Source organism: Mobula hypostoma, chromosome 1, assembly GCF_963921235.1.
Source record: "Mobula hypostoma chromosome 1, sMobHyp1.1, whole genome shotgun sequence".
Lineage (NCBI taxonomy): Eukaryota > Metazoa > Chordata > Chondrichthyes > Myliobatiformes > Myliobatidae > Mobula > Mobula hypostoma.
This window is the reverse complement of record NC_086097.1, coordinates 6222271-6294359: the sequence shown is the minus strand read 5'-3', so window position 1 is coordinate 6294359 and position 72089 is coordinate 6222271.

Genomic DNA, 72089 nt, shown 5'->3' with positions numbered 1-72089 from the left:
GTACTCCAAGTGGGGTCTGACCAGGGTCCTATGTAGATGTAACATTACCTCTTGGCTCTTATATGCAATCTCATGGTTGATGAAGGCCAATGCACCATATGCATTCTTAACCACAGAGTCAACCTGCACACCAGTTTGAGTATCCTATGGGCTTGGACCCCAAGATCCCTCTGATCCTCCACATTGCCAAGAGCCTTACCATTGATACTATATTCTGTCATCATATTTGACCTACCGAAATGAACCATCTCACACTTATGCTTTTGCTGTTACACCTTATTTACAATGGAATTGCACTTCTTATTAAGAGCGAGACCTTCATCTTTGTTAAAACTCTTTTCTTCCAGTTTCATGTCACAGCTTATGCGAGTCAAAAATGACCTGGGACTCATGTTGGCATTAATTTCAAAGGGAATAGAATATAAAAGCAAGGAGATATTGCTGAGCCTTTATAAGACACTAGTCAGGCCACATTTGGTATATTGTCCCAAACTCGAGGAAATCTGCAGATGCTGGAAATTCAAGCAACACACCCAAAATGCTGGTGGAACACAGCAGGCCAGGCAGCATCCATTGGAAGAGGTACAGTCGATGTTTTGGGCCGAGACCCTTCGTCAGGACTAACTGAAGGAAAAGCTAGTAAGAGATTTGAAAGTGGGAGGGGGAGGGGGAAGATCCTAAATGATAAGAGAAGGCAAGAGGGGGAGGGATGGAGCTAAGAGCTGGAAAGCTGATTGGCAAAAGGGATACAAGCCTGGAGAAGGGAGATGATCATGGGACGGGAGGCCTAGGGAGAAAGAAAGGGGTAGGGGAGCCCAGAGGAAAATGGAAAGCAGGCAAGAAGTTATAGTGAGAGGGACAGGGGGGAGAAAAAAGAGAGAGAGAAAAAAAGGGAAAAAATTGGTATATTGTCAACAATTTTGGGCCCCATATCTCAGAGAGGATGTGTTGTCATTGGAGAGAGTCCAGAGGAGATTCACGAGGATGATTCCAGGAATCAAGGGATTAACATGTGAGGTGTGTTTGGCAGCTTTGGGCCTGTACTCACTGGAATTTAGATCTCATTGAAAACTACCAAATGTTGAAAGGACTAGATAGGGTGGTTGTGGAGAGAATATTTCTTCTGGTGGTGGTATCCAGAACTAGAAGACACAGCCTCAAAATTGAGGGGAGACCCTTTAAAACAGAGGTAACAAGGAATTTCTTTAGCCAGTGAGTGGTGAATCTGTGGAATGCTCTGCCACAGACCGTGGTAGGGGCCAATTCTGTACTTAGATTTAAGGTGGAAGTTGATCATTTTCTGATCAGTCAGAGCATCAAAGGTTATGGCGAGAAAGCAGGTGCATGGGGTTGAGCCTTTGATAAAGTCCCACACAGGAGATTAGTGGGCACATGGTATTGGGGGCAGAGTACTGACATGGATTGAAAATTGGCTGGCTGTCAGAAAACAAAGAGTAGCGATTAACGGGTCCCTTTCGGAATGGCAGGCGATGACCAGTGGGGTACCGCAGGGTTCAGTGCTGGGACCGCAGCTGTTTACAATATATATTAATGATTTTGATGAGGGAATTAAAAGTAACATTAGCAAATTTGCCGATGACACAAAGCTGGGTGGCAGTGTGAAATGTGAGGAGGATGTTATGAGAATGCAGGGTGACTTGGACAGGCTGGGTGACTGGGCAGATGCATGGCAGATGCAGTTTAATGTGGATAAATGTGAGGTTATCCACTTTGGTGGGAAGAACGGGAAGGCAGATTATTATCTAAATGGAGTCAAGTTAGGAAAAGGGGAAGCACAACGAGATCTAGGTTTTCTTGTACATCGGTCACTGAAAGCAAGCATGCAAGTACAGCAGGCAGTGAAGAAAGCTAATGGCATGTTGGCCTTCATAACAAGGGGAATTGAGTATAAGAGCAAAGAGGTCCTTCTGCAGCTGTGCAGGGCCCTGGTGAGACCACACCTGGAGTTTTGGTCTCCAAATTTGAGGAAGGACATTCTTGCTATTAAGGGAGTGCAGCGTAGGTTCACAAGATTAATTCCTGGGATGGCAGGATTGTCATATGTCGAAAGGTTAGAGCGACTGGGCTTGTATACTCTGGAATTTAGAAGGCTGAGAGGGGATCTTATTGAAACATATAAGATTATTAAGGGATTGGACTTGCTGGAGGCAGGAAGCATGTTCCCGCTGATGGGTGAGTCCAGAACCAGAGGCTACAGTTTAAGAATAAGGGGTAGGCCATTTAGAATGCAGTTGAGGAAAAACTTTTTCACCCAGAGAGTGATGGATATATGGAATGCTTTGCCCCAGAAGGCTGTGGAGGCCAAGTCTCTGGATGCTTTCAAGAAAGAGATGGATAGAGCTCTTAAAGATAGCGTAATCAAAGGCTATGGGGATAAGGCAGGAACTGGATACTGATTGTGGATGATCTGCCATGATCACAGTGAAGGGTGGTGCTGGCTCGAAGGGCCGAATGGCCTACTCCTGCACCTATTGTCTATTGTCTATTGTCTATTGAGTGGGATCTGAGATCAGCCATGATGGAATGGCGGAGCAGACTCGATGGGCTGAACTAGAAGAATGAGAGGAGATCTTATAGAAACATATAAAAATATGAATGAGATAGATAAGATAGAGGCAGGAAAATTGTTTGCACTGATAGGATAGTCTAGAACTAGGGGATATAGCCTCAAAATTCAGGAGAATAGATTTAGGACAGAGATAATGTGGAACTGCTTTTCCTGGAGGCTGGTGAATCTGTGGAATTCTCTTCCCAATGAAACAGTGGAGGCTGCCTCAGTAAATATATTTAAGACAAGGCTGGATAGATTTTTGCAAGGTAGTGGAATTGAGGGTCATGGAGAATAAGAAGGTAGGTGGAGATGAGTCCATTACCGGATCAGCCATGATCTTCTTGAATGGTGGAGCAGGTTCGACAGGCCAGATGGCCTACTCCTGCTCCTATTCCTTATGTTCTTATGTTAATGGCCTAATTCTGCTCCTATGACTTATGGTTTTATAGAAGGCTCGTGTTTACAGGATTGTCTGTGAAGTATGTCAGTTAAGTAGGATGCCTGGTGGAAACCCACATCAAAGAGCACAGGACATGTATCCACTTGAGTTACCCAGAGAAGTCAGCTTTAGCAGAACATTGCATTTGCAACAGTCATAGAATCGACTCAGATAGCACAATACTACTGTGCCGCACCAATGGCTTTTGAGACTGCCTGGTGAAGGACGTAATTGAAATAAAACTAGAGGAAAGGAATTTTAACAACGATTAATTTCTTGCTGTTGGTAAAAACTGAAATTCGATTGTAAACAAGGTGGGAGAGCAGAAATCTGATTGGATAAGGACTAATCAATCAGGAGTGATAGATGACAGGAGTATAAATACCACCTGACTAGACATGACCAAGCATCATCACTGATGAAGATACCAGAATTTGTCATTGATACGTCGGTTATAATCAATACCCTTACCTGGCTATAAGCCCGAGAAGAGTTTATTATTCACTTGCTCTCTATGTTTAATTCTCATGCCAACTTTTAATGTTTGCTCTTGATAAAATATAAACTTAGTGTGAATAAAACTAACACATATTTATTTACAGAAAATAACTTCAACTTGGCATGGGCGCCTGTGACCAGCTCACCCATGTCACTTCCAGTTCTGGGTGAACCACCCGGAGTGCACATGGGGACATGAAGTTCTTTATTACGTATGCACATCATAACACAGATAGCCTCTTGATCAGTCAGTGCATCAAATGTTACAGGGAGAAGGCAGGGAAATGAGATTGAGAGGGATAATAAACCAGCCATGATGGAAGGGCGAAGAAGACTCGATTGACCAAATGGCCTAACTCTGCTCCTGTTTCTAATGATTTTATGGTCTGTTTATTAACTTCCATAGATGTTGCCTGACCTGCCGAGTTTCTCCAGCATTTTGTGTGTGATACTCTGGATTTCCAGCATCTGCGGAACCTTTTGCGTTTTCACAAAATGTTGGCAGGCCTCTGCAAGTCAGATAACATTTATGGAGGAAAGCAGGCAGTCAAAGTTTTGGGTCAAGATCCTTCATTTCTACCGAGGTGTAAGCACAGCCAGGCAGAGGAGGATGTCGGTGGGGGGAAACTTTATTCCAGAAAGAAATGGAGACCCCCCCCCACCAAGGCCTCCTTAAAGGGGGCTAGAAGTGCACATTCATGGTGAATTTGAACCCAGATCAAATCAGCATATCAACAGTTCATATTCCTCCACAGATGCTGCCTGACCTGTTGAATCCTTCATGGCTTTGTGTGTTCCAAATTCTAGCTTCTGAAGTCTTCTGTATTTTTATAAAACACTCACACAGGCTAAAAGAGCATTATTTTTATTCTGGCAGCATAGCAGTGAATTATTTTGTTATACTTAATATAAACATATTCATCATCATCATCATTATGTGCCTTTTCTGGGCAGATGTGGTATGCCATTGCCCTATTCTGGGCAGTGTCTTTGTAAGATGAATAAACTCAACCAATTCTCAATACTCTTCAGAGATTGTCTGCCTGGCATCAATGGTCACATAACCAGGACTTGTGATATGCACCAGCTGCTCACACGACCATTCATCACCTGCTCCCATGGCTCCACGTGACCCTGATCGGGGGCTAAGCAGGACTACACCTTGCCCAAGGGTGACCTGAAGGCTAGCAGAGGGAAAGAGCGTCTTACACCTCCTTTGATTGAGGTGTATCTCCACCCCGCCATCCAACGTACATATTAGTGCACCAATCTATAACTTGAGGGAGATATCTGTATTGACTGGCTCTTTCATTGCTCTATGAAGAAGTATTAGCTTTGCCTACACCCAAGTTCTCCCAATGCTGGGTTCTCCATTGTGACACTCTTCCCTGTTTATTGCTGAAAGGCCAATCATCCAAATTTCAAACAGTTCTGGGATTGCATTCACTGAAAATTGTAACCCATCTGCAATAGCTCCTGCAACACACATAAAATGCGGAAGAAACTCAACTGGTCTGGCAGCGTCTATGGAAATGAAGAAACAGTCAGTGTTTCAGGGCCAGACCTTCCTGCCAAGGGAGGGGAGAGAAGCCGGAATAAGAAGGTGGGGGAGGGGAAGAAGAACTAGCTAAAAGGCGATAGGTGAAGTCAGGAGGGTGGTGGAGGGAGGATAAAGTCAGGAGTGAGGCAGTGATAGGTGGAAAAGGTCAAGGGCTGGAGAAGAAAGAACTTGATAGGAGAGGAGAGTGGACCATGGGAGAAGAAAAAGGTGGAGGGACACCAGGGGGAGGTGATAGTGAGGAGAAGAGGTAAGAGCAGGGAATTGAAGAAGAGGGGTGAGGGGAAAAGCATTAATTTCATGGTGTTGTGCAGAATAATCATTGCTGCATATAGCCAGCTAAATAGAAACAATTCATTGCATTCTTACTGCCAAAGGTATCTTTTTTAATATCCTGAAGTTTGATAGTTCATCCATAACATACAAAGAATTCTGTGGTTCAGCTTGGTTGTGCCAATATGCATCATGGGGAATTTAATAGCTTTCTGTGGCCTTTTAATCTTCATTTTGATCTGGAAAAAATTCTTCTCCCAGAGATCACTACTGTGCACCAAAATGTTTCTATTATTTCATTAATAAATAGAGCACAGAACAGGCCCTTCCAGCCCATCAACCCACACCAATTTAACCCTAGGCTAATCACAGGAGAATTTGCAATGACCAATTAACCTAGGTCTTTGTACTGTGAGAGGAAATTGGAGCACCTGGAGGAAACCCACAAAGTCATGGGAAGGTCAGACAAACTCCTTGCATACGGCGGCAGGAACTGAACCCACATGACTGGCATGTAAAGCAATGCACTAACCACTGCGTTACCGTGGCGCCCCTGAAGTGCATTATATATTGATTGAGAGATACAGAGTGGAACACGCTCTTCCGGTATTTTGAGCCACAGCACACAACAGCCTACTGATTTAACCCTAGTCTAATCAAAGGACAATTTACAATGAATAATTATCTTACTAACCAGTGTATATTATATTGGGGGAAACCAAAGGATTTATGACACAATTTAAAAAGTAAACAGTATAACACTAATGGCACTTCATTTGTGATGAGACCTGAGCGATACCATAGAATTCAGTAGTCTCATAGCTTGGGGGAAGTTGGTGTTTCCCATCCCAATGGTCATTGTCTGAATGCTACAGTACCTCCTGCCTGATGGTAGGGAGTCAAAGAAATTGTTGTGTGGGAGGGGTCATTGACAATGCTAATAGCCCTGAGTACATATCATACATAACAGAAAGCTACCAATGATCTGCAGACAAACTGAATAGGTCTGACAGCATCTGTGGAGGGATATGAAATAGATATTAGGGGTTAAGAATCTTCTTCAGGGTAGAAAGTTCTCAGTACCAAACAATGTCTGTCCATTTTTCTGTGTTGTAGTGTTCTAAGGTTCTATGGTTCTATTTCCCTAACTCATTGTATATATAATAATACTGGCAACAAGGTATTTTTAAAAAGAACCCAACACGAAGACCGACCTGTTAAAATGCAGCAAGACATTTGAAATACAATAAAATGCAGTGAGGAATAGTCGAATTACAAAAAGCACATGTTCTTCGGAAGGGAAGACAGGATCAAGTTTTAAAAAAACAGTAAGAAAAGGAAGAATTCGCGGATTCATAAAGTGTGATAACAATCATTAAAAAAAAGCAGAAATGTCTTGTTACTTCAGAAAGATTGATGAGTTTGATTACACAATGGGTTATTGACGTGTAAGCTGAGCAATTGGAACAGTATTTTGAAGCAAATTAAATAACCGATACAGATTTAAGGATGAAACTTGCAGAAAATGCAACAAAATAGGTCACATACAAAGAACATTTCAGGCAGAGAAGAATAAATAGACTGCACAGGGAAGAGATAAAGATAAAAAGTCCAGCGGCCCAATCAGTGGCAGGAGCAGACCACAATGATAAGGTTTCTCACAGGTTGCTAATGCTTGTTTAAAAGGAGTTTCATGGGCATCCAGTCTCGTTCCAGAGACGCAATCAGTGGCAGGAGCTGACAACAACGGCAAAGTTTCTCGTAGATCAGTGACGCTTGTTTAAAAGCAGAACTTTGTGGATATTTAAAAGTACAGAAGGGACAAATGGGAGGGTCATTGTAGGGAGTGGGCCAGTGGTGAGAGTCGGAGTGTCAGGATTTGCTTCAAAGGAGACTTCGGCTTGAAAGAGGCATTGACTCTGGGTAAGCTTCTGTTAAGTTTCCCTTTTGTTCCCTGACAGTACCTAGTGTCGCAAATGGCTGTTGAATGTTCTTCATGCCAGATGTTGGAGTCCTGGGGGACCCAGAGTCTCCCAGGGAACTACATCTGGCTGCAGCTTCTTGAAGACTGCATTAGGAATCTGGAGCAGCAGCTGGATGAGCTCTGTCTTGTACGGTAGAGTGAGGAGATATCGATCAGAGTTACAGGAAAATAGTCACCACTAAATTGCAGGAGGCAGGTAGCTGGGTGACTGTCAGGAGAAATGGAAATATGAAGAGGCTGTTAGCACAGAGCAATCCTGTGGCCATTCTGCTGAATAATAAATAAAGGCATCCTTTAGTCTTGCGAGACCATGGATCTGCACCTGGAAAGTTTTCACTCTCCAGGGCGTAGGCCTGGGAAAGGTTGTATGGAAGACCAGCAGTTGCCCATGCTGCAAGTCTCCCCTCTCCACGACACCAATGTTGTCCAAGGGAAGGGCATTAGGACCCATACAGCTTGGCACCAGTGTTGTGGCAGAGCAATGTGTGGTTAAGTGCCTTCCTCAAGGACACAACACTTTGCCTCGGCTGGGGCTCAAACTCACGACCTTCAGGTCGCTAGTCCAATGCCTTAACCACTTGGCCACATGCCCACAACTCCTGAATAATAAGTATGCCGTTTTGGATACTATTGTTGGGGATGACCTCCCTGGGGAATGTCACGGAGAGCAGGTAACTGGCACTGCACATAGGTCCGTGGTGCAGATGGGACAGAGGAAGAAAGGGGAGTGGTAGTGATAAGGACTCAATAGTCTGGGGAACAGACAGGAGATTCTATGGACATGAACAGGACACCTGAATGGTATGTTGCCTCCTAGGTGCCGTGGTCAGGGATATCTCAGATTACATCCAGAGCATTTTGGAGGAGGAGGGAGAGCAGACAAATGTCTTGGTACCATTTGGTACCAATGACATAAGAAGGAAAAGCAAAGAGGTCCTGAAAAGAGAATTTAGAGAGCTGGGCAGAAAGAGGTGTAGGGCCTCCAGGGTAGTAATTTCTGGATTGCTGTCTGTGCCATGCGCCAGTCAGGGTAGAAACAGGATGATTTGGAAGATAAATGCATGGCTGCGAAGCTGGTGCAGGGGTCAGGGCTTCAGGTTCTTGGATTATTGGGATCTCTTCTGTGGAAGGTATGACCTGTACAAAGGTGATGGGTTGCTGCTGAACCCAAGCGGGACCAATATTCTTAGGTGGGCAGGTTTGTTAGAGCTGTTGGGGAGGGCTTAAACTGATTTGACAGGGGGGTGGGAACTGACGTGAAGGGTCACAGGATAGGACGGGTGGTTAAAAAAAACAAAGATGGCATGCAGGAAGGGCAGACAGATGACAGGACAAAATTTCAGACAGCAAGGTGAATGCATTAGGATGCAGAATCAAAAAGGGTGGCAAAGTACTCCAACTGTTATATCTCACTGGACGGAGCATAAGAGGAATGATCTTGTTGCACTCTTATAGGTTGTTCAGTATGATATTGTAATCATCACTGAATCATGGCTGAACGATGGTGGTAGTTGGGAAATGAATATCCAAGGTTACACATTGTATAAAGGGATAGGAAATTAGGCAGAGGGGGTGGTGTCGCTCTACCAGTAAAGAATGGCATCAAATCTGTAGAAAGATGTAACATAGGATTGGAAGATGTTGAATCCTTGTGGGTTGAGTTAATAAGCTGTGAGGGTAAAAGGACCCTGATGGCAGTTATACACAGACCTCCTAACAGTAGCTGGGATGTGTACCACAGATTGCAACAGGAAATAGAAAAGGCAAGTCAAAAGGACCATATTATGATAGTCATGGGAGATTTTAACATGCAGCTCAATTGGGAAAATCAGGTTGGTAATGGATCTCAAGAGAGTGAGCTTGTTGAATGCCTCCGAGATGGCTTTTTAGAGTTGCTTGTCATTGAGCCAACAAGCTATACTGGATTGGGTGTTATGTAATGAACCGGAGGTGATTAGGGAGCTTAAGGTAAAAGAAACCTAAGGAGGCTGTGATCATAACATGATTGAGTTCAGCTTGAAACTTGATAGAAAGCAAGTAAACTCTGATGTAGCAGAATTTCAGTGGAGTAAAGGAAATTATAGTGGTATGAGAGAGGTGTTGGTCAAAGTAACTTGGAAAGAGATGCTGGCAAGGATGACAGCTGAGCAGAAATGGCTTGAGTTTCTGGCAAAAATGAGGAAGTGCAGAATTGATGTATTCCAAAAACATAGCAAAATAGTAGAAACGTGGCTGACAAGGGAAGGCAAAGCTAAAGTGAAAGCCAAAAAGAGGGCATACAACAAATCAAAAACTAGCAGGAAGATAGAGGATTGAAGCTTTTAAAATCCTACAGAGAGCAACTACAAGAATTGTTAGGAGGGAAAAGATGAAATATGAAAGCAAGGTAGCAAACTATATCAAAATGAATAGAAAAACTTTTTCAACTGTGTGAAAAATAAAAGAGAGATGGAAGTAGATATAGGACCGCTAGAAAATGAGTCCAGAGAAATAATAATGGGGGACAAGGAGATAGCAGAAGAACTGAATGAGCATTTTGCATCAGTCACTAGCAAAAGACACTAGCAGTATGCCTGATGTTGTAGTGTGTGAAGGAAGTGAAATGGGTGCAGTTACTATTACAAGAGAGAAGGTACTCAAAAAGCTGAAAGACCTAACGGTTCATAAATCGTCTGGACCAGACGAACTGCACCCTAGGGTTTTGAAAGAGGTAGCAGTAGAGATTGTGGAGACATTAGTAATGATCCTTCTCCCAACTACCACCATCGTTCAGCCATGATTCAGTGATGATTACAATATCATACTGAACAACCTGTAATAGTGCAACAAGATCATTCCTCTTATACTCTGCGCAGTGAGGTATAACAGTTGGAGTACTTTGCCACACTTTTTGATTCTGCATCCTAATGCACTCACCTTGCTGGCTGTAATTTTGTCCTATCATCTGCCTGCTCTTCCTGACAGTCCAACTGCATGTTATCTTCGTTTTTTTTTACCATCCGTCCTATCCTGTGACCCTTCACTCCAGTTCCCACCCCCCTGCCAAATTAGTTTAAGCTCTCCCCAACAGCTCTAACAAACCTTCCCCTAAGAATATTGGTCCTGCTTGGGTTCAGCAGCAACCCATCACCTTTGTACAGGTCATACCTTCTACAGAAGAGATCCCAATAATCCAAGAACCTGAAGCCCTGACCCCTGCACCAGCTTCTCATCCACGCATTTATCTTCCAAATCATCCTGTTTCTACCCTGACTGGCGCATGGCACAGACAGCAATCCAGAAATTACTACCCTGGAGGCCCTACTCCTCTTTCTGCCCAGCTCTCTAAATTCTCTTTTCAGGACCTCTTTGCACAGCACATCACCTGATCCTGCATCATCCCTTCACTTAAATGGCTGTAATTTAGTGACTTTTTATTCAACCACTACAAAGGCCTTGCTTGCTACTTTCCTGTGCCTCCTCGCCAAAGCCTCAAGTTCCCACTCCTACACTGCTTTGTGTGTGGTGTAGATTTTCACCAGTAAAATGACGGAGGCCTTTTATAATTAGAAAAATCTCTAGCAATTCTTTTATTGAACACCAAAAAAACTGAACACAAAGCACGGTAGAAGTCCTTTCCATAATTACGTCATCACATCAAACCAGTCTCTTAAAGTGAAACCAAACTCAGTTTGTGGTTGTAAGTTATGTGCATTTCTACCATTAACATGACCCTACACAGACCCACCCAGAATTCACTAAAACCAGATTAGCGAGCCTGTCTGGAGCTTGGATGAGCTGCCTGGCTCGAGTTCTATGTTCCATGGGTGGGGGGACTGCAGGTGCTCTGACTCGTCCAGAGGTGTGTTGACGCACTCATGTTCGTGTCGTGATGGTAGGGGCATGGTAGTGGAATCCGTCAAGTCTTGGTGGGCTGGTTTAAGGCGATCTACTGAAACACATTCAGGTTTATCCCTCATATCTATCATAAAAGTGTTCTCTTTCAGTTCTGAAATGTGGAACAAGACACCGTAAGGAGTGTAAGGCAATGTTGGTGTGCCTCATGGTGGACAAAAACAAATGTCATGAGGCTGAATGATCAGCAGAAACCGAACAGTGCTGTATGCCATGGTGGGAGACAGGAATAGGTGCAAAGGAGGGTGCAAATGAGGTTTACTGAAGAGGGCGAAATGCTGTTGAGAGACCAACCAGGCAGTCGTAGCATCAAGAGTAAAATCACCTGGTACTCAGAATAGCTGCCCGTATACAGTACCAATTCAGCTGCAGACGACTGTAGATCTTCATTTGGATCTGTACTGAGCCCCAGCAGGACACACAGGAAGCAGTCATGCCAACAGTCATCCATCAGGGAAGCTCTCAGAGCAGCCTTTAAGGAGCAGTGAAACTTCTCACACAGGCCACTGGACTGTGAGTGATATGCGTGGTGTAACGTAGCCTAATGCTGAGGTTCCAGGCCATAGCAGCCCATTAAGTCCGATATGAACTGGGGACTATGGTCTGAGGAAATATCAGATGGGTTCCAAACCAAACAACCCAGGTGCAGAAGTACGCCTGAGCCACGTCTGCGGTCGTCGTCGATGACCTCCGGCCAGCTGGTCGTTCAGGCCACCATGGTAAGGAGGTGCGAGAAACCACAGTGAGGGGAAGAGGGTCATCAAGTTCCTCAGTGACATGGTCAAACTATTGCTCAGGACCTCAAAAGGTGCCAATGGCGCCCGGATGGGGATTAATTTTTGCCCACTGGCTCTCCACACAGGCTACAGTCCAATCACACACATCCTTTCTGAGGCCGTCCCACACGTAATTCTGTGCAGCCAGTTTCTGTGAGACCTTCTGGCCTGGATGCGACAGACCATATACAGAGTCTAAAACAGTCTGCCTCCAGTTTGCGAGGGCGAGGTCAAATGATTGAGACATCGCACAGGAGGGAAACCCTAGCTTCCCTGAACTTAATGTCATCTAACCGCAGACCTGTGACTTCTGTTCAACAAGCCTGGACCTTGGGAACCATAACTTGGTCAGCTGCCATGCTCTCATTGTCAGCCCCTATGTGTATGGGCCATGTTGGCCATGACAGCAGTCAGCCACGGAATTATTTTTCCCTTAGTGTGTTATATACCAGTTTGAACTCTAAAACGTAGACCATTTGGCGGTGCTGCCTCGCTGACCAAAGGTCTGATAGTTTGACCATTGCGTGAATGAGGGGCTTGTGGTCTATGAACGTTGTGAAATTGCAACTCTCTGGAAGAAAATGAAAATGGCGGACAGCCAGATCGAGAACAAGAAGCTCACTGTCAAATGTGCTGTACTTTCTTTTGGGGTTTTGGAGCTGTTGCTGAAGAAGGTGAATGGCTGCCACCCGCCTCTGACCAGCTGGTTGTGCACAGCACTCACAGCGTAGTCTGAAATGGCTATAGATGCATTGGGGAGTGGGTATACCAGTAGGGTTATGATGGAAAGAGCTTGTTTAGTGCCATCAAATGCTCTGGTCATGTCCGCTGACCAGTCAAGCACGTGATTAGGGGCATTGCCTTCAAGTGCACTATACAGGAGAAGTGAAAGCACAGCAGCACACAGAATGAAGCCTAAAAACTCCTGTCTTATTCTAGTAGTTGTGGGGCAGTGGGAAATCCATAATTGCGATTACTTCTGACGGGAGAGTTTTCACACCATCTGCAGAGATGCAATGGCTGAGAAAGTCAATGGTTGACAACCCAAACTGGCATTTAGCAGGGATAATAATCAACCCATGTTGGCTTAAGCACTCGAAATGTGCACGGAGCTGTGATATGGGTTCAGATTTGGATGCACTGGCGACAAGTATGTCATCCATGTAAACAGAAAGAAACTCGAAGTCTTTTATTACAGAGTCCATTAGCCGTTGGAAAGTCTGTGCTGCATTTTTCAGCCCAAACGGCATGTGCAAAAACTGAAAGAGGCCAAACAGGGTTATCACAACCATTTTGGAAATGTGCTCCAAGCACACAGGCACCTGAAGCTAGCTCCTAATTAGATCGACATTGGAGAAAAATAACTTTCTGGATAAATGTGCCGAACAGTGCTGGATATGTGGGACTGACTAATGATTGGGTGTAGGTGGTCTCGTTAAGCCACAAGGGCAGCAAACGCCATTGGACTTAGGGACCATATGAAGGGGCAAATCCCAGGAGCCATTGACCAGTGTATAGTACCACGTCTTTCTATTTTGGCATATTTAGCTTTCATGGTTGTCAGTTTTAATGGGTTCGGTCAATGCATGCAGACATGGACTGGTGAGACAGTTGTAGAAATATGGTGCTCTACCCCATGTTTTGTGATTGCAATGGAGAATGTAGGCTTGGTGAGGTTTAGGAACATACCCAGCAGTCGAGTAAACTCACATCCGGTGGTGCATGCGCTTGACAGATTCATTGTGGGGAACTTACTGGGGAGTAGGGTAATAAGAAACATAATAAGAAATGTAAGAAATAGGAGCAGGAGTCGGCCATCTGACCCATCGAACCTGCCCCACCATTTAATAAGATCATGGCTGATCTGTCCGTAAACTCAGCTCCATCTATCTGCCTTTTCCCCATAACCCTTAATTCCCTTACTATGTAAAAATTTATCCAACTGTATCTTAAATAAATTTGGTGAAGGAGCCTCAACTGCTTCCCTGGGAAGAGAATTCCACAGATTCACCACTCTCTGGGAAAAACAGTTTCTCCTCATCTCTGTCCTAAATCTTCTCCCCTGAATCTTGAGACAATGTCCCCTAGTTCTAGTCTCACATAAGAAACAACTTTCTTACTTCTATCAACACACATCAAAGTTGCTGGTGAACGCAGCAGGCCAAGCAGCATCTATAGGAAGAGGCGCAGTCGACGTTTCAGGCCGAGACCCTTCGTCAGGGCTAACTGAAGGAAGAGTGAGTAAGGGATTTGAAAGTTGGAGGGGGAGGGGGAGATGCAAAATGATAGGAGAAGACAGGAGGGGGAGGGATAGAGCCGAGAGCTGGACAGGTGATAGGCAAAAGGGGATACGAGAGGATCATGGGACAGGAGGTCCGGGAAGAAAGACGGGGGGGGGGTGACCCAGAGGATGGGCAAGAGGTATATTCAGAGGGACAGAGGGAGAAAAAGGAGAGTGAGAGAAAGAATGTGTGCATAAAAATGAGTAACAGATGGGGTACAAGGGGGAGGTGGGGCCTAGCGGAAGTTAGAGAAGTCAATGTTCATGCCATCAGGTTGGAGGCTACCCAGACAGAATATAAGGTGTTGTTCCTCCAACCTGAGTGTGGCTTTATCTTTACAGTAGAGGAGGCCGTGGATAGACATGTCAGAATGGGAATGGGATGTGGAATTAAAATGTGTGGCCACTGGGAGATCCTGCTTTCTCTGGCGGACAGAGCGTAGATGTTCAGCAAAGCGGTCTCCCAGTCTGCGTCGGATCTCACCAATATATAAAAGGCCACATCGGGAGCACCGGACGCAGTATATCACCCCAGTCGACTCACAGGTGAAGTGATGCCTCACCTGGAAGGACTGTTTGGGGCTCTGAATGGTGGTAAGGGAGGAAGTGTAAGGGCATGTGTAGCACTTGTTCCGCTTACACGGATAAGTGCCAGGAGGGAGATCAGTGGGGAGGGATGGGGGGGACGAATGGACAAGGGAGTTGTGTAGGGAGCGATCCCTGCGGAATGCAGAGAGAGTGGGGGAGGGAAAGATGTGCTTAGTGGTGGGATCCCGTTGGAGGTGGCGGAAGTTACGGAGAATAATATGTTGGACCCGGAGGCTGGTGGGGTGGTAGGTGAGGACCAGGGGAACCTTATTCCTAGTGGGGTGGTGGGAGGATGGAGTGAGAGCAGATGTACGTGAAATGGGGGAGATGCGTTTAAGAGCAGAGTTGATAGTGGAGGAAGGGAAGCCCCTTTCTTTAAAAAAGGAAGACATCTCCCTCGTCCTAGAATGAAAAGCCTCATCCTGAGAGCAGATGCGGCGGAGACGGAGGAATTGCGAGAAGGGGATGGCGTTTTTGCAAGAGACAGGGTGAGAAGAGGAATAGTCCAGATAGCTGTGAGAGTCAGTAGGCTTATAGTAGACATCAGTGGATAAGCTGTCTCCAGAGACAGAGACAGAAAGATCTAGAAAGGGGAGGGAGGTGTCGGAAATGGACCAGGTAAACTTGAGGGCAGGGTGAAAGTTGGAGGCAAAGTTAATAAAGTCAACGAGTTCTGCATGCGTGCAGGAAGCAGCGCCAATGCAGTCGTCGATGTAGCGAAGGAAAAGTGGGGGACAGATACCAGAATAGGCACGGAACATAGATTGTTCCACAAACCCAACAAAAAGGCAGGCATAGCTAGGACCCATACGGGTGCCCATAGCTACACCTTTAGTTTGGAGGAAATGGGAGGAGCAAAAGGAGAAATTATTAAGAGTAAGGACTAATTCCGCTAGACGGAGCAGAGTGGTGGTAGAGGGGAACTGATTAGGTCTGGAATCCAAAAAGAAGCGTAGAGCTTTGAGACCTTCCTGATGGGGGATGGAAGTATATAAGGACTGGACATCCATGGTGAAAATAAAGTGGTGGGGGCCAGGGAACTTAAAATCATCGAAAAGTTTAAGAGCGTGAGAAGTGTCACGAACATAGGTCGGAAGGGATTGAACAAGGGGTGATAAAACAGTGTCGAGGTATGCAGAAACGAGTTCGGTGGGGCAGGAGCAAGCTGAGACAATAGGTCGGCCAGGACAGGCAGGTTTGTGGATCTTGGGTAGGAGGTAGAAACGGGAAGTGCGGGGTGTGGGAACTATAAGGTTGGTAGCAGTGGATGGGAGATCCCCTGAGCGGATAAAGTCGTTGATAGTGTGGGAGACAATGGCCTGGTGCTCCTTAGTGGGGTCACGATCGAGGGGTAAATAAGAGGAGGTATCCGCGAGTTGTCGCTGTGCCTCGGCAAGGTAGAGGTCAGTATGCCAGACTACCACAGCACCCCCTTTATCAGCGGGTTTAATAATAATGTTAGGGTTAGTGCGGAGGGAGTGGAGAGCAGAGCGTTCCGAAGGAGTGAGGTTGGAATGGGGACAAGGTGCGGTGAAGTCGAGACGGTTGATGTCCCGTCGGCAGTTGGCAATAAAGAGATCCAGAGCAGGCAGAAGACCAGAGCGGGGTGTCCATGAAGAAGAGGAGGGTTGAAGACGAGAGAAGGGGTCATCGGTGGGGGTGGAAGAGTCCTTGCCGAAGAAGTAGGCTCGGAGACGGAGACGGCGGAAGAAAAGTTTCGCATCGCATTCTTACTTCTATCTTATCTATCCCTTTCAAAATTTTGTGTGTTTCTATAAGATCCCCTCTCATTCTTCTGAAAGAGACCTATTTTTCTGCAATGACCCAAAGTCCTTGAGATCCGCAAGCTGGCAGTTCTTAAGATCGACTGACAGCCCTTAGGCACACAGGAAATCTACACCGAGCAGAAGAGTAGCCACTTCAGCCAGGACAAAGTCTAATGTGTAACGTCACCCACTGAAGCAGAGGGTCCTGTTCCTTAGGTCTGGAACTTGCTGTGGTGGCCAGCCTCCAGTAAGGTTTTATCACACTTTGCCTTCTCATCAATAAGAAATGCTGGCAGCACGCTTACTGGAACACCAGTGTCACACAAGAGGCATGGCTCTGAAAGGCTGTCCATAATGAACTATATATGACCACCTTTCTGGTCAGGTCACTGGTCTGAGTGCTACTGGTACCATGGAACCCAGTACTACCTGTCGCATGGTCTGGTGGTCGGTGACTAAACCAGCTCCCCCACCAGGCTTGCCTGGTGAGGAGGGTGGCTAGACACCCTGCAGGATGAAAAACAAGACCTGTCAAAGGGCGGATGAACCCTATCGTAGGGTCAATGGCCATCTAGCAAACACGTGCCGTGAAGTGCGGAAAGGGCATCCCTTGCATCGAAGTTTGGTCTGGCCATTCACTGCACCAGAACTTCCCCCAGCCATCTTGGACCCCACCATGCCGCTGGATCCGGGAGGGGACGTCGAGAGGGTGGGTCTGGACCTGTGCAACACCCTAGTCGCCTAAAATCCACTCATGCACACGCTGTTCCTTTCTGAGGAGTGGGGTACCCCTACCACCCCACTAACTGACTGAAGGAACCATCATCATCCTATGAGATGGATAGCCAGAGATATATGACCCTGGCAGCTGGAACCTACTGTCTTTACAGACATCTGATGTCCTGATGTGCTGGTACTGTTGAAACTGCAAGGTGGTCGGCACTTCTTAGTGTCATGCCAAAACAAGTGTGGTAAAAACACAGGCACGGCATCGTCTGCTTCACAGCAATAAGTATCTTTATGTTGGGGTCTTGCTGACTGGGCTTATTGGGGTAGAGAAAGGAGGAATAATGTACCAATGACCAGCTGAGTGTTGACTATCAGCTATTTTAGCAAGATCCCTATAGTCCTTCACAGGTACACTAGTCAGGGCTATGAGCACCTGATCAGGCATATACTGCATGTAGAGTTCTTTAAAAATAAAATAAGGATGGTGATTTCCAGAAGAGACAGCAAGTGGTCCGCTAGCTCCAATGGATTAGCATCGCCAAGGCCAGGCAAGAAGTGTAACTGTTGGCATGCTCAGCCTCCGATAGGACAAAATTCTGTAAAAGTGAGTTTTCAGTGATCAGTATTTATCGTGTTCAGATGGGTGTTCTAGTAGATTCACCACTCTTGTAGCCATGGAGTTGCCAAATGACACTACTACATAGAAATATTTGGTGTTGTCGGTAGAGATTCCTGGCAAAGCAACTTGGGCCTCAGCTTGTACAAACCCATTGATGGCATTTTGCTCCCAAAGATCCAACAGTTTCAAAGCAACCGCGTTGGCTGACATGTTCAAAAACTCTGGAATTATCCTAAAGTATCGGGATCACCAATATAGGTTTTCACAAATAAAATAAAGCGAGGCATTTTATGTTTAATGAAACCTGTAACACACTTTATTGAAATCCAAGATATCAGCACAAAAGCACACTAAAAAGCTTTACTTAATAACGTAATCACATCAAACCAGCCTCTGAAAGTGAACCTGTGGTAAACCATATCTATATGTTGTAACTGGGTTACCTGTCTGGACACGCGCCTCTGCTGACTGCCCTGTGGCTCCACCCACAGACCCCTGAATAAAGGCGATTTGGCCACTGCTCCTCCCTCAGTCCAGGGGCAGACACTCAGCATGGTGGAGGTCACATTTTATTGCGAATAAAAGCCTTTCAGTATTTATTCTACTTCCAGTCTTTTGGAGTTATGGATGGTGCATCAGAACCCCAACCCAATGTTGCTGGTTGTGAATTCTGTACACTTCCACCAATTACATTAGACTACACTGGTAAAAACAAGAGGACCAGCATTGTCGGGGTGTGATTGGCTGGGATATCTACAACTTGATTGAGATCCATTCACGATTTACGTGAACTATCTACTGCAATGAAGACAATTGAAAGCAAATTTAACAATGTACTGAGTGATGTCACAACTATTTCCATGCCGAACTCCATGAATTGTTGCCCAACGGAGGACAAATTGACATTGATACCAACATCTGTGCCTCTGGCTGGAAAGCGCATTGGACCAAGGAAGGACGATGCTGCTCAGAGTGATCATGAAAGTGCCAAGAGCAGTGGTCCAACTACAACAGTGTTTGTAGGCCACGTACCTGAGAAAGCTTCTGATATGTTAATCAGACAGTTGAGAAATGTGGCTTGGTTTTAAGCTGGATGTGAGTTCAAGGGGTTTCGATGATGTTGAAAGCATTCATCTTTCATGAGTACAAAGAACCAGAATCTACTCCGCGTCCATTAAGGTTATTACATGAATTTCAAGTGGGAGACAAAACACTACTTTTAAAAGTAGATGCTAAGACTAAAGTCCAGCTAGATCAATAGAAACATAGAAACATAGAAAACTTACAGCACAATAGAGGTCCTTCAGCCCACAAAGCTGTGCTGAACTTGTCCTTGCCTTAGAAGTTACCGAGGGTTACCCACAGCCCCTATTTTTCTAACTTCAGGTACCTATCCAGGAGTCTCTTAAAAGACCCTATTGTATCCTCCTCCACCACCGTCACCAGCAGCCCATTCCACACACTCACCACTTTCTGCGTAAAAAACTTACCCCTGGCATCTCCTCTGTACCTACTTCCAAGCACCTTAAAACCTTTTCCTCACTTGCTAGGAAAAACATCTGACTACCTACACGATCAATGCCCCTCATTATCTTATACACCTATATCAGGTCATCTCTCATCCTCTGCTGCTCCAAGGAGAAAATGCCGAGTTTGCTCAACCTATGTGGAACCTAAGGCATGCTCCCCAATCCAGGCAACATCCTTGTAAATCTCCTCTATAGTTTCCACATCCTTCCTGTAGTCAGGCGACCAGAACTCAGCACAGTACTCCAAGTAGCCTGGGGTACATCTCATCTGATCCTGGTGACTTATCAAACTTGATGCTTTCCAAAAGCTCCAGCACATCCTGTTCCTTAACACCTACATGTTCAAGTTCTTCAGTCTGTTGTAAGTTATCCCTACAATCACCCAGATCCTTTTCCGTAGTGAATACTGAAGCAAAGTATTCATTAAGAACCTCTCCTCCTCTGGTTCCATACACTTTTCCATTGTCACACTTGATTGGTCCTATTCTCTCATGTCTTATCCACTTGCTCCTCACTTACTTGTAGAATGCTTTGGGGTTTTCCTTAATCCTATCAGCTAAGGCCTTCTCATGGCCCCTTCTGACTCTCCTAATTTCATTCTTAAGCTCCTTGCTGCTTCTGCTAGCCTTATAATCTTCTGGATCTCTACCATTACATAGTGTTTTGAACCTTTCATAAGCTCCTCTTCTTGACTAGATTTATAACAACTTTTGTACACCAAGGTTCCTGTACCCTACCATCCTTTCCTTGTCTCATTGGAACGTACCTATGCAGAACTCCTCGCAAATATCCCCTGAACATTTGCCACATTTCTTCCGTACATTTCCCTGAGAACATCTGTTCCCAATTTATGCTTCCAAGTTCCTGCCTGATAGCCTCATGTTTCCCCTTACTCCAAGTAAACACTTTCCTAACTTGTCTGTTCCTATCCCTCTCCAATGCTATGGTAAAGGAGATAGAATTGTGATCACTATCTCCAAAATGCTCTCCCACAAAGAGACCTGTCACCTGATCAGGTTCATTTCCCAATACTGGATCAAGTACAGCCTCTCCTCTTGTAGGCTTATCTAATATTGTGTCAGGAAACCTTCATGAACACACTCCATCCCATCTAAACCCCTCGCTCTATGGACATGCCAATCGATATTTGGGAAATTAAAATCTCCCACCACAACAACCCTGTTATTATTACACCTTTCCAGAATCTTCTGCCTATCTGCTCCTCGATGTACCTGTTACTACTGGGTGGTCTGTAAAAAATACCCAGTAGAGTTATTGACCCCTTCCTGCTCCTAACTTCCACCCACTCCATAAACAATCCCTCCATGACTTCCTCCTTTTCTGCAGTCGTGACACTATCTCTGATCAATAGTGCCATGCCCCCACCTCTTTTGCCTCTCTCCCTGTCCTTTCTGAAACATCTAAAACCTGGCACTTGAAGTAACCATTCCTGCCCCTGCACCATCCAAGTCTCTGTAATGGCCACCACATCATAGCTCCAAGTGCTGATCCACGCTCTAAGTTCATTCTTTGCTTTGTTTATAATACTCCTTGCATTAAAATAGACACATCTCAAACCATCGGTCTGAGCGCATCCCTTCTCTATCACCTGCCTATTCTTCCTCTCGCACTGTCTCCAAGCTTTCTCTATTTGTGAGCCAACCACCTCTTCCTCCGTCTTGTCAGTTCGGAACCCACTCTCCAGCAATTCTAGTTTAAACTCTCCCCAATAGCCTTAGCAAACCTCAAATAGGATATTGGTCCCCCCGGGATTCAAGTGCTACCCAACCTTTATGTACAGGTTACACCTGCCCCAAAAGAGGTCCCAATGATCCAGAAATCTGAATCCCTGCCCCCTGCTCCAATCCCTCAGCCACGCATTTACCTTCCACCTCGTTCTATTCCTATACTCACTGTCATGTGGCACCGGCAGTAATCTCGAGATTACTGCCTTTGTGGTCCTGCTTCATAACTTCCTTCCTATCTCCCTGTAGTCTCCTTTCAGAACCTCCTCCCTTTTCCTACATATGTCATTGGTACCAATATGTACCATTACCTCTGGCTGTTCTCCTTCCCACTTCAGGATATCGTGGACACGATCAAAAACGTCCCAGATTCTGGCACCTGGGAGGCAAACTACCATCCATGTTTCTTTACTGCATCCACAGAATCGCCTGTCTGGCCCCCTAACTACAGAGTCTCCTGTTGCTGCTGCCATCCTCTTCCATTCCCTACCCTCTAAGCCACAGGGCCGGACTCTGTGCCGGAGTGCGGCCACTGTTGCTTCCCCCAGGTAGGCTGTCCCCTCAACAGTACTCAAGCAGGAGTACTTATTGTTCAGGGAGACAGCCACTGGGGTATCTCTAGTATCTGACTCTTGCCCTTCCCTCTCCTGACTGTTACCCACTTATCTGTCTCCTAAAGCTCCGGTGTGACTATTTGCCTCTCCATCACCTCAGAAGTTTTCCTGATCAGACGAAGGTCATCAAGCTGCATCTCCAGTTCCCTCACCCGGTCCCTAAGGAGCTGCAGCTCGACACGTCTGGCGCAGATGTGGTCGTCCAGGAGGCCAGGGGTCTCCAGGACTTCCCACATCTGACACCGAGCACAGAACAATGGCCTCACATACATACTTCCTGTCTCTATTCTACACAGGCAACCTCCCTCACCTCAACCCATTATCGCCAAAGCCCCATTGAACCAAAGCCCTCTACTCTGTCGCCCGCTCTATAAAGCTGTTTCCTTTTAAAGTCTTCTCGTTGTTCTCACTGGCTGACATCTACTCGCTTGCGCTGTCGTGCCCCGATCAAACCACTGAAGAAATAACCGTCTCCTTTTAAACTCTTCTCGCTGCTCTAGCTGTCTGACGTCCATGCGCTTGCGTAGTCGTGCCCCGATCAAACTGCTGAAGAAAAAAGAAAGGAGTTAATGTAGGTAAGAAAACGGAGGGTTTTTCAGATGGTATTATGGATAAAGAAACCAAGAGCAGAGATCAGATCTTGGAGGGAACAATAAAAGGATGAATAAGAGAATACTCCAGTGAACTAAATGGACTTTCCCAAGACCAAGATACACAAAGTATAAGAAGAAAAAGAGGAAGAGATGTGGATATAAAAGAGCAAAAGGTATATGTGAAAGAAAAAGGAAGTGATTGAAGTAGATCTCGAGATAGAAAAGGAGAAAAGCGGTTTGCAGAGCTGTCAGAACCACTTCCTACAGTCCTGGAGTCAACTCCTACAATAACCACAGAGAAGGCCCCCGACGCTGAGATTGCACAGCTACATCCCACCTGCCAAGCAATGGGATCCTGTTTGTCTGATAAGATGTTTCCCGATAAAAGTGAGAAATCCTCCACAGTGATTAAATCTTGAAGTCTGTGTAATGCCCTGGTTAAGATTTTTGCTGTTATGCTGTAGATATTTCACTTTAGCACTCCTTTAAAAGCAGTGTGTTCTGCTGGTAGACTGTTTTGGCTTTGGGTTATGATGTTCAACTTAGGAATATTGTGTCAGCCAATCAAGATGGTGGGATTGGGAGGAGGTTCCAGAGAAAACTGGGTGAATGAGATAAAGTGGATAAAAAATAAATGTGCTTCAACTTCACAGAAATGTATTAATTAGGATGAAGACTAATGAACTGTAAAAGTACCATTTCTAAGACGATAATTTCAAGACGCATAATTAAGGATTCTTTATGGAATTCAGGAAATTTGTTATCTATTGAGACACAATGGAACAACAATAGTACGTTAGAACAACAGAGATTGAGTGTAGAAGTATTTTTGAACTTAATAAATCAAGAATGTATATTAGTATGCTATTCATTTAGTGCACCTTCTAACTGCAAGATAGAATATTTCAAGGGCTAACACAAACTCATTTGACTGTATTCAGTCAAAGTTGCATGTGTTAACCATTCATTCTTTGGCAGATCCAAGTAATATCTAATTGAAACCTTACTCTCTCAGAAGGACCAATACTTCCTTGAGGAGCATAGATAAAGTAGACAGACAGCTGATGAATTCAAATTGGCACCAGCAGTATCGCAGAAGTTGCCAGTCAGCATTAAACTTAACATAGTATTGCCTTAGGGATTCCAGCTCTGGAATTTTCCTTGGACTTTACCCCTGTGAGTGAGTATAGCCAGAGGCAGTGGAGGTTTGAGATCCTGACCTGGTATGGAAACACTAATGCTAAAGAATGAAAAATTCTACAAAAAGAGGTGAACACAGCCTAGTCCATCACAGGCAAAGCCCTCCCCATTCAGCACATCTACAAAGAAGCAGCATCCATCATCAGGGTCCTCACCATCTAGCCCATGTTCTCTCCTTGTTGCTGCCATCAAGAATGAGATACAGGAGCCGTAGGTTCCTCAGCACTAGATTGAGGAGCAGTTATTACCCTATAACCATTAGGAACTTGACGCTCTCATCTCATCTCTGAAATAAATCTACAACCCATGGAGTCGCTTTCAGGGATTCTACAACTCATGTTCTCAGTGTTAGTTATTTATTTTTGTTTACACAATTTCACCTCTTTTGCAGAATGATTGTCTGTTGGTCTTTGTTTCTACATAGTTTTTCATTGATTCTATTGCACTTCTTTGTTTTCCTGTAAATACATGCAAGAAAATAAATCTCAAGGTTTGGAAAATAGTGACATATACGTATTTTTATAATAAATTTACTTTGAACTTTGAACCTTGAGAAGTCACTACTTATAAAATATATCTGGACTAGCAAACATTGAAAATGAATGTCCATGGACGTAAAAGCAACTCACACAAGATGTTCGAGGAACTCAGCAGGTCAGGCAGCATCTATGGAAAATAGTAGACATTCAATGTTTCAGGCCAAGACCCTTCTTCAGAACCATGCCAGAAATCTGCTATGAATGTTAACAATACTAAGCTTCTAAAAGTTACATGCCTAATAGTTGATTACATGCCATGAGCTGGGTTGTATAGAGCGAGTGGTGTTAATTGCTTACACCTGGATGGTAAAGCAACTATTGATATATATTTAGCTACTAATAGCTTTACATTTTAAAACTTACCAGAGAATCATATTATAATATGCATTGAAGGCAATAAAATAATTGCATGGTTAAATTAGGCAAGTTCAAAGTATTCCAGTTTAATTAAATAGTAGACTCCTCAGAAATGAATAAGTTAATGTAATGGTTGAATGGTTGTAGTGTGTGCCACTGGATTCCGTTCTGGGTCTGGAGCTGGTCTCTCTCATTAAGTTTGATTGCGATCATCTGTGGCTGCACTTATGTGAGGTGAGGAATTGCTATGGGCTTGTTCTTGTAGAAACATGACTCCAGGACAACATCCATGCATTATCAAACTATAGGCCATGTCACTCTGCGATTTGGGCTATATTATTATTATTTTGTATTACTTTTTGTAACTGTATGTTTCTCTGTTATCGTAATTATACGTGCTAAATATGCTGCATGCTGTGTGTGGCTGTTGGCACTGTGTCGTGCACCTTGGCATTAGAGAAACACTGTTTTGTTTGGCTGTATTCATTTGTCTGGATGAATGACAATTAAACTTGAACTTGATCTCCAAATTAAATTGGTACATATATGTCACCATATGCCACCATATTCTTTTTTCTGCGCATACTCAGTAAATCCATAGAATAATGACCATAACATGAACATCAATTTCTTGAACTTCCAGTAATGCCCCACGGCCATCCCCTCCTTCGCTATTTCCTATTCCCTTTTCCCTCTCTCACCTTATCTACTTCCCTGCCCATTGCTTCCCTCTGGTGCTCCTCTTGCCTTTTCTTTCTTTCATGGCCTTTTGTATTTCTTTCACAAATCAACTTCCCAACTCCATTACTTCATCCCTCCCTCTTCAGGTTTCACCTGGAGTTTCTCTCTCACTTCCCCCCACCTTTTAAATCTACTCCTCAGCTTTTTTATCCAGTCCTGCTGAAAGGTTTTGGCCTGAAATGTCGACTGTACTCTTTTCCATAGGTGCTGCCTGACCTGCTGAGTTCCTCCAGCATTTTGTGTGAGTTGCTTGGATTTCCAGCATCTGCAGATTTTCTCTTGTTTGCCGTAACAGAATGATCTACTGGACGAGTACTTCAGAGTGCTGTGGGAATTAAAATCCAGCCCTGGCAGCTGAGGAACTTTAATTTATGCAATTAAATAATTCTGTAAATGATATTTAGAATCAGAAGTGGTGACTTTCAAACCTCACCTGGTGCCATGCTGGAGAAATCTGTCAAACTAATATTTCCCCCAGCAAAGTGGTTTACTTTTGAAATGGTACACCATGCCATTCAATAAATGTGAGTAGGCCTGGACAACAAACATTGGCATTGGCAGCAATCCCAAGTGCTGCCATCAGGAAGGAGGTACAGGAAATTTTGGTCCCACACCACCAACGATCAAACTCCAGAACCGGTGTGAATAACTTCACTCAGCTCAATACTAAACTGACCATTGAACACAGTTCAATTCATTAAAGTTAGTGAATGGACTCAGTTTCAAGCAATCTACAACTCATGTTCTCAGTATTAATTAATTATTCATGTACTCATTTATTTATTTGCTTATTTATTTATTATTACTTGTTTTTTTTGTATTTGCACAGTTTGTCAAAGTCTGTTATAAGTACATTTATTATCAATCTATACTATATACAATCTTGAGATTTATCTCCCAAGCAGCCACATCAGAAAGAAACCCATAGAGCCCATTTAAAAAGATCGTCAAGCACCCAGTGTGCAGAAAAGAAACAAGAGCAAGCAAATAAACTAAAGTTGAGAAATGAGTCCATAGCCATGAAGCCAGTCATCTCTGCAGTCGGTCCAGGAGGCCGTTAGTTACAGCCTCAGTTCAGTGGAACGCTCAGTAAACCTCATGGAGCATCGAGCTGCCACTGACCCGTCCCTCTCCTCCAGACCCAACATCATGACCTTTCCAATCTGGCCTGGCACTTAAATTGTCCAAACCTCAGTCATTCCTCACTATCAGAACCAGGACCTGTCATTTTGGTATGTTCTCAGGCCTGACCCCTGTCCTTTATTTCAGTCCATATCTGACCTTTCCATTTTGGTCAGGCAATTGAATCAATCAAACCCCTGGTCTTTCCACGCCCGGGCCCTGATGCCTTGACTCTGCCTCACTTCTGCTTGCTTTGCCTCAGTTCTATTGCCTCAAATCACCTCTAAGTCCGCTCCTGCAATGGCCAAACTTTGGTTCATTCCCTGCTATCAGACCAGGGCTCTGCCACCTTGATTTAGCCCAAACAGGTCATGACACGTCTGTCCTGCACCTTCGAGTCATCAGTTCATATTGTAAAAATACCAGTTGTACTGGTGGTTCAAAAGGTAAGTTCACTGCAGTGATTGTTTAACAGAAAGAGTGTGATTAATAAAGTAGTCAGTAGATTTCTTTCAAAGTTGCTGGTGAACGCAGCAACTCTAGGAGGAGGTACAGGTATCGGCCTGAAACGTCAACTGTACTTCCTCCTAGAGATGCTGCCTGGCCTGCTGAGTTCACCAGCAACTTTGATGTGTGTTGCTTGAATTTCCAGCATCTGCAGAATTCCTCGTGTTTGCAGTAGATTTCTTTGTCTTGTTTGCTAGGGAAAAGTAGCCGCTGTACTTCATCAGAGCCATCTTAAACTTCTGTTTATGTCCAGTTTTCTTGATTCTATTGTACTTTTTTGCTCTACTGTGCATGCCTACAAGAACATGAATCTCAGGGTAGTATTTGGCAATGGATGCATACTTCAATAATAAATTTAATTTGAACTTTGAACTGAGAGGATCCGGGTAAATGCTGACAGTGACAGCGAGAGTAAAGAGACTGAGATTGAGAATACTTAGGGCCTGATTATTCAGGAGCCACCGAAAGTTACACTTGTTAGTGAGGATAGTTCTGCACATTGTTTGACATTGTTATTTAAGCCACTTCCTGGAACACTGGCTGCTGGTTCCTGCAATGTCTCTTTAAAATGACATTGATGTGTTTGAGAGTCTTTGGAGAAAAGCGATGGAAAACCATTGTGTAATCAAGTGGTCATTTAGAGAATTGAGCTTCTTCATGTTGAAGAAAAGAAGATTGTAAGAAGTCATCTCAGTGAGAAGGTGATTTAATTTAAACTCTGATCCAGAGCTGGAAGGTGAATGGAAATTGGTCAGCTTTCAGCAATTCCATGAAATCAGATCTCGTTTTGCTGAAGAAGAAGAATAGAGAGATGGAAAAGAATCTCATCAACTCCAGGTAATGCTATGTCAATCAAACCTTTCAACAAGGTTTCTGATGAATATCTGGTAAGAATGGCAGTGAACTTAATACAGATGACACCCATTGATGTTCAGATACATTATGAGTTCTATAAGCCTCTTGTGATTGCAGACATGTCACCTGTAGAAAACAACTAAAAGAGCTGAAAGCTGTGCATTGTACTATGAGATTGGTACCTCAAACTTTCTTTTCAAGGGCCGTTTTTGCCTGGGTGAGTTTTCAAAGTGGCAATTCATCATCTACAGGAAATTAATTAATTAATTAATTAATAGAATACAGCTCAAAATAGGCCCATCGAGCGGCTTGCAAGCAACCCTGATTTAACCCTAGCCTCATCACGGGACAATTTACAATGACAAATTAACCTACTAACTCACATGAGAAAGTCTGCAGATGCTGATTTCCAAAGCAACATACACCGAATGCTGGAGGAACTCAGAGGGTCACGGAGCATCTCTGGAAATGACTGAACAGCTGACGTTTCAGTCTGAGAGCGTTCATGAGGACCTACTAACTGAGATGCCACGTAAACCGGAGCACTCAGACCAAAAGACCATAAGACATCAGAGCATAATTAGGTCATTCAGCCCATCGAGTCTGCTCCGCCATTCCATCATTGCTGATCCTGGATCCCACGCAACCCCATACCACTGCCTCTCACCATAACCTTTGATGCTCTGACCAATCAGGAAACTATCAATTTTGCTTTGACTAGACCTAAGGCCTTGGCTTCCACCGCAGTCTGTGGCAGAGCATTCCACAGATTCACTACTCTCTGGTAATAAACTTCCTCCTCACCTCTGTTCTAAAAGACCACCCCTCAATTTTGAGGCTGTGCCTTCTAGTTCTGGATACCTCCAGCATAGGAAACATCCTCTCCACATCCACCCTATCTGGTCCTTTCAACATTTGGTAGGTTTCAATGAGATCCTCCCGCATTCTTCTAAATTCCAGTGAATACAAGCCAAAGCTGCCAAACGCTCCTTATATGTAACCCCTTCATTGCTGGAATTATCCTCATGAACCTTCTCTGGACAGTCTCCAATGCCAACACATCCTTTCTGAAATACAGGGCCTAAAACTGTTGATAATAGGAGAAAACCCAGGCATTTCATGGGGAGGTCGTGCAGACTCCTTGACGTTGGAATTGAACTGTGAACCCTAACACCCTGAGCTGTAATAATGTTGTGATAACCACAATTCCAGAAAAGAGTAAGAAGCTTTTGGAAGTAATGGGTTTTAATGATCAAATCATAACATCATAAACTTTCCGCAATGGAAGATGAGGGAAGGTTGTTCATTCACAGTCCCAGGATATCCTGAAATCTTTACAGCTAACGTACTTCTGAACTATAGTCATATTGTAATATAGGAAATGTGGGAACAGATTTCTGTACAGCAAGCTTCACCACTAGACCACCAGACACAAAAACATTTACTTTCCCCAAGCAGTAAGGCTGATCAACACCTTCACCCACTAACTCACCTCCTCCACACCCCCAGTCACCACTACTTTATCATTTCCTGTCAGTCACCTTACGTTCAGACACTCTTGTGCTTAGTATCACTTTATAGACATACAATGAATCTATATATATATATATATATATATAAGCTATCTTATGTATTTATAGTTATTGTGTTCTTTATCTTATGTATCTCTCAGACAAAATCACTGAACTAAAACAGATGAGCCTGTCATTTACTTATTGCTCTTTCAAGACCATAAAACCATAAGATATAGGACCAAAATTAGGCCATTTGGCCCAGCGAGTCTGCTCCACCATTCCATCATGGCTGACTTATTATCCTTCTCCACCCCATTCTCCTCCCTTTTCCCTGTAACCTTTGACACCCTGACTAATTAAATATACCCAATGACTTGGCCTCCACAACCACCCGTGGCAATGAATTCCTTCTCATCTCTGTTCTAAATGGACATTCCTGTGTTTTGAGGCTATGCCCTCTGGTCCTAGACTCCTCTACCATAGGATACATCCTCTGCACATCCATTCTATCTCGGCCTTTCAATATTTGATAGGTCTTATTGTGACCTTCCCTCATTCTTCTAAACAGATTCAAGATTCAAACTGACGGCATCAATATCCTACCCAATGGCATGAATTTTGATTTCTCCTTCCTGTAAAAATATGCTTCCTTTCCCCTCCCCTCTTCTTCTACTCCCCACTCTGGCCTCTTACCTTGATTTCTCCTTCCAGTTAAAAAATATGCCCCCTCCCTCCCCTACTCCCCATTCTGGCCTCTCATCTCTTCTCACCTGCCAAACACTCCTCTTGGTACCGCTCCTCCTTCTGTTTCTCCTATGGTCCTCTCTCCTCTCCTATCAGATCCCTTCATCTCCAGCCCTTTACCTTTCTGATTCAACTGGCTTCTCCTATCACCTTCCAGCTTGTCCTCTTTACCCTCCCCCCCCACCTTTTAATTCAGGCATCTTTGCCCTTCCTCTCCAGTCCTGAAGAAGGGTCTTGACCCAAAACGTTGTTTATTTATTTCCATGGACACTGCCTGATCTGCTGAGTTCCTTCAGTATTTTGTGTGTATTGCTTCAAGTTTTAAAATTGTTTAATGTCTTTTCCAGGACACAAGTGTAAAGGAGATAAAAATAATTGTTACTCTGGATCTGACGCAGTGCAAAAATACCATAATGAAACAAAGAGCATAATAATAAAAAATCACAAGTATAATACATAAAATACATAAGATAGGTCTCTTGTGAGCCAGCACCAAGCTAATTTTCCCAATCTACCTGCATATTGAAATCCCACATACTATTGTAACTTTGTCCTTATTATATGCTTTTTCTATCTCCCATTAAAATTTATGTCCCACATCCTGACTACTGTTCATAGACCTGTACTGTATATCTCCCATCAGGGTCTTCTTACCCTTGCAGTTTCTTAACTCTACCCATAAGGATTCTAAATCTTCTGATCCTACATCATCTCTTTCTAAGGATTTGATTTCTTTTTTCACCAACAGTCCCACACCACCCCCTCTACCTTACTGCCTGTCCTTTCAATACAATGTGTATCCTTGGATGTTAAGCTCCCAACTTTGATCTTCTTTCTGCCACAACTGCATAAATTTACATCACAACTGCCCCATCGTCGTGCCTATCACTCAGTGCCCAACTTGCTGCCAACTTAGTTTAAGTCTTCCCCAACATCTCTGTCAAAACTGCCCATAAGGATATTGGTCCCCTCGGGTTCAGGAGTAACTTGTCCTTTTTGTTCAGGTCATACCTTCCCCAGTAGCAATCCCATTGCTCCAGAAATCTGAAACCGTGTTCCCCCCAGCCTCTCATTCATCTGTACTATCATCCTAGTCCTGCCCTGAATAGCACATGGCACTGGGAGTAATCTACCTTGAAGGTCCTGCTCTTCATCCTTTTCCCTAACTGCCTATACTGATACACAGGACCTCTTCCCCCTTTCTACCCACCTAACCATTGGTGCCAATCTGCACCATGACCTCTGGCCACTCACCCTTCCTCTAGAGAATCTTCTGCAGCTGCTCTGAGACACTCTGGACCCTAGCAACTGGGAAACTACACACCATCCTGGCTTTTCTTTCATGGCCACAGAATTTCTTGTCCATCCGCATAATCATCGAGTCTCCTATCACTACCTTACTGCCTAATGTTACCCTTCTCTGCTGAGCCATAGAGCCGGCCTCAGAGTCACTGTGCTGGCTGCAGTTGATGTGCCCTGATAGGTCTTCCTCCCAGTGGTATCCAAGGGTGTATACTTGTTGCTGAGGGGAATACGAAGAGTAGAGCCCTACATTGACTGCTTTCTCCCCTTACTTTGCCTGATGGTCACCTGACTACTGTCTGAAGCCTGCACTCTGGTGTGGCCACCTCTGTTAAAGTCCCATCTATGAAGTTTTCAGCCTCCCGGTTGGTCTTGAATGCATCCAGCTCAACCTTCAGTTCCTTGACCTTGTCAGTCAGGAGCTGATGTTGAGTGCACTTCCCTCAGACGTAGTTATCAGGGAGACTGTTAGGTACCCTGAATCATACATCTCACAGGAGGAGCATCCCACCACCTGAACTACCATCCTGCTTACACTTTTAAGTAACAACCTTCTCTGTCTTAAGTTCTAGCCCTCACTTGTTCTCACCTAAGGCTGTTGAACCAAAGCCAGACCTCTCCAACAATGGCCACTCCCACAATGGCCACTTTACGTAAACCTCACTTCTTTTTACTGGTTCTTTCTTAGTGACTAATAACCCAATCAATCTCCTGCTCCACAGTCAAGTCCCAGCAGACCCCACGCACTTTTTCAACTGGCACTAAAGTCCACAAGGAACTGTCTCCAGCTCACTTTGTGATCTCCCGCTCCTCAGATAATTCCCAACAGACCCCACTCACTTTTTAAAACACCTTGCACTTATTGGGATTAAATTTATCTGTCAATGCTCCACCCAACTTTTCATTTGCTCTATAACTTGCTGTAGCCTTAGACAATCTTACTTGATATCCACAATACATTTTGCTTGTCACCTGCAAACTTAGTATTCGTTGCAGCCAAGTCTGTTCCTCCGTGTCTGGGGAATCACAAACTGGAGGGCAGAGGTTTCAGGTGAGAGGGCGAGAGTTAACCAGAATCTGAGGGGCAACAATTTCACTCAGAAGGTGACCAATATATAGAGTGAACTTCCAGAGAAAGTGGTTGAGGCATATCCTGATGAAGGGACTTGGCTGGAAACATTGCTAGTTTGTTTTTCTCCTCAGTTGCTGGCTGACCTACTGAGTTCCCTCCACATTTTTGTGTGTGTGAGTTGGGGCAGGTACACAAGCATCATTTAAAAGGTACTTAGAGGTGTGCAAGGATAGAAAAAGCATAAGTGGATATGGGTCAAACACAGGCTGGTACGATTAGCTTAGATGGAAATCCTGATTGGTATGGATGAGTTGAGCTGAAGGACCCACTTCTGTACTCTATCACTCTATCACTCTAGGGAATCAATCATCATCATCACCATTATGTGCCGTGTTGAATGATGTGGGTGATCACGGTCTTCCAACTGCCTTTGAGAAGTTCTAATAAACTGCAAAACTTTTGCCTATCAACCCCTTGATGTAACTCATGAATATCATACATTGTCGATTGCGACTTATACTTCCATCAGTTTTGCCGTCACCGCGAGATGTTTGAGCTTCTCTTTACTCGGTACATGCCCCAGAGATTCCAGCTGCCCTTTCCTGATTGATGATACCAGCTCTCTTCTTATTCTGGCTTTCTGCAACACTTCCTCATTTGTTACTCTGTCCTTCCATGATGTTTTCATCATTCTTCTCAAAAACCACATTTCTGCAGCTTCGGGTCTTCCCTCAATTTGCTTTGATGTCGTCCAAAATTGGCTTCCATGTGATAGTGTGGAATGAACGTAGTACTGCAACACACTGAACTTTGTACCCATTGAAATTATGGTATTCTTTAGTATCTTGTCCAAACATTCAAACAAGCTTTTAGCACTTTCAATATACATCACATAACAGCAAAGTTTTCGGCACAGATTCCTGTAGCACACCCCTAGTTGCAGACCTCCAATCAAGAAAGCCTCCTTGCACAATGACCCTGTTTCCAACATGCATCCTCCTACGTTCTTCCTTTAAAGAGGTTAGCTTTATTTGTTGCATGTACATTGAAACATTGAAACACACAGTGAAATGCATCAATCTTTTGCATCGGTGATTGTGCTGGGGGCAGCCCTGTAAGTGTTACCTCTCTTCCTGCATGAATATTGTATGTTCTCAACTTACAAACCCTGTTCTGTAACATGGGAGGAAACTGGAGCACCCAGAGGAGACCTGAGGGGTCATAGGGAGAATGTACAAACTCCTTACAGAAAGCAGCCGGGATTGAAACTTGATTGGTGATCTTGGACATTGAAAAGCAATTGTACTAGCAACTCTACACTCCTGGGTCACGCTGTAGTGAATTCTGCATTTTACATTCCTTTCTCCTTACTGTGGTTTATGTGTTTATTTTATTTATTTAGAGAAACCACACAAAACTACCCCTCAGGCCCAACAAGCCGCCCTGCCAGGCAACCCATCCATTTAACCCTCGCCTAATCACAAGACAATTTACCTACTAACCAGAATGTCTTTGGACTGTGGGAGGAAACAAGAGAACCCAGAGGAAGCTCATGAGCCACAGGAAGAACGTACAAACTTTCTTACAGAGGATGCTGGAATTGAACTCTGAAATCTGACGTCTCGAGATGTAACAGCATCTGGCTAGTGGCTGCACTACTGTGGCATGATTATAATCTTCCCTCAAGTGCTTCAACGTTCTTTTGCCTTGGTGACAGCAACATGTTTCTTGAGATTGTCCGAGCCGGTGAGAATGGGAGGGGAGGGTAGTGGGGATAGCGGGGTTAAGATCCACTGCCCATTAAGTACAAGTACCTTGAGTCAAGAGTGATGAGTTTGGAGAAGGACATAAAGGTACGGAAGGCACTGGCGTGGAGGGCTATGAATGACATGAAGGAAATCTGGAAGTCGAACCTGAACAGAGGGCTTAAAAAGAGGATTTTACATAGCAGTCATAGTCTATTCTCACATACAGATGTGAGACGTGAACACTCACCAAGACTATGTGAAAGTCTCTAGATGGTTGCTATACACGAATGCTCTGCATGGCTCTTGACGTGTGTTGGCAACAACACATGACGAATGTCAAGCTCTATAACGACCTACTGATGCTCACCACTAAAATCGAGGTGAGAAGACTGCAACTAGTGGGGCACTGTCTGCGCCACTCCGAGATACCTGCCAGCCTAGTCATCATATGGGAGCCCAAGCGCGGGAGGATGAACCCTGGGTGCCCTTCCAAAACTATGGTCAACACACTCCTAGAAGACAGCGGCACGGCTAATGTAGATGAACTGAACACACTGATGAGGGAGAGGGAGAAATGGAGAGTCCGTCATCATGCCCGACGCCGGCCCCCTAGGCCTGAGTCGATGTAGTAGTAGTGGTACCCATTAAATGCTCCCAATGGTGTACACCTCAAATAGCCTCTGACGACCAAGTCCAGCTCCTGGCCTTCACGTGTGGCTTAGCTACTAAGTCTGACGGAACTATTCTCCTGACAGGAGAAGGGGCAAAGGCAGGTTACTGCCACCTTAAAGCCGATTGCTTCGGGCAGATAGGGTTCATCAGTCATGGTTGTCAGCCCACCGAGGAGAAGGAAACCTCAGCTGTCTTACGGCTATACCCAATCATGGGGAAGGCTTCAGGAGTAAACCCTGAGGGAAAAATCTGGAGCTGGAATCCCTGAGGTGCCACTGGTGCCAAACTGTATCGGTCTCTGCCGTTCCTTTGGGTTCATCAGCTGTGTGGAGAAGGGTGCCTGCTACATGGGCAACAGCTTGCTCTCCATATACTGCCTTGGCTTGCAGACTGGCTTGTATAGACAGCAAGGATGTAATAACCAATGTTGACCCAACCAACGGAGGGCCTCATCCAGAGTCAGCAATAACAAATTCTTACCTCTACCTTTGCTAATTTTTATGCATTCTAGATGCACATGGAAATATCGAGGGGTTCAATGCCGAAAGATGGAATTGGATCCACTATCACCATGGTAACCCCAGGATTCAATGGCTTCTATCCCAGATGCCCCCAGACACTCCGCTCAGTTATTTAGCAGCTGGAGTATTCCATAAGGATATTTCAATGATGGCGAGGTGAGACACTCACCTTTTGCATCATATAATATCAAACGGTAGTTACTGCAGGAATCAGTGCTGCTGGTGTTTGACAGACAGGCACAAAACAAACCCAAACACAATGATGGATGAGCTCTCAATGTATCCAAAATTAGGACTAAGTTTGTATTTCCTTTGATCTAAGAGTGAGCATTATATTTTAATTAGCATAATGCTGCTAATGAGCAGATTTCAAAACAGTTTGATTGACGAAGGTCACATTAACTGTCACCACAGTTTTAAATGGCTGGGGTTCAAATAATTGAATTCTAAATGGATGATTATAGATTTTTAGTAGGAAGAAAAAGAATCTGCCAAGCCTCTTGTTTTCTTTCACAACCTATGAAAAATGATCTGACTTTAATTAGGAGGTGCAATGGTTCTACTTTAAAATGACTGAATAATCATGAGCCGCAATCAATTGCCTTCCACGGCACTGTCATTTCTTAATAAATTATCAAGCAGAAGATAAAGAGTTTGCCCCAGCATTTCTGGAAATACATGCCTCCATTTAAGCTCATTTAGGAGACATTTAGGAAACATTTTTTTAAACATTAAGAAAGATGTCTAAGTAATGTTAAACACCTGAACATGATATGCTCCTCTGTGGAGACTCTTGCACCGTGTCTGCTTATTCAAGTCTTGATTGAAGGTGAGAATACAGACTGCTGGAATCATTAGTTTACAGGTAAATTTTACTTATTTACAGATACAGTGCAGAACCGGCCCTTTGGCCCAACAAGCCATTCTGTCCAGCAACTTACCTATTGAACCCTATCACAGGAGGTGTAAAGCATTCCTTCTCTCCAAGGTAATCCTTGGGCAAGGTGTAGCACCTACTTAGCCCTCGATCAGGGTCACAGGAAGCCATGGAAGCAGGTGGTGGATGGCCGTACGAGCAGCTGGTGCATATCACAAGTCCTGGTTTTGCAATCCCTGATGCCAAGCAGACAATCTCTGAAGAGTATTGATAATGGCTGGAGTCACTAGTGTTGGAAAGAGACTGCCCAACAGAAGGCAATTGAAAACCACTTCTGCAGAAAAATTTGCCAAGAACAATTATGATCATGGATAGACCATGATCGCTCACGTCATACGACGCGGCACATAATGAATGAATGAATCACAGGAAAATTTTACAATAACCACTGAACTTATAAACTGGTACATCTTTGGACTGCAGGAGGAAACTGAAGCACCCTGAGGAAACCCACGTGCTCATGGTGAGGACAAACAAACTCCTCACAGACGGCGTCAGGACTGAACTCTGAACTCCGATGGCCTGAGCTGTAATAGCAATGCACAAACTGCTACAATACAGTAGTGCCACATTGTGTAATGTATTTACCAAGTGAATGTTCATAGTCACTCAAACAAGTGACACTGTCCTATCTGTACCAGCCTATAAGGAAGCCTGAACACCCCAATAAACCATTGCAAGTTAAAGCGATTTCCAGGTAGCATTCACAGATCATAGCCTCTGAGCAGAGTGAGGAATGCTGTCCATGTGGGAATGCTGCCAGTTGGCGAATTCCAGGTTGCAGGAGAACAGCCTGAAGAATGCACTGAAGCTAGGTGAATCCAATGCTAAAGCTCTGTGAAGAAGGACAGCAATCTGGGGCCTAGTGGGGCTGTATGGATTATGATCAGAGATTAACGGACCTAGGGCTTTACTCTTTGGAGAGAAGGAGGATGAGAGGAGACATGATAGAGGTATACAAGGTATTAAGAGGAATAGATAGAGTGGATAGCCAGCGCCTCTTCCCCAGGGTACCACTGCTCAATACAAGAGGACATGGCTTTAAGTTAAGGGGTGAGAAGTTCAAAGGGGATATTAGAGGAAGGTTTTTTACTCAGAGAGTGATTGGTGTGTGGAATGCACTGCCTGAATCAGTGGTGGAGGCAGATACACTCGTAAAGTTTAAGAGACTACTAGACAGGTATATGGAGGAATTTAAGTTGGGGGGGGTTTATGGAAGGCAGAGTTTGAGGGTCGGCACAACATTGTGGGCTGAAGGGCCTGTACTGTGTTGTACTATTCTATGTTCTATAATCCAGTGGGAAAGCCCCTCAAACACAAAATGCGCCTCACCTGAGACCACATGAGTGGCAATGGTACTATTTCATAAAAATGTGTTTTTCCTCCTGAAAATATTGACCGAATTATATTAAGAATGTAAAAGGTTTTACACGTTTTTTTTCCTTTTGTATATACCTTATAAAGTTTACATCTGAAATGAAAATCAATATATTCTACCCCTTACAATGGAAGCAAAAGAGATAAGAGAAAAAAATGAATTTGCCTTTTTATTGAGAAAGAAATTCTTATTTGTGGAAGAAATCGAAATTGGCCACTCAAAGGTGTGATGGTAGAGCGGTTTGGTTATTATTCCAACACCTAAATAAAAAGATATAATTTCAAATCCAACTATGACAAACTCTGAGGAAATCTTAATCCAAGTAACTAAATATATATGAATGAACAAACCACTGGATATTTGACAAAGAACTATTCCATTAATGTATGTCCTTCAGGGGAGAAATCTGACGAGTGGTCCTTGCTCAGAAACATTGACTCTGTTTTCCACTGATACTGGTGCTGGGGGTTTCCAGCGTTTTCTACTTTTAGTAAAGAAATCTGCTATCTTTGCCTGTGTCCCCATCAATGTGGTTAACACGTAACTGTCTACTTACTTCAGGGGTAAGGAAGGATGAACTATAAACCCTAGTATTGCATGTAATGTTCATTTCTGGCAATGGAATAAATGATACAAAATCAGAACCAGGTTTAATATCACTGACATATATCATGTTGTTTTATAGCAGCAGTGCATTGCAATCCTTAAAAACGATAAATTACCATAAGAAGCATATTTAAAGTGTGTGTGTGTGTGTGTGTGTGTGTGCGTGCGTGCGTGCGTGCGTGTGTGTGTGTGTGTGTGTGTGTGTGTATGTATCTCAGCGTATATATAAAATAGGTAATGCAAAAAGAAAGCACAGGGTCACCAGGTTCTGTAGAGATTCTCACAGGTATAGTTTTATTGATATTACTCCACCCCAGCCTTGCATCCATACATGGCCAAATAGAAATGTAAATAACCTTCAAAAATTAGCATGGGATTTAGATCAGTTACAGATAGGGGCAGAAAAGTAACAGATGGAACTTACTCTTATTAAACTCATTTTCCCTAAATTATTAGTTTGCTCTCATGCACCAAAAATCTGGAATACTCTACTGATGAAGATAGTACTGTGGAATGTTTTGAAAACAGTTCTAAAAACTAACTTTTTTAATTTGGCCTACTTATAGGATTACTTAATGCTTCCTGGTGTTGATTATATTTATATATTTAGGTGTATTCAATTATATTTTATTCTACATAATGTTGGACTTAATGATTTTTAATTGTCTCATATTTTTATAACTATATTGATTTTACAATCTGTGTAAAGCACTTTGAGCATATACCTTAATGTATGAAATATAAATAAATAAAATATATAAATAAGTAAAGTTATTATTATTTTTATTTAATTTTTCACAGCTCAAGTTGGTAATACCTGAGGTAAGGGTATATCTGATTGTACTCAATTGCTCGGAACTTTCGAACTATTCTAGTGGTGTTTAGTATTGTAGCTTTCTGAAGATTTGCATAGATATTATTGTGTAGCCCTAATTGTTTAATGCTATTGGGGCATTTTAGTGCCTTTGGGGTGATACCAGTTGTAGCTATTACTATTGGGGCAATGTACACCATGTTCATGTTATGAAGTCTTTCAATTTCCTATTTTAATTCAGCATATTTCTGGTATTTTTCAGTTATTGATATGTGTTTGCTATGGCTATATCTTTTCAGTAAATTGTTCTTGCTTGTTTATCTGTACTATTATATCTGGCCAGTGCTATAGATTGTCCTATCTGTAATGACTGATCTGTCATAATATAATTTGTTGATTTCTGACTTTAAAACTGGTTCAGACTTGTGTTTATAGTAAGGTATGCTTTATTTTATGAGTTTGAATTTCAAAACAAGATTTTGATACATGATGTTTTCCACTTGATTGTGCCTATGTAAGTAATCAGATTGTGTTAAACTGCTACAGAATCTTGTAATGTTAGAATTTTTTTTGTTTTTTTCTCGCTATTTTTCTACATTTATCATTTTGACTTTGTTGGTCTTTTATTTTGTATTTTTGATCTTTTTTTGTGTTAACCACCTGGTCCTGTGTTGCCACAAACAGCCCTCCTGTTTCTGGGGACAGGTCTCCAACCTTGAGCCAGGCGTTCAATGCTTCCTTGTCAACATCTAGTCTGCTCAAATCATTAGAATGTGTTCCATAGAGGGTCATAATCTTCCATTGGTTAACTTTTTCTTCAATAGTGATAATGTCTTTATTTTTCTGAGTTATGCTCTCTGTTAAGTTTAGTTATGTGTATTTCTTATCAGAAATGAATATGCTCGCGAGGAGTGCTGATTCCTGTTTTCCTTGAAAGTATATTCTTAGAAGTTTGAGCTATCTGTTGTGTAGATTTTGTATGTCTGTTATTCCTTTTCACCTTTCTGTCCTAGGTAGGGTTAATCTAAGTGCATTCAAATGTACATAATGTTTTCTGAAATTTGTCATTTCAGTTCTAATTTTTCTTTGTAAATTTTCCTGATCAGTTTTGGGCCAAGATATGAAGAGTGATTGATAAGTTTGTGGCCTAAGGTAGAAAGAGTCAATTTTAGAAAACCTAGGACATTTATTTTTCAACATAGTCCCCTCCTACATGTACACACTGAGTCCAGCGGTCGTGGAGCATACGGATCCCTTCTTTGTAGAAGTGGGCCACAGCAGGAAGTGATTGATAAGTTTGTGGCCTAAGGTAGAAGGAGATGAGTTATACAGCTCTTGTTAAATGCACATGTAGTTCAACTCTTTGAGGGGAAAATGGAGAAAGTTTGAAGTTAATAACTCATCTCTTTCTACCTTAGGCCACAAACTTATCAATCACCCCTGCTGAGGACCACTCTGGAGGTCCAGGACACCAACTTCTACAAAGAAGGGATCCGTATGCTCCACAACCGCTGGACTAAGTGTGTAAATGTAGGGAAAATAAATGGCCCACCACTCAGGGCCCCAAACAGTCCTTTCAGGTGAGGTAACACTTCACCTGTGAGTCGGCTGGGGTGATATACTGCGTCCCGATGTGGCCTTTTATATATTGGCGAGACCCGACGCAGACTGGGAGACCGCTTTTCGGAACACCTACGCTCTGTCCTCCAGAGAAAGCAGGATCTCCCGGTGGCCACACAGTTTAATTCCACATCCCATTCCCACTCTGACATGTCTATCTACGGCCTCCTCTACTGTAAAGATGAAGCCACATTCAGGTTGGAGGAACAATACCTTATATTCCGTCTGGGTAGCCTCCAACCTGATGGCATGAACATCGACTTCTCTAACTTCCGCTAATGCCCCACCTCCCCCTCGTACCCCATCTGTTATTTATTTATATACACACATTCTTTCTCTCACTCTCCTTTTTCTCCCTCTGTCCCTCTGAATATACCCCTTGCCCATCCTCTGGGTTTCCCCCCCCCCACTTGTCTTTCTTCCCGGACCTCCTGTCCCATGATCCTCTCGTATCCCTTTTGCCTATCACCTGTCCAGCTCTTGGCTCCATCCCTCCCCCTCCTGTCTTCTCCTATCATTTTGGATCTCCCCCTCCCCCCCCAACTTTCAAATCCCTTACTCACTCTTCCTTCAGTTAGTCCTGACGAAGGGTCTCGGCCTGAAACTTCGACTGCACCTCTTCCTAGAGATGCTGCCTGGCCTGCTGCGTTCACCAGCAACTTTTATGTGTGTTGCTTGAATTTCCAGCATCTGCAGAATTCCTGTTGTTTGCGAAAAATAAATGTGCTGGGTTTTCTGAAATTGACTCTTTCTACCTCAGGCCACAAACTTATCAATCATCGCTCGTATTATGCCAAAAGAGTATGCTGATATAGGTATGGAAATAGTGTTTATTGCCTTTGTTATACGTTTACTGTTGAGCTCTGCTTGGCAGATTTTCTTAAGCCTTGAAGTAAATTCAGTCAAAAGTTTTTCCTTTATTGCACTATGATTTATTTTCTTTGTTTGCCGATATCATAGATAACTATTTGTTCCATCGGTTGTATTGTATCCTGCTGCTCTGTTTTGTATTCTATTAACTCTATTGCATCTTCCTTTATGTTTCATGTTCTGCATTTATCCAGTCCAAAGTTCATAATTATATCTTTAGAAAATAGTTCTATTAACTGATGAATGAACATATAATTCCACGTCATCCTTGTATAGAAAATGTGTTCAGGTATAGCTCATTTAGTTGTTCTGATTTGATACCCAACTTTCATCCAATTCGGTAAATTAGAGACTAAGTTTAAAGCTAAATAGAACCATAGTAAACTTAGAGAGTTGCCTGGGAAAATGGCTCGGTTTAGATTGATAACGATGTTTGCCCTTTTTTGGTTATTAATAGACAGGGTGATTATAGTACGCCAACGCTTCATCAGAGGGCACCTAACTGCAAAGTTATGACTACCAAAAAAATACCGTGGGACACAGGTTAGTTATAGTCATGGGCAGAAAATTATCAGATGGAGTTTAATCCAGGCTATTATGAGGTATTGTACTTTGGGAGGTCAAATGGAAACAGGAAGTAGACAGTTAATAGCTACGTGGGTTCGGAGTGATCTTAGCCCACTGAAAATGATGATGAAACTGATATGGTGGTAAGGAAGGCGTTTAGAATGTTTGAGTGTTGAGTATTAGAGTAAGGAAGATATGTTGCAGTTATATTTAACATTAGGCAGACCACACGTGGAGTGTTGTGTGCATTTCTGGTCACCCTTTTATAGGAAAGATGAGAGACTGTGGAAATGGTACAGAAGAAGTTTACCAGAATGCTGCTTGGATAAGAGAATGTGAACTATAAGGAAAGAATCGGCAAACTTGGGTTGTTCTCCCCAGAGCATTGGAGGCGGAAGGGAGATATGATAGAATTTTTTTTAAATTATGGAATGCATAGATAGTGTAGACAGTCAGGTTCTTTCCCCAGGGTCATCATCATCATCATGTGCCATGTTGTATGACATGGGAGATCATGGTCTTGCAACTATGACTGTTCTTGGTAATTTTTTCTATACAAGTGGTTTGCCGTTGCCTTCTTCTGGGCAGTTCTTTTACAGGATGGGTGATCCCAGCCATTATCAATATGCTTCAGCGATTGTCTGCCTGGTGTCAGTGGTCACATAACCAGGATATGATATGCACCAGCTGCTCATATGAAGATCCACCAGCTGCTCCCATGGTTTCATCTAACCCTGATCCAGCTGCTACACCTTGCCCAAGGATGACCTGTAGACTAGCAGAGGGAAGGAGCACCTTACACTTCTTTGGTAGAGATGTACTTCCAACTTTTCACCCTCCCCAGGGTAGAAATATCAAATTCCAGAGGACATGTTTTAAGATGGGGGGAGAGTATAAAGGGGACATGAGAGGCAAGGTGTTTATGCAGAATGGTAGGTTCTGGAGCTGTAGACATTCTGATTCCTCGCTCAGAGGGCACCATGATTCCTGGCTGTAGACACATCCGGAGGAGGACATTGTGCTCTCATACAGATTCTCAAGCCCCTTGTGAGTTTTATGTATTTCAATGAGTGCATCTCAATGCAAAGTTTTCACGTCACTTTTTTATGTTTGGATGCAGTTAGTAACAGACTCACATAATCTTCATGCACTGTTCGACAATGGAAAGACAACTGTTTGCCTTGTGACATGTTGGTCCATTCTTGCCTGTTTTGAAGCTGTAGGTTCAATTCATGGATGTATTTTTAATATGAATTTGACATGAAAGTGTTTTGACAAAGTCTCACACTCTTCCTCCCCATCAGCAGAGCAGTATTTTAATCGCCTAAACCAGAAAAAAGAATAATGTTATTTTAGCAAAGTTCTAGAAAATTCCTTTTCTCAGAAAGAACATTACATTAGTCAAGAAATCTTCTTGCTCCTCATTTATTCCAAATATTCAACATCTTTTGAAGAACTGCACCATGTTCCTACCGTTGGACAGTTTGGTAGGAGCTTCAGGAAGTAGCTTTTTGAAAATGCATTTGTCACAGGAAAGCAGCATCCATCACCAAGGAACCCCAGCACTCAGGCTATGGTCTTTCCTCACTGCTGCCATCAGGAAGGAAGTACAGGAGCCCGAGGATCTGCATCACCAGCTTCAAGGACATTTATTACCTCTCAACCATAAGGGTCTTGAAGCAGAGTGGATAATTTCACTCAACTCTACTCACCTCAACATTGAATCAGCATGTCGCAAAAACCTTGGCAAACTTCTACGGATGTGTGGAGGAACATGTACTGACAGGCACCTTTATGGCCTGGTTTCGGAACACCAATGCCTTTCAGTGGGAAATCCTACAAAAGGTGATGGATTCGGTCCGGAACATCATGGGTATAACCCTCCCAACTATTGAGCACATCTACATGAAACATTGCCGTAGAGAAGCAGCATCAACCATCAAAGATTCTCACCACTCCCAGTCCATGCTCTTTTTCACGTTGCTGCCGTCAGGACTCACACCAGCAAGTTCAAGAACGGTTACTACCTCTCAACCATCAGCTCTTGAACAAAAGGGGATAACTTCACTCATTCTACTTCTGGTGTTCTCTCAACCGACGATCTCATTTTAAGGACTCTTTATCTTATTATTTCATGCTTGTTATTTATTACATCTGTATTTGCCCGGTGTGTTGTCCATTGATCCTGTTTACAGTAACTATTCTATAGATTTGCTAAGTATGACCACAGAAAAAGAATTTCAAGGTTTATGTGGTGACATGTATATACGCTGAAAATAAATTTTACTTTGAATTATAAAATTTGAATTGATTCCACATTCTCACTTTCAAGGACTCTACAACTCATGCTCTTGGTGTTTATTTCTCAATTTTTCTTTTATATGCACAGTTTGTTTTGCACATTGGGTGTTTCTCCATCTTTGTTGTGCATGGTTTTTCATGGATTCCATTGTGCTTCTTTGCATCTACCGTGATTGCCCACAAGAAAATGATCATAGAACCATAGAACCATAGAAACTACAGCACAAAAGCAGGTCCTTTGGCCCTTCTTGGCTGTGCCGAACCATTTCCTGCCTAGTCCCACTGACCTGCACACGGAACATATCCCTCCATACACCTCCCATCCATGTATCTGTCCAATTTATTCTTAAATGTTAAAAATGAGCCCACATTTACCACCTCGTCTGGCAGCTCATTCCATACTCCCACCACTCTCTGTGTGAAGAAGCCCCCCCTAATGTTCCCTTTAAACTCCCCCCCCCCCACCCTTAACCCATGTCCTCTGGTTTTTTTTCTCCCCTTGCCTCAGTGGAAAAAGCCTGCTTGCATTCACTCTATCTATACCCATGATAATTTTATATACCTCTATCAAATCTCCCCTCATTCTTCTACGCTCCAGGGAATAAAGTCCTAACCTATTCAACCTTTCTCTGTAACTGAGTTTCTCAAGTCCCGGCAACATCCTTGTAAACCTTCTCTGCACTCTTTCAACCTTATTTATATCCATCCTGTAATTTGGTGACCAAAACTGAACACAATACTCCAGATTCGGCCTCACCAATGCCTTATACAACTTCATCATAACATTCCAGCTCTTATACTCAATACTTCGATTAATAAAGGCCAATGTACCAAAAGCTCTCTTTACGACCCTATCTAACTGTGACGACACTTTTAGGGAATTTTGTATCTGTATTCCCAGATCCCTCTGTTCCACTGCACTCCTCAGTGCCTTACCATTAACCCTGTATGTTCTACGTTGGTTTGTCCTTCCAACGTGCAATACCTCACACTTGTCAGTATTAAACTCCATCTGCCATTTTTCAGCCCATTTTTCCAGCTGGTCCAAGTCCCTCTGCAGGCTCTGAAAACCTTCCTCACTGTCTACTACACCTCCAATCTTTGTATCATCAGCAAACTTGCTGATCCAATTTACCACATTATCATCCAGATCATTGATATAGATGACAAATAACAATGGACCCAGCACTGATCCCTGTGGCACACCACTAGTCATAGGCCTCCATTCAGAGAAGCAATTCTCTACCACCACTCTCTGGCTTCTTCCATCGAGCCAATGTCTAATCCAATTTACCACCTTTCCATGTATACCTAGCGACTGAATTTTCCTAACTAACCTCCCATAAGGGACCTTGTCAAAGGCCTTACTGAAGTCCATGTAGACAATATCCACTGCCTTCCCTTCATCCACTTTCCTGGTAACCTCCTCGAAAAACTCCAACAGATTGGTCAAACATGACCTACCATGCACAAAGCCATGTTGACTCTCCCTAATAAGCCCCTGTCTATCCAAATGCTTATAGATTCTGTCTCTTAGTACTCCCTCCAATAACTTACCTACTACTGACGTTAAACTCACCGGCCTATAATTTCCCGGATTACTTTTCGATCCTTTTTTAAACAACGGAACAACATGAGCCACTCTCCAATCCTCCGGCACTTCACCCGCTGACAGCGACATTTTAAATATTTCTGCCAGGGCCCCCGCAATTTCAATACTAGTCTCCTTCAAGGTCCAAGGAAACACTCTGTCAGGTCCTGGGGATTTATCCACTTTAATTTTCCTCAAGACAGCAAGCACCTCCTCCTTTTCAATCTGTACAGTTTCCATGGTCTCACTACTTGATTTCCTCAATTCCCTAGATTTCATGCCAGCTTCCTTAGCAAATACAGACGCAAAAAACCTATTTAAGATCTCCCCCATTTCCTTTGGTTCCGCACAAAGCCGACCACTCTGATCTTCAAGAGGACCAATTTTATCCCTTACAATCCTTTTGCTCTTAATATACTTGTAAAAGCTCTTTGGATTATCCTTCACTTTGACTGCCAAGGCAACCTCATGTCTTCTTTTTGCCCTCCTGATTTCTTTCTTAAGTATTTTCTTGCACTTCTTATACTCCTCAAGCACCTGATTTACCCCTGTTTCCTATACATTTCATACAACTCCCTCTTCTTCTTTATCAGAGTTGCAATATCCCTTGAGAACCAAGGTTCCTTATTCCTGTTCAATTTTCCTTTAATCCTGACAGGAACATACAAACTCTGCACTCTCAAAATTTCCCCTTTGAAAGCTTCCCACCTACCAATCACATCTTTGCCAGAGAACAACCTGTCCCAATCCATGCTTTTTAGATCCTTTCTCATTTCTTCAAATTTGGCCTTCTTCCAGTTCAGAACCTCAACCCTAGGACCAGATCTATCCTTGTCCATGATCAAATTGAAACTAATGGTGTTATGATCACTGGAACCAAAGTGCTCCCCTACACAGACTTCTGTCACTTGCCCTAATTCATTTCCTAACAGGAGATCCAATATTGCATCCCCTCTAGTTGGTCCCTCTATATACTGATTTAGAAAACTTTCCTGAACACATTTTACAAACTCTAAACCATCTAGACCCCTAACAGTATGGGAGTCCCAATCAATGTATGGAAAATTAAAATCCCCTACCACCACAACTTTATGTTTCCTGCAGTTGCCTGCTATCTCTCTGCAGATTTGCTCTTCCAAGTCTCCTGAGCATTGTATATGGTGACACGCCAAAGTTCAAAAGTTCCAAGTTCAAAGTAAAATTTATTATCAGAGTACATACCTGTCACCACATGCAACCCTGAAATTATTTTTCTGTGGGTGTACTTAGCAAATCTAGAGAATAGGAACTGTAAACTGTAAACATCAGGAACTGTAAACTGTAAACAAACTGCGCAAATGCAGATATAAGTAAATAGCAAAAATAACAAGCATGAAATATAGCCTTTAAATGAATGGCCTTTTGTTCAAAAGCCTGATGGTTGAGGGAAGTAACTGTTTCTGACCCCGGTGGTGCGAGTCCTGAGGCACTTGTACCTTCTACCTGATGGCAGCAGTGAGAGAAGAGCATGGCCTGGGAGGTGAGGATCTTTGATGATGGATGCTGCTTTTCTGCAGCAACGTTTCAATGGTTGGGAGGGTTTTACCTGTGCTGTACTGGGCTGAATCCACAATCTTGGTAAGATATTTTGCTCAAAGGCATTGGTGTTCCCTTACCAGACCATGATGCAGCCAGTCAGCACACTTTGCACCACACATCTATAGAAGTTAGCCAAGGTTTTTGATGGCGTGCCCAACCTCTGCAGTCCTGAGGAAGTAGAAAAACTGTCATGCTTTCTTCACAATAATATTTATATGACTGGTCCAACACAGGTCCTCTGAGATAGTGACACCCAGGAATTTAAAGTTACTGAGCCTCTCCACCTTAGATCCTCTGATGATTACTGGCTCATGGACCTCTGGTTTCCCTCTCCTAAAGTCTACAATCAGTTCCTTGGTCTTATTGACATTGAGTGAGAGGTTGTTGTTATTAAACCACTCAGCCAAATTTTCAATCTCCCTCCTGTATGCTGATTCATACCCCCTTTGATACAGCCCACAACAGTGGTGTCATCAGCAAACTTGTATATGGTGTTGCAGTTGTACTTAGCCACACAGTCGTAGGTGTAATGTGTAAAATTAGCAGGGGGTGAAGCATACACCTCTGCATTGTTCCTGTGCTGATGGAGATTGTGGAGGAGGTGTTTTTGCCAATCCGAACTGACTGGGGCCTACAAGTGAGGAAATCCAGGATTCAATTGCACAAGGGGGTTTTGAGGCCCAGGTCTTGGAGTTTACTGTTCAGTTTTGAGAGAACGATGGTGTTAAATGTCAAGCTGTAATCAATAAAGAGCATCCTGATGTATGCTTCTTTGCTGTCCAGATATTCCAGAGTTGTGTGAAGAGCCAGCGAGACAGCATCAGCTGTAGACCTGTTGCTTCGGTAGGCAAACTGGAGCGTAACCGAGTCACCATTCAGACAAAGTAAAAAAACTTAGTTTGAACTTTGAACTTAGAATCAGACTGATTGGAACTTTCTGAATACTAGCATAGACTCAGTGTGTTGAATGGCTTTCTATGTTTAAAGAAAATATGATTCCCTTTCATATTCATATTGAATAATCTATGGAAGTAGACTGGGTTAATTTCCTCCATCATTTTAATATCCCAGGTGATATCTGAAGGTTATCATTCTGTGTGTTCAGTGTTCTGGTGTAAAATGTGGTTAAACAAGATCAGCCTCCTGTCTGCTCGACTGTATGGAGCCACAGGATCTGCTGAGATACAACAATGTAATGCTATTCACTTTCGCAGTTATCTTCAACTTTTGGTTTGTAAAGTCCTTCAATCAATTTTGTAAATTTAAATACATGGCAATCAAGAAATAAGCATTAATTATGGCATTTTGTATTGTATAAAAAAGATTTTATTTTACAAATTATGCATTAGTGGTCTATATGAACACTTGCAATTTGATTGTGACTTTCACACTCTTAAGTAATGCCAAAGCTTTTGACAGTCACTCTGTAACAGCTATTATAGCGTTTACAGCAGGAACATATTAATGAGCAAATCCTGTGTATTTGTCTTGTTATCTGAGTATGAAATATTTGCCTGAATGTGGACCGTCCATTGGTTAGGGTTGGCTATTGGTGTTGTGTCCTAGCTGTCTGCATGATACACAAGCCAGGGCAGTACGATATGGAGAACAAACCAGGGCAGTACGATATGGAGAGAAAACCAGGGCAGTACGATATGGAGAGCAAACCAGGGCAGTACGATATGGAGAGCAAACCAGGGCAGTACGATATGGAGAGCGAGCCAGGGCAGTACGATATGGAGAGCGAGCTGTTGCCCATCCAACAGGCTCCCCCTCTCTGCTCAGCTGATGAAAGCAAAGGAACAGCACAGACCAATACAGTTTGGCACCAGCAGCATCACAGGAGTTGCCGGTCAGCAGCATTGAACACAACATAGGACTGCCTTAGGGACTCCAGCTCTGGAATTTTCCTTGGGGTTTACTCCTGAAGCCTTTCCCATGAGTATGTATAGCTGCAAGGCAGCAGAGGTTTGAAATCAGAATTTTTCTTCTGCTAGGTGAGCTACCAACTACGGCTGACAAGCCCATATGCCCGAAGCGACCTGTTTTAAGATGCCAGTCACCCAACTTTCCCCTTCTCCTGCCAGCAGAAATGGTTCTGCAGGGCTTAGTAGCCTCTGACAACCAAGTCCAGTTCCTAGCCTTCACGTGTGACTTAGCTATTTAAGACACACCACTGGATCATATCAGTACTCCTCCTCTCTTCATTACACTCTCAATTGTGATCATATCAGTACAACCCCTCTCCTCATTACACACTCAGTTGTTATCATGTCAGTACTCCCCCTTTCCTCATTACACACTCAGTTCTGATCACGTCAGTACTCCCCCCTCCTCATTACATTCTCAGTTCTGATCATATCAGTATTCCCCCCTCTCCTCATTACACTCTCAGAGTGTCTACTCAAATGTCGACATTTGGTCTCCCACCCCCCTCCCCCCACTGATACTACTTGACTGGCTGAGTTCCTCCAGGAGTTTGCTTGTTCTATCAGTGATAAGGTCCATGCTGTTCTTTGCAAGACGGCAGGTGGACCATGAACAAACAAGCCTTAAGACAAAAACTGAACAAGTGCATCACTCACTTTGTATCTTACTGGATGCTCATCCTCATTTCATATTAATGAGTGGGGCCAGGGCAGCTCTTCTACTTGGGTAGGTGTTTGCAAAGTTTCATTCGACATGACATCCAATACTTTGACAAACTTCTGTAAAGGTGTGGTGGAGAGTATATTGGCTGGCTGCATCACCGCCTGCAGTGGAACACTAATGCCCTTGAACAGAAAATCCTCCAGAAAGTAGTGGATCGAGACCAGACCATTACGAGTAAAGCCCCCCTCCCACCATTGAGCACAACTACATAGAGCACTGTTGTAGGAAAGCAGCATCCATCATCAGGGGCCCCCACCAGCCAGGACATGCTCTCTTCTCACTACTGCCATCAGGAGGTCGGTACAGGAGTCTCTGGACTCACATCACCAGTTTCAGGAACAGTTACTATCCCTCAACCATCAGGGTCTTACATTAGATTAGATTATGAGGACATGCAGTCCTCTTTTATTGTCATTTAATAATGCATGCTTTAAGAAATGATACAATGTTCTTCCAGAATGATATCACAGAAACACATGACAAACTGACTGAAAAACTGACAAAAACCACATAACTATAACATATAGTTACAATAGTGCAAAGCAATACCGTAATTTGATAAGAACAGACAATGGGCATGGTAAAGTCTCAAAGTCTCTCGAAAGTCTCATCATCTCACGCAGACGGTAAACCTCCAGCGCCACAAACTTGTCGATGCAGCATCCCAGAAGCACCCGACCACAGTCCGACTCCGAGTCTGTCCGAAAACTCTGAGCCTCCAACCAGCTCCCCGACACCGATGCATTGAGCACCATCTCTGCCGAGCACTTTGACCCCGCCCCGGCAACAGGAAACAGGCAAAGCCGAGGATTTGGGACCTTCCCTCCGGAGATTCTCGATCGCACAGTAGCAGTGGCAGCGAAGCGGGCATTTCAGAAGTTTCTCCAGATGTTCCTCCGAGCTTCTTCACGTCTGTCTCTATCAAATCAGGATTGTACACGGCATCCTACTTCACATATACGATATCAATTTGGAGCGGCCGCGCGCACTGCGTCACACTGCCATCTTCTCCTCCCTCCAAAGGGGATAACTTCGCTCAGCTTCACTTGAATATTATGTTGTTAGTCTTGTTTTTACACTATTTATTTATTTTGTGGCTTATGCACAGAACTGTGCAGAAGTCTTAGGCACCCTAGCTCTCTCTCTCTCTCTCTCTCTCTCTCTATATATATATATATATATATATATATGTGTGTGTGTGTGTGTGTGTGTGTGTGTATATATATAAATCTCAAAATAAATAATGCAAAAACAGGAATGATGAGATAATATTCATGGGTTCATGGACCATTCAGAAATCTGATGGTAGAAGGAACAAGTTAGTCTTAAATCACTGAGAGTAGGTCTTCAGGCTCCTGGACTTCCTCTCCAATGGTAGTAACAAGAAGAGGGCATGCCCTGGATGGTGCAAGATGTACTGTAGTAATTGTATGTATTGCACTGTACTGCTGCTGGTGCTGCTGCTGCAAAAAAACAAATTTCATGACATATGTGCGTGATGATTAATTTGAGTCTGATATGGGTCTCTATTGTGGACTGAGAGTGGGAAGGGGGCAGGGAGAGGGAAATCATGGTTGGGGAAACACTAGAGAGACATTCTGTAATGATAATAAACCAATTGTTTGGAATCAAATGACCTTGCCTTGTATCTCAAGGCTGGGTGTGTCTGCACCAGTGCCACGCCCTGCCCCTGTCACTCCTTCTCTATCATCTGTCCTACATCCCTCCCACAGGTGCTCTCCCCTTGCCATTCCTAAAATCCTTTGTTCCTTCCAGATTTACAAACTCACTCTCTACTCCACGTTGGCAAATGTAGTACTGAAAAAATATCCAAGGTACCTTTTTTATATATCTGTGCCTAAGACATTTGCATGTGATTGCTGCAAAGCAACTGACTTTACATCATATAAGTCAGTTTTAATAAACCTGATTCATTTAATTTTGGCAGCACGAGCTATCAGAAGTCACAGGTCACAGGACACTCCAAGAGAGGAGGGTTAGTTCCTGTGACCCAGTCTTCGGTCAATGTCTGCTTCACCTTGTATAGTGGTTACAGTAACATGTCTAGCAGGATGATGGATGCCATCGGATCAGGCAGCATCTATGGGAATGAGTGAACAGTCAATATTTCAGGCAGAGACCCTCCATCAGGACTGAAGAAGAGTCCCGGCCCGAAACGTCAACTGTTCATGCTTTTCCATAGATGCTGCCAGGCCTGCTGAGTTCCTCTAGCATTCTGTGTGTGTTGCTTTGGATTTCCAACATCTGCACAGATTTTCTGTGTTTGTGATGGATACCAGGAAGGCTTAATTCAAGAACACCGTGCAAAGCAAGTGCAATGTGTCAGTCATGATCCATCCCAGTGTTTCATCAGAAGTTGGAAAAGTTAGAAGTAAAATGGTTTTTGAATGCAGAAAATTGGAAGAGAAAATCGATGAGAAAGTCATTGTTGGGTCGGAGGGCAAAAGATTTAAGAAACAGAGGAGATGGTTGTACAAGGATGGTAAGCGCATTGGTAAATTTCACAAAAGTAGGAGTGAAGGTAAAACAAGAAATGCTGGCAATACTAGGCAACACACACGAAATGCTCGAGACTCAGCAGATCAGGAAGCATCCAGGGAAATGAACAAGCAGTCAACATTTTGGGCTGAGATCCTTCTTCAGGATTGGAAAGGAAGGGCAAAGATGCCGGAATAAAATGGTGGGGGATGGGGAAGGAGAACAAACTCAAAGGTGATAGATTAAGCCTGGTGGGTGGGAAAGGTGAAGGGCAGGAGAGGAAGGATTCTGATTGGCGAGGACAGTGGACCATAGGAGAAAGGGAAGGAGGAGGAGAACCAGGGGGAGGTGATAGGCAGGTGAGAAGAGGTAAGAGGCCACAGTAGGGAATAGAAGAAAAGAGAAGGGAGAGCAAAATAGTTTTTTACTGTAAGGAGAAATCAATGTTAATGCCATCAGGTTGGAGGCTACCCAAATGCAATATAAGGTGTTGCTGAGGGTGGCCTCATTGTGGTGCAAGAGGAGGCTATGGACGACGTGGCGCAATGGGAATGGGAATCAGAATTAAAATGTTTAGCCACCAGTAAGTCCTACTTTTTGCAGATGGAGCCGAGATGCTCGACAAAGCAGCCCCACAATTTACAACCAGTCTCATCAATGTCAAGGATGCTGCATCAGGAACACTGCACACAGGAGGTGACCCCAGCAGATTTGCAGGTGAAGCTTTGGCTCACCTGGAAAAACTGCTTGGGGTCCTGCATGGAGGTGATGAAGCTGGGGAATGGGCAGGTGTAGAATTTAGGCTGCTTGCAGGGATATGTGCTGGGAGAGAGATTAGTGGGGAGGGACTAATGGACAAGAAAATCGCAGAAGGAGTGATCCCTGTGGAAAACGGAGAGTGGGGGAGAGGCAAAGATGTGCTTGGTGGTAGGATTCCTTTGGAGGTGGGGGACGTAGTGAAGAATAATATATTGGATGCAGAAGCTCGTGGCGTGGTTGGTAAGGACAAGAAGAAACCTATCGTGTTAAGGTAGTGGGAAGATGGAGTGAGCATGATTTTCAGGAAATGCTGGAGATGTGGGTGAAGGCTGCATCAATATGGAGGAAGTGAAACCCCATTCTTTGAAGAAGAAGGACATTTCTGATGTCCTGGAAAAGAAAGTCTCATACAGGGAACTGATGCAGCAGAGACGAAGGAACTGAGAAAAGGGAATAGCTTTTTTTTACAGGAAACAGCGTGGGTGGGAAGGAGGTAGTCAAGATAACTGCGGGAATCAGTAGATTTATAAAAGATATCAGTCGACAATTTTGTCAGTCTTCAGAGATGGAGACAGAGAAACTGAGAAAGCGGAGGGAGGTGTCAGAAATGGACCAAGTGAATTTAAGAGCAGGGTGGAAGATGGAGGCAAAGTTGATGAAATTCACAGGCCCAACATGCATGCATGAAGCAGCACCAATGCAGTCATCAATGTAGCAAAGGAACAGTTGCGGAACATTACCGAGGAAGTCTTGGAATATGGACTGTTCTACATAGCCAACAGAAAGCCAGGCATAGGTAGGACACATGCAGGTTCCCATGGCTACCCCTCAAGTCTGAAGAAAGAGGGAGGAGTTGAAGGAAATATTCTGAGGGTGGTGGAGGGGAACTCTTTGGTTCTATTATTGAGGAAGAAGCAGGGAGATTTAAACCTTCTTGATGGGGGATAGAAGAGTACAGGGACTGAACATCCATGGTAAAAATGAGGTAGTCTGGGCCATGGAACTGAAAGTTGTTGAGGAGACCGAGATCATGTGAAGCGTCCCGGATGTAGGTGGGAAGGGACTGAAACAAAGAGGACGGAATGGAGGCAAAGTATGAGGACGTGAGTTCAGTGTGACAGGGTCAGGCGGAGACAATAGGCCTACCTGGACAGTGAGATGTCTGGATCTTGGGTAGAAGAGAGAAGCAAGCAGTGTGGCATGAATCTGCATCTGCAGGAAGAGATACAGTTTTGAAGAGAACAGGTTTGAAGATGATGGATTTCAAACTGACATGGCAACCCTTAGTGACAAGTATTGTAGCCTTTATAGGCTTTTGTGATTGTCTGGATAATCTGGGCTGAAGGACCTTCTTCCATGGTGCCTAACACTGTGACTGTCACTCCTTGTGAATTCAATACCAATGAATGTGTGAAAGGCAAAAGCTGAATCCAGCAACTGAGGACAGGAAGATCATGGGAACGTCAGAAGATTCTTTTGTTTCAAAATAGGTTAGCATTTTTTATTTGTAATGTGAATAACAATATCATTTCCATCGCAGTGATGCATTATTAAATAAGCCTTTCATTTACTGTTTGAGAAATGGTTCTAATCACGAAAATAAATTTGACGTTGATTACTCTGGAATATCAATGTCTGCATCCCAAAGAAAATCGATCATGTTAATCACTGCTTCAATTTATCTGTACATTCCTGCTTAAATTGTGCTTGTCCACTGTTAGTCCAGTTTGCAAGCCCAATACTGCCTCTTTCTAATTTCTTCAGTCATTGACAAGACAAATTGCGAGTGAGATAAAATTTCATTACCAAGATATGCTCCCTTTATTTCAGCTTCTGCTTCGATCTTCTTGATACCTAATCCATTCCTGGTTACACCTCTGCCTCTCCGATCAATGCCACACTTTCTCCACATTTTGTTTTTCTAACTACCTTGATCTAGTTATTTATGGCTTGATTTGACTGGATGGTGGACAAATTAAAGCTTTTCAGAATTAGAGTCAGGTTTAATATCACTGTCACGAAATGTGTTGTTTTCTGGCAGCAACACATAATATTAATAAAAGCTGCACATTAGAATAAAAATATATTTAAACTGTATGTTGACTAAAGATGTATAGCAAGAACAGAGGGAAAATAGTGAAATAGTGTTCATAAGTTCATTGTCAATTCAGACATCTGATAGTGGAAGGGAAGAAGCTGTTCCTAAAATGTTGAGTGTGTGTCTTCAGGCTCATGTACCTCCTCCTTGATGGTTGCAATGAGAAGAGAGTATGTCCTGGGTGATGGAGATCCTTAATGATAGATACCACCTTTCTGAGACTTCACCTTTTGAAACTGACCTCGATCCTGGAAAGGCTAGTGCTGTGTATCTATTATTTCATTAATATTTGAGTAACATTGTATATATATTGTTTGATTAGACGTTCTTTGAAGTTAGCATAATCCATTGCAGGTTATATGTAAAAGTATGTGAATGGCATACATCATTACACTGCTACGTCATATCGTATTTGTTAAATAGGGGCCATGTACAATTCTGATTTGATAGAGACAGTCATGAGAAGCACGGAGGAACATCTGGAAAAACTTCTGAAATGCCTGGTTCGCTGCCGCTGCTACTGTGTGATCGAGAATCTCCAGAGGGAAGGCCCCAAATCCTCGGCTTTGCCTGTTGCTGGTGGCTGGGGCTGGGGTCAAAGCGCTCGGCAGAGATGGTGCTCGGTGCTCGGTGTCAGAGGGCTGGTCGGAGGCTCGAAGTTTTCGGACGACTCAGAGTCGGACTGTGGTCGGGCATGGCAGGGAGAGTTTTCTTCCTTCTCCCGTCTGATTCTGGCATGGTCCCAGAGAACTGAATGATTGCAAGTATCACTCCACTCTTTAAGAAGGAAGGACGGTAAAAGAAATTAAATTATAGGCCAGTTAGCTTAATCTCAGTGGTTGGGAAAGTGCTGGAGTCTGTTATTAAGGATGAGTTTTTGGGGTACTTGGAGACTAATGATAAAATAAGTCAAAGTCAGCACAGTTTCTGTAAAGGGAGATCTTGCCTGACAAATCTCTTAGAGTTCTTCAAGGAAATAACAAGCAAGTGGACAAAGGAGAGGCAGTGGATGTCACTTAATTGGATTTTCAGAAGGCATTTAATAAGGTGCCACACATGAGGCTGCTTAACAAGATAAAATCCTATGGCGTTACAGGAAAGTTACTGGCATGGACAGAGGAATGGCTGACAGGCAGCAAGTGGGAATAAAAGGAGCCTTTTCTGGTTGGCTGCCGGTGACTAGTGGTGTTCCCAGAGGCCAGTATTGGAACTGCTACTTTTCACTCCAGCTATCTTTGTGCCATCCACAAACTTTGCCACAAAGCCATCCATTCCATCATCTAAATTATTGACAAACAAAGATAGGTGGAGGGATAGGTAGTACTGAGGAAGCAATACGATTTCAGGAGGACTTAGAGAATGGACAAAAAAGTGACAGATGGAATACAGTGTTGGGAAATGTATGATAATGTGTTTTGATAAAAGGAATAATAGAGTGGACTATTATTTAAATGGGGAAAAGGTTCAAACATCAGAGGTGCAGATGAACTTAGGAATCTGCATGCAAGATTCCCAGAAGGTTAATTTACAGGTTGAGTCTGTGGCAAAAATGGCAAATACAATGTTGTCATTTATTCCAAGGGGAATAGAATATTAAAGCAAGGAAATAATACTATGCATTTATAAGACACTAGTCAGGCCACACTTGCAGTATTGACAACGGTTCTAGGTCCCATATCTCAGAACGGATGTATTATCATTGCAGAGAATTCAGAGGAGGTTCATAAAAATGATTTCAGAAATGAAGGGGTTAACATCTGAGGAGCATTTGGCAGCTTTGGCATTGTACTCACTGGAACTTAGAAGAATGTGTGGGGATCTCATTAAAACCTGCTGAATGTTGAAAGGACTAGATCGGGTGGATGTGAAGAGGATATTTCCTATGGAGAGGATAACCAGAACTAAAGGGCACAGCCTCAAAATTGAGGGGTGACCCTTTGGAATGGAGATAAAGAGGAATTATTTTAGCCAGAGAGTTGTTAATCTGTGAAATGTTCTGCCACAGTCTGCGGTGTTTGCCAAGTCCATGGGTGTACTTGAGGTAGAAGTTATCGTTTCCTGATCAGTCAGGGTATCAAAGGATATGGCAAGAAGGCAGTTATATGGGATTGGGTGGGATCTGGGATCAGCCATGATGGTATGGTGGAGCAGATTCGATGGGCTGAGTGGCCTAATTCTGTTCCTATGTCTTATGGTCTTATAGGACTCTATTTCAGCTTAAGTGGCTGAATTCAAGATATTGTCTCTGAGCACTGTCAGTTAAATAATGGGCTTAATGATGCACTGAGAAATCATTTATTTTGTGGAATCTTACCAGAAAGCATTCAAAAACAGCTCTAAATGAAGCAAAACGTTTAAAAGAACAACTGAAATGGCTGTGTCAATTGAAACAGCAGACAGATCCTGAATTGAGTTGCAGTCAGGAATGAAAGTGAGCATAAACAAGACTGTAACGTGTGAATAGAAACCATCCTGTCTGAACAAATTATTGTGCTCCTGTTGTGGCAGGGGTTCACATACACTAGACCAATGCAGATTTAAAGGCAAAACTTACAGAAAATACAACAAAGTAGGACACTTACAATGAGCATGTTGGTCAGACAAATTAAGTAGCTACACAAAGAAACAAAAAAGATAAAAAATTAAGTTGCAGTTTGAAAAAGAGCAATAATAATCATGCTGAGGATGAAAAACCTGATAATGATGGGAGTGACATAGGACTAGGTAGTCTTGGGATTTACGTTTTCAAGACTAACAAGAAACAAACAACAAACAAGAGAAAATCTGCAGATGCTGAAAATCCAAGCAACACACAGAAAATGCTGGGGGAACTCAGCAGGCCAGGCAGCATAAGTGAAAAAGAGTAGTCATAGTCATACTTTATTGATCCCGGGAGAAATTGGTTTTCGTTACAGTTGCACCATAAATAATTAAATGGTAATAAAACCATAAATAATTAAATAGTATTACGTACCCCGTAACTGGGTTGCCAAACCAGCAGAAATGGACCACTTAGTTGGAGTCTGGATTACTGGAACTAAGAAAGTTTTATTAAAGAAATAAGTAACACCGTACTCTAAATGTAAGGATATAAATGCAACAGGTTAGCAATGAATAAACACAGATGTACACGGAACTATGATAATAGGATCAATCAAGCTCTATCGCAGTCTAGGGGTAAAATGATCAGTCACAAGTGACACAGAGTTCAGTTCAGTTTCAGTTCGCAGTAATCATCGTCGTGCCGTTGGGGAGAGAGAGAGAAACATAGAAACATAGAAACATAGAAACACAGAAAATAGGTGCAGGAGTAGGCCATTCGGCCCTTCGAGCCTGCACCGCCATTTATTATGATCAATTCCAAACAGACCTTCGATATTCCTCGCAGTTAGCTTTCGGGCGAGCCCTTTGTGATGTCTTCTGAGGTCACCGACTGTGACCCCTCCGTTCCAGATACGATCGTTCTTCTGCGGTGAACCCGGCACCCAGGCAAGGGCGGACACACACACCGGGTTCCCGCCCGACCGCACCTTTCCACCCTGTGCGTCTATGGTTGGTCCCGCGACCAGACCTCCAAAACTCGCACAAACTTGTGGGGGCACACCGCTTCTAGGATCTCGTTACCTCGTGGTGTCGTGTGTATCTTGCCTTAGCGAACCTGTTCCTTTAATCCCCCTGTTGGGGTATCGCCTGTCCATCAAACTTCAAACAGTTCGGGTTCAAAGCAACCGGTCTCTGACAATACTCGGAACTGTGTCTCCTTTCGGTCATCTCTCTCGTCTCTCTCTTATTAGCATTTTGAATGTTCCCCCATTGTCCTCTTATCAGCATCAATCTTCTGATAATTTGGTCTGTTGTCACAATAGTAATATGTAAATTATGCTAGGAAATAAGTCCAGAACTAGCCTATTGGCTCAGGGTGTCTGACTCTCCAAGGGAGGAGTTGTAAAGTTTGATGGCCACAGGCAGGAATGGCTTCCTAAGACGCTCTGTGTTGCATCTCGGTGGAATGAGTCTCTGGCTGAATGTACTTCTGTGCTCAACCAGTACATTATGTAGTGGATGGGAGACATTGTTCAAGATGGCATGCAACTTAGACAGCATCCTCTTTTCAGACACCACCGTGAGAGAGTCCAGTTCCATCTCCAAATCATCACTGGCCATACGAATAAGTTTGTTGATCCTGTTGGTGTCTACTACCCTCAGCCTGCTTCCCCAGCACACAACAGAAAACATGATCGCACTGGCCACCACAGACTCGTAGAACATCCTCAGCATCGTCCGGCAGATGTTAAAGGACCTCAGTCTCCTCAGGAAATAGAGACGGCTCTAACCCTTCTTGTAGACAGCCTCAGTGTTCTTTGACCAGTCCAGCTTATTGTCAATTCGTATCCCCAGGTATTTGTAATCCTCCACCATGTCCACACTGACCCGTTGGATGGAAACAGGGGTCACCGGTACCTTGGCTCTCCTCAGGTCTACCGCCAGCTCCTTAGTCTTTTGCACATTAGGCTGCAGACAGTTCTGCTCACACCATGTGACAAAGTTTTCTACCGTAGCCCTGTACTCAACCTCATCTCCCCTGCTGATGCATCCAACTATGGCAGTCCAACTATAGTTGACGTTTCAGGCTGAGACACTTCGCCAGGACTGAAGAAAAAAAGATGAGGAATCAGAGGTAAAATATGAAGGGGAGTGGGGGAGAAACACAAGCTGATAGGTGAAATCAGGAGTGGGAGGTGTGAAGTAATGAGCTGGGAAGTTGATCGATGGAAGAGATAGAGGGCTGGAGAGAGGAGAATCTAATTGGAGAGGAGAGAAGGCCATGAAAGACAGAAAAGGAGAAGGATCACCAGAGGGAGGTGATGGGCAGGCGAGATAATTTGGGAGAGAGATAAGGTGATGGGGAATGGTGGGGCGGGGGGGGGCATTATCTGAAGTTTGAGAAATCGATGTTCATAACTAGCAAAATGGCTTACACCAGAAGTGAACGGTATATTAATTAAAGTAGAATTGGACACTGGCTCAGCTGTTTCGGTCATTACACAAAACGAGTTTTAACTATATTTCAAAAATACTGAAATACTTCAGATATCCATCTATGAAATAATTCTGGAGAAAAAATAACTCCTCTGAGAATGGCATTTGTAGCAGTGAAATATAACAATTTCCATGTGTAAAAACACAGATGTATGTGGTAAAAACAGGAGGGCCAGCATTGTGCAGATGGTGATCCACTGAGACAACTACAACTTGATTGGCGATCCATCCACCATTTGCATGTCACATTCTCTGCAACAGATTCAACTGAAGTTGAATTAAGAAAGGGACTGGATGATGCTACAGTAGTATTCAAAGATGGCATTGGAAAACTTGAACATATCAAGGGTAAAATAGTCTTCAATGAAAATGCCACACCCACATTTTGCAACACCCACCCAGTGCCTTATACCATTTTTGATTGAGAAACGACCACGCAGAAGCATGGACATCAGCCAGTTAGATCGGCAGGAAGAGAATAAAGAGAAGTCAGCTTTATAGAGCGGGTACAACAACAGGAATTCTGCAGATGCTGGAAATTCAAGCAACATACATCAAAGTTGCTGGTGAACGCAGCAGGCCAGGCAGCATCTATAGGAAGAGGCGCAGTCGACGTTTCAGGCCGAGACCCTTCGTGGGTCTCGGCCTGAAACGTCGACTGTGCCTCTTCCTATAGATGCTGCCTGGCCTGCTGCATTCACCAGCAACTTTGATGTATGTTTATAGAGCGGGTGTTGGAGGAGCAGATGTTGGAGTTGAGGGAGTCAGAGTAGGAGGGCTTTGGCTCAACGGGGCTTCAGCGATAACAGGTCGAGGCAAGGTAATTTACTTGTGAAGAATAGGAATAGGAAGAATATCTGTGAGGCCGGTGTTCTGTACTGGTTGTTGGATGTGGGATGTCCAGGAGGCTGAGAGCCTCCCGGACAGCCACATCTGCACCAGGTACGTCGAGATGCAGTTCTTCAGGGACTGGGTGAGGGAATTGGAGATGCAGCTCAATGACCTTTTGGGTCTGGTCAGGGAAAGTGAGGAGGTGATAAAGAGGAGCTATAGGCAAGTAGTCACACCGGGGCCTCGGGAGACAGACGAGTGGGTGACAGTCAGGAGAGGGAAGGGCAAGAGTCAGATACCAGAGAGTACCCCTGTGGCTGTCCCCCTTAACAATAAGTGCCCCTGTTTGAGTACTGTTGGTGGGGACAACCTACCTAGGGGATGCAACAGTACCCGTGCCTCTGGCACCGAGTCTGGCCCTGTGGCTCAGAAGGGCAGGGAAAGGAAGACGATGGCGGCAGTGATATGGTGTCTATAGTTAGAAGGTCAGACAGGCGATTCTGTGGACGCAAGAATGGAACACAGATGATAGAATGCATCCCAAGTGGCAGGGTCTGGGATGCTTCTAATTGCGTTCACAACATCCTGATATGGGAAGGTGAACAGCCAGAGTCATGGTACGTATTGGTACCGACGATATAGGTTAGAAAAGGAAGGAGATACTGAAAACAGACTACAGGGAGTTAGGAAGGAAGTTGAAAAGCAGAACCTCAGAGGTAGTGATCTTGGGATTGTGCCACACGACAGTGAGTATAGGAATATATAGAAACTAAGGAGGACATAAATAATCTTCCAGAAATAGTAGGGGACAGAGGGTCCAGTGAGATGGAGGAACTGAGCGAAATACATGTTCGTAGGGAAGTGGTGTTGGGTAAATTGAAGGGATTAAAGGCAGATAAATCCCCAGGGCCAGATGGTCTGCATCTCAGAGTGCTTAAGGAAGTAGCCCAAGAAATAGTGGATGCATTAGTGATAATTTTTCAAAACTCGTTAGATTCTGGACTAGTTCCTGAGGATTGGAGGGTGGCTAATGTAACCCCACTTTTTAAAAAAGGAGGGAGAGAGAAACCAGGGAATTATAGACCGGTTAGCCTAACGTCAGTGGTGGGGAAGCTGCTGGAGTCAGTTATCAAAGATGTGATAACAGCACATTTGGAAAGCGGTGAAATCATCGGACAAAGTCAGCATGGATTTGTGAAAGGAAAATCATGTCTGATGAATCTGATAGAATTTTTTGAGGATGTAACTAGTAGAGTGGATAGGGGAGAACCAGTGGATGTGGTATATTTGGATTTTCAAAAGGCTTTTGACAAGGTCCCACACAGGAGATTAGTGTGCAAACTTAAAGCACACGGTATTGGGGGTAAGGTATTGATGTGGATAGAGAATTGGTTAGCAGACAGGAAGCAAAGAGTGGGAATAAACGGGACCTTTTCAGAATGGCAGGCAGTGACTAGTGGGGTACCGCAAGGCTCAGTGCTGGGACCCCAGTTGTTTACAATATATATTAATGACTTAGGTGAGGGAATTAAATGCAGCATCTCCAAGTTTGCGGATGACACGAAGCTGGGCGGCAGTGTTAGCTGTGAAGAGGATGCTAAGAGGATGCAGGGTAACTTGGATAGGTTGGGTGAATGGGCAAATTCATGGCAGATGCAATTTAATGTGGATAAATGTGAAGTTATCCACTTTGGTGGCAAAAATAGGAAAACAGATTATTATCTGAATGGTGGCCGATTAGGAAAAGGGGAGGTGCAACGAGACCTGGGTGTCATTATACACCAGTCATTGAAAGTGGGCATGCAGGTACAGCAGGCGGTGAAAAAGGCAAATGGTATGCTGGCACTTATAGCGAGAGGATTCGAGTACAGGAGCAGGGAGGTACTACTGCAGTTGTACAAGGCCTTGCTGAGACCACACCTGGAGTATTGTGTGCAGTTTTGGTCCCCTAATCTGAGGAAAGACATCCTTGCCATAGAGGGAGTACAAAGAAGGTTCACCAGATTGATTCCTGAGATGGCAGGGCTTTCATCTGAAGAAAGACTGGATGAACTGGGCTTGTACTCGTTGGAATTTAGAAGATTGAGGGGGGATCTGATTGAAACATATAAAATCCTAAAGGGATTGGACAAGCTAGATGCAGGAAGATTGCTCCCGATGTTGGGGAAGTCCAGAATGAGGGGTCACAGTTTGAGGATAAAGGGGAAGCCTTTTAGAACCGAGATTAGGAAAATCTTCTTCACACAGAGAGTGGTGAATCTGTGGAATTCTCTGCCACAGGAAACAGTTGAGGCCAGTTCATTGGCTATATTTAAGAGGGAGTTAGATATGGCCCTTGTGGCTACGGGGATCAGGGGGTATGGAGGGAAGGCTGGTGCAGGGTTCTGAGTTGGATGATCAGCCATGATCATAATAAATGGCGGTGCAGGTTCGAAGTGCCGAATGGCCTACTCCTGCACCTATTTTCTATGTTTCTATGTTTCTATGTAATACAGTGAGGTGGAAGATAAATGCATGGCTGAGGGATTGGAGCAGGGGGCAGGGATCCAGGTTTCTGGATCATTGTGAACTCTTTTGGGGGTTTTGTGGATAGTGTGGAGGGTTGTCAGAGATTACAACAGGACATCAATAGGGTGCAAAATTGGGCTGAGAAGTGGCAGATGGAGTTCAACCCGGATAAGTGTGAAGTGGTTCATTTTGGTTGGTCAAATATGATGGCAGAATATCGTATTAATGGTAAGACTCTTGGCTGTGTGGAGGATCAGAGGGATCTTGGGACCTGTGTCCATAGGACACGCAAAGCTACTGCACAGGTTGACTGTGTGGTTAAGGTGGCATACAGTGCATTGGCCTTCATCAACCATGGGATTGAGTTCAAGAGCTGAGATGTAATGTTACAGCTATATAGGACCCTATCCTGGCCTCCCTCCACTGGTTACCAGTACGGTTCAGAATTGATTTTAAGATTCTCTTGTTTGTTTATAAAGTCCTAAGTGGGCTGCCCCCCCTTCTATCACAGACCTTCTAACCCTTTATTCTACTTCCAGGTCCCTCAGGTCAGCTGACTCAGGGCTCCTGGCTGTCCCACAATCTAAACTTAAGCTCAGGGTTGACCGCGCCTTTGTTATTGTAGCCCCTAGACTGTGGAACAGCATTCCCCTCCCTATCAGATCTCCCCCCTCTATCAACGCTTTTAAATCCAGGCTTAAAACTTACTCTTATTCACTAGTGTTTGAATCCCCCTGATGTGGCTGATTTTTGGCTTGTGCCTAGGCTCTTGTGTTGTTTCTTTTGTGCCTATAAGCTGTTTGCCTTGTTGGTTATGTCTTGTATTTTGCTCTGATCTGTACAACACGTTGGTCAAGATGGGTTGTTTTTAAATGTGCCATATAAATAAATTTGACTTGACTTGACTTGACCCTGGTCAGACCCCACTTGGTGTACTGTGCTTAGTTCTGGTCATCTCACTACAGGAAAGATGTGGAAACTATAGAAAGGGTGCAGAGGAGATTTACAAGGATGTTGCCTGGTTTGGAAAGCATGCCTTATGAGAATAGGTTAGATGAACTCAGCCTTTTCTCCTTGGAGCGACGAAGGATGAGAGGTGAACTGATAAAAATGTACAAGATGATGAAAGGCATTGATCATGTGGATAGTCAGAGACTTTTTCCGAGGGCTGAAATGGCTAGCACGAGAGGGCACAGTTTTAAGGTACTTGGAAGTAGGTACAGATGGGACATCAGGGATAAGTTTTTTACGCAGGGAGTGGTGAGTACGTTGAATGGGCTGCCGGTGACAGTGGTGGAGGCAGATGTGATAAGGTCTTTTAAGAGGCTCCTGGATAGGTACATGGCACTTAGGAAAATAGAGGGCTAAGGGTAATCCTAGATAATCTCTAAATTAAGTACATGTTCAGTACAGCATTGTGGGCCAAAGGGCCTGTATTGTGCTGTAGGTTTTCCATCCATGATAAATAATCAGTGAGCTAGATCGCATGGAGATTGAAAGAATTCTTTCCAAGGTTGAGTGGAGCCCCTGGGCAATACCAGTGGTTCCAGTAGCCAAGAAGAATTGGTCTCTAGTGATTTTAATGTCACCAGTAGCCAAGAAGAGTACCGAGTACTGAGAGTAGATCAATACCATTTGCCCAGCTTAGAGGATCTCTCTCTGGAGGAAAACATTTCAGCAAAGTTGAGGCCCACCTACAGGTGGAGATGGAAGAAAAGTCCAAAGTGTTTCTCACCATAAGCACTCACATATCAATATATGTGATCATCAATATATCAATATAATAGGCTTATCGTTAGAGTAGCATCTGCACCAGCACTGTGTCAGAGAGCTATGGGCCAGGTGCTGCAAGGATCACCAGGCACTCCATCTTACATGGATGAGATAATTGTTACTGGTAAGGATGACAAGGAACATCTCCAAAAGCTCAATACAGTGTTAAAAAGTTTGGAAGGTTATGGGCTCAGACCAAAATGTAATATTCTTTAATGCGGACATCACTTACTGTGGTCACACCATCGACACATAGGATTACAAGAGTGTGCTGAGAAAATTCAAGCAGTGGTGGATGCCACAAGGCCAAAAGATTTGTCACAGTTGCAGTACTTTTTAGGATTTGTCAATTATTATAACAGGTTCCTGCTCAACTTGGCCACTGTGCTCCTCTCCTTGAACTCATTACGACAGATCGGGAAGAAATGAAAATGGACAAAGAAGTCTGAGGTGGCTTTCCAGAAGACAAAGAAAATGGATACATCAGTCACAGTGCTCACACATTATGACCCACATCATCCAGTGAAGCTTGCCTGTGTTGTCTCGCCTGATGGGATAGGTGCAGTCATGTCACACTGTTATGAGTGATGCAAGTGAACACCCATAGACTTTGTATCACGTTTGCTTCCGCTGCCGAGGAAAATACAGACAGATTGACAGATTGGCCTTGAGTCTGGTTTGGAATGTAAAATGTTTCAACCAGTGCTTGTAAGAAGAGAGTTTACTCTGGTTACTGATCATCAACCACTTGTCTCCATTTTCAGTCTACTGAAGGATTTTCCATTAATAGCAGCAGCACGAATGCAGAGATGGGCTTTATTTCTTGGAGGACATAACTATGAGATCAAATTCAAGAAGATAACTAATCATGGGAATGCCGATGGATTGTCCCATCTACCCCTGGAAAAAGAAATACTTGAAAAATTTACTAAAAGGGATGCTCCTCTTGACATATTCTCCACAATGCAAATTGAAAACCTCCCCATTATGGCAGAGGTGATCCAAAGGGAAACCAGAAAAGACACCACACTGTCTCAGGTCTACATGGTCATCCAAAATGACTGAAGTGTGCATCATGAACTCCAGTCCCTCAGTTTTACCAAGTCGGGGTGAACTTGCCCTTGATGGAAGTTGCCTTATGTGGGGATTGAGAGTTGCTGTGCTATCCAAGCTGAGAGCTAAGGAGTTGGAGGAGCTGCATGCCAGTTATCTAGGCATGGTGAAAGTGTAAACGTTGGCTCAAAGTTTTGCATGGTGGCCTTGGGATAGATTAGCAGATTGAACAACTTGCGTGAACCGTTCAGGATGCCAACACATTCTTAAGATACCAAGAGCAGTGCCTTTTCATCCCTGGAAACTGGCCTTCATTGCCCTAGCAAAGGATTCATGTGGATTTTGCCAGACCATTCACGGCATAAATTTCTTGGTAGTGGTGGAAGCAGCTACAAATTGGTGAGAATGTTTCCCAATAGCCTTCACTGCAACTTCACGCTCTGTTGATGTATTGAGAAGCCTCATCCCAAGCTCTGGTGTTCCAGAACACTTAGCTAGCGACAGTTTATTGCCAAACAGTTTGAGATATTCCTGAAAATAAATGGAATAAGACATTTTACATCTGCATTGTACCGCCCAGCTATAAATAGTTTAGCAGAAAGATTTGTCCAGAGTCCAAAGAATGCTCCTGTGAATAATGTCAGCAGAACGCACTACACTGATACTGAATTAGAAGCTTGCCAATTTCCTCCTTGCATATTGCAATGGAACACACTCCACAGCCAACAACTCATCACCAATGTTGTTCCTGGATCATCCCTTGCAATCACAGCTGGAACTCCTCAATGCCATTCTCAGAAGTATGCAGTACATACAGCCGATACAAATTTGAATGCTCCTCAAACAAGGAGGTTCAGTATTTCGCTCTTGGCCAAGCTGTCCTGGTGAGGGACTACAGGGGTGATCAAAAGTGGGTACACCAAAAAGTTGAGGACAGAACTGGACCATTTTCCTCCACATTGGAGATTGCACCTGATATCATCTGGGACAACACATCGAAGAGTTGAGGAAAATAGAGTCAATTGTTAGAGAAGAAAGCTGTCTGGAGCTGTCAGGACCAATTCCTGTAGGCCCAGAGTCAACTCCTACAACCACTATGAAGGAGGTCCCAGAACTTGAGATTGTTTCACAGCCACAAGTTTCACCTGTCAAACAGAGTGACCCCCCCTTGTCAGGACAGATGTTATCCACAAGAGCAAGAAATCTTCCACAGTGATTAAATTTTAAGCCTGAATGGGACAATTTAAAGTTTACTCTGCTGTGGGTGCCTATATAGCAATTGTTTTTTTTAATATACACTATTTCTGTTTTTTGCAAGTTTGATTTACTTGTTTATTTATTATTTTTTTCACTTCTAGATTATGTATTACATTGAACTGCTGCTGCTAAGTTAATAAATTTCACGTCATATGTCGATGATAATAAGCCTGATTCTGATTATTATATGCTGTAGTACATTGTACATGCATATTTCTATATTAATCTATATCTATGTATTCTATATTGTGTCAGAGATTATAGCTAAGCACGGAGGAGTGGCGTGTTTTTAATATTCAGTAATATTACAGGAATCTTGTATATATGTATATTATTTGATTAAGCATTCCTTGTTGTTCATAAGAGACAATGTGGATTATATGTAAAAGTACATAAATGGCATGCATCATTACACCGCCACATCACTTAAAGTAAAAATGAACTGGGACACGTTCTCATGGGTTCCTATTTTTTTCATGCAATTACTTTTCTGTCTTGGAGTTATAAAATATAACAGCTAGTGCCCATGATGGAGTTGGCTGAGTTTATAACTTTCTGCAGCTTTTTTTCTGACCCTGTGCGATGGCCCCTCCATCTAAGAGAGTTATGCAACCAGTTAGAATGCTCTCCACAGAACATCTGTAGAAATTTACCAGAGTCTTTGGTGACATGCTAAATCTTCTCAAACTCCAGCTGAAATGTAGCCACTGTCGTGCCGCCTTTGCAATTGCAACAACATGTTGGGTCTAGGATAGATCTTCAGAGATGATGACACCCAGGAACTTGAACTTGAAACTGCTCACCCCTTCCACTGCTGATCCCTTGGTGAGTACTAGTGACTTCATTGTATAATGTGATAATTATAAACTTAACATCCAGGCAACTGTTGAGGCGAGGTCTCTTGAAGAAGTCCAGTCTGCAGTAAACAGATAGTAAGAGGCAGAATGAGGTCACATGGTATTTCAAGCCCATTCCACCATTCAGCAGGATCATGACTGATTTTCTATCCCAGATCCACTTTCCTACATTATCTCCAACACACTTTAATATCTAGAAATGTCCTTATCTCAGTTCCAAATGCGATCAATGACTGAACCTCCACAGCAGTAAAAGATAAGAACATTTTTTAAAGATTCATGGTGAAGAAATTTCTCCGCACATCCTTTTTCCACTGAGATTGGGTGAGACTAGACCTAGAGGTCATGGATTAAGTGTGAAAGGTGAAGTGTCTAAAGGGAAATTTTTCACTTAGAGGGCAATGAGAGTGTGGAACAGCTGCCAGCAGAATTGGTGGATATGTACTTGATTTCAACATTTCAGGGAATTTTGGATACGTACATGGCTGGGAGAAGTATGGAGGGCTACAGTCCAGGTGCAGCTCAATGAGACTAAGGAGAATAATAGGTCAGTGTGGTCTAGACGGGCTGAAGGGCGTCATCCTGTGCTGTAGTGCTTTGTGACTTTAGTGCTTGAAAGCCTACCTTTGACACCCCTCAGCCAAGGCAACTCTCCTCCCTGCATTCATCCTGTTCAGTCTTGAAAGAATTTTGTATGTTTGAATAGCGTTGTTTCTAATCCTACTAAATTGAATCAAATGCACTGGAAATCTGCTCTATCCCTCCTCATATGGAAAAAAGAATACTATTCCCAGGAAACAGTCTGGTGAATTTTGTTGTTTTTGCTCTATGAAATGTCTTATGAAGCAGGAGATTCAAACTAAGTTGCAGTCAAGATCAAGTCTCTATATGATACCCGTGAAACAAATTTATTGCTAAAAATCTCCAACTTCCAGTAATTTTATCCCCCTCCCTCATTCTCTCTTTTTTCCATTCGCTATTTTAGTTACCCTCTCACCCTTTCTCTGCTCCTTACCTGTTCATCACCTCTGTTTCTCCTCCTTCTTCCCTTTATTCCCCTGTTCTCTCCCACTGGATTCCTTCTTCAGTCTTCTGCCTCTTCTACTTATCCCCTCCCAGCGTTAAGGGGCAGGGAAGTCTTCTCCAGCCATCAACATTGTTCTCCAAACCCTAATCTCAATACAATCATCACACCTGCTTCTTAGCTTTAAAGGAGCAAGATCAAATTATGAGCAAATTTTTTATCTGAATTTTCTTCTCCAATAATAACACTATTAGAGCTCAGGGCATCAGAGTTCGAAGATTAATCCTGTTGTCCTCTGCAATGAGTTTTTGTACATCCTCCTTGAAGAATACATTGATTTTCTCCTGGTCCTTTAGTATCCTCTCACAATCCAAAGAGGTACTGTGCAGGTTAATTGGTTATTGTAAACCATTCCATTATTCCGTTTGGGTTAAATTAGGGGTGTTGGGTTTTGCTGGGCGATGTGGCTCGAAGGGCCAGAAGGGCTACACCCCACTGTATTTCTAAGTAAATAATGGTAAACTGTAGGCCCAAGTAAACTGGCGGAAATAAAGCATATATTGTTCAAGTTTAATTGTCATTCAACCATGCATGAATACCCATGAATTCAGCCAAACGAGACAGAGTTTCTCCAGTAGCAAACTGCAATTACAGTCCCAATAGTCATCACAGCACAAGGCATATATAGCAGCCACAAGACTACAGTAAAATACAATCACACAAAAAAAAATCAACCAAGTCCCTGAGTCCATGAATATTGCAGCAGTCTGCAGTCAAACACAATGCATCTTGTCTTCTGCCAAGTGAACATGAGACGGCAGCATTGGCTCGCACCACGCCACCTCTGGCACTCCAGTGTCAGACTCTAACAACTCCTCCCTGGGCGACACTGTGGGAGACATGTAGGAGGCAAGCATGAGGAGAAAGGATCAAGGATGTGAGAAGAAACACAATCAATACAGAATGACAAGAGAACTGGAGTAGTTACTGTAAGAAAGAAAATAGACTGAGATGATAAAGGAGTGCAATGTATGAACCTGTCATTTTTATTCTCGATACTGGCCTCTCAGTTCACAAGGCCTATTTCAGAAAACAATTAAGAGTTAAGCAGATCAGGAGTCATATGGATCAGTCATCACAATGACACCGGAGAACCAGATGTTGCAGAAGTGTTTTCAGTGTTGACTCTACTATACCAGAGTTGAGTTCAAAAGTCATTTACTACCAGGTGAGAATTCAGCTCATGCCCGTAGGTCAATATCCCAAGCCTTTCAGTGCTATTGCAGTAACTTAATCACAATGCTGACCTACCGTTTACATTCTAGTCAAAGTTGTGTGAAATGTAGGGTTGCCATGGTACCATAGTGGTTAGCACAATGAGATTACAGGTTGGGGCATTAGAGTTCAGAGTTCAATTCCAGCATCCTCTGTAAGAAAGTCTATGTGTTCTTCCAGTGACCGTGTGGGTTTCCTGCAGGTACACCAGTTTCCTCTCAAAAGTCCAAAGGCTTACTGGTTAGTAGGTTAATTTTGTCATTGTAAATTGCCTTGTCATTAAATTGGTGGCTTGCTGAGCAGTGTAGTTTGGTGGGCCAGAAGGCCTATTCCACGCTGTGTCTCAAAATAAATACTGTATATAAATAACTCGACACAAATAGATGACAAAATGGCATAGTTCTGACAACTCAACAATCATTTTTTATGAACAACAGAGTCCTGCGCTGTGGCTTACATAAACTGACAACATCTCAAGGAAGGTTTGTGGAAATCTATCATATTTTCACAATAAAACAAATCACCAAAATGCTTCAGCATCCACGTTGAAGCTTCAACGTGTTTGGTTTAGATTGGTAGTGATTTTTACTGATTATAGGGTTGAAACTGGACCTTGTTTCACCTGGATTTTCCAGACACAGAATGAAACACAAACTGTACAATACTAGCCAAAAATTCATGTGAAATAAATTGTGCTGCCCATCATTTTGGATTTACTCCCGTGGTCTCACTGGAATGAGATTCATCCAATTAAAATATTTGACTTCAGGGATTGCTCTGCTCTGATACCTAATCACTGATCCCTCTCTTCAAGGTCGAGACCATCAAGGCTTAATCTATGGAAGGCCT